The sequence below is a fragment of the Gastrolobium bilobum genome, unplaced genomic scaffold, assembly GCF_033153095.1.
Source record: "Gastrolobium bilobum isolate Gb01-03AN ecotype WA unplaced genomic scaffold, APGP_CSIRO_Gbil_v1 utg7396, whole genome shotgun sequence".
Lineage (NCBI taxonomy): Eukaryota > Viridiplantae > Streptophyta > Magnoliopsida > Fabales > Fabaceae > Gastrolobium > Gastrolobium bilobum.
In genome coordinates, this window is record NW_026899269.1 from 704852 (window position 1) to 776940 (window position 72089).

The window sequence follows — 72089 nt, forward strand, 5'->3', positions numbered from 1 at the left end:
TGTTTAATTCCCTCAATCCTTGTTGTTATGGCATTCCCTCAATCCACAGAAGCTCATACAATCTTTTGACATTTTATTTGGCATTTCAAGATAACTTAATACTTAGCAAATTGTGCTTTATGAACAATCAATTTCAAGGACATTAACCATTTTAAGAACAATCAACATCTCATTACATCCCAACAGTGGTCTTTCCATTACAGAGAAGCATACATATTACAGATTAAAAATGTGCATTTCACTCCACCCTACTACAAAGATATAAACATATTACAAAGACAATGAATGGATCAACTAAGCCCACATTTACATAATGGAGCAGCTTTCCTTCTTCCACTACTGAACCCAAACGAACTACCTAAGCTCCCCCTTCCAGAAGACATAATCATGGCATAAACACAAAGTTCAACCCTAAATCGAACAGTATACACCCACCTTCCCTAAACCGTCAATCATTTTTCCTAAACCGTCAATCAATTTTCCCCAAATTCATGCGTTCAACCTTCGATTCGATGCCATGCTTTCTGGTTTGAGTTGAACCCTAAACCCTAAACGACGACGTTTCTTGTATGAAAGAGAACTTTGTATCCAACGTGGCTGAGCTTACCCAAACGACGTCGTCCAACCACTCCACGTGGGCAACCGCATGTCACTTAACGTGACACATCAGCACCGTCACTCACTCCGTCAATTTTCATTTGACAGAAGGACTAACGTGGGACCTGTTTGACATTGTTGGGGACTTTTTTTTGAGTTTATTTTTCTTAAGGACTAATGTGGCCACCGCATTTTTTGTCAGAGACCAATTTGAGTCTTTACTCTAAACATTAAACTTGATTATAGTATATGTAGCTACTGTCCATCTATCTTAATATTGTTTGATAGCTAAAAAAATATATTATTTATTTACCTTAAAAGACTATTGGGCGAAAATAACAAGAACCTGATGCCGTGTTATAAATAACACTCTAGATTAAACTAAAGTATTCATTTTAAAAATAAATTACAAGAAGACAAAACCTTTACACCATTCGTTTTGAGGAAACAAAATAATACTTAGCAAAAAAGTAATGTTACAAGAAAAAAAAGTGTGTATCATTTTAAAAAATGTAAAGTTATATTATTTTAAGTGAGAAGAAAAAATAAATTATGAAAAAGAGAGAGTAGATAAAAATAAAATAAAAATAAAAATATCACTTTTTTATGAAAATAAAATAATACAAATTACATTATTTAAAAGAACAAATATGTTTTCCATATTATAATGCACATACTCCAACCTTTCACAGAATTCTCTGGCACAATGTCTTTTTGCTTATCTTTATTCAGAGGAAAAAAAAGGAGTATGACACAATCCTAATAAATAAATTCTCTGATGTCGTAAGGATTTATGTTTTGTATAACCAACATTATTATGATACTTAAAACAGAAAGTCACTATAATTGGTCAAGCAGTAAGGAATTTAGATAGTTTATATTAAATGATGTGTTTAATTTTTATTACTGTATAAAAAAGAATACTTAAAACAGAGGTACACTTTTGTTATAAAAAAATTAAGAAACAGTCGCATACATTCGTACTTAAGTTTTATACAGTAGACAACCCCCTCAGTTGGCCGCTGAGTTTTTAATAATTTACTTGGTTCAAGAGTTTAAATTATGTCTCAAGAAAATTTTAAATTTTTTTTTGAAGGTGACTGAAGGAGGTTGAATGAGGATATCTGTTAAACAAAAAAAAAAAAATTTATACAGTAGACTGGTATTTGAATATTTCAATATATATATATATATAGAGGTAGGATTCTTTGACACCGGTGTCAAATTTGAAATTTGACACCTCATCTGAGAGCCATTAGATCAAAAAAATATCAATGGTGTCACATGCTTACAAATCAGAGTCGTTGATATATTTTGATCTAACGACTCTCAAATAAGGTGTTAAATTTTAAATTTGACACGGTGTCAAAGGATGTTACCTCATGTGTATATATATATATATATATGGGTTTTATAAGAGTTATGTTGTAGGAAAAATGATTGTGTAATGTTATAGAGATTCGTTTTGCGTGCCTTAATTTTTTATTTATTTTTTTGTTTTAAAAAGTGTGAGCCCCACAAAATGTTGTGAGTGTAGAAAAATTTATTGTGTTATGTTAAATGATAAAACGAAAACGCTGTGTATATATATATATATATAGTCATAAGCAAGCGAATAAACGGGTAAGATAGACGCTTTCTTCATCTTGGCCTTCAACCCTACCTTGTAGCCTCCTCTCTATTTTTTTTTTTTTTTTTTTTGTAAATAAAGCCTCCTCTCTATTTTGTTTTAACCTCATCTCATACTTTAAGATATTCTTCCAATGACTCGTATCAATCACAAGCATGAAATTTTGACATGTTAATGTACACAATTTAATCAATATCAACGGCAGCAATAATAATAATAAAAGGAAGCAATGCTAATAAAACTTTTATTTGTTTATATTTTTATTAGATTATTATTTTTTAATTATTTTCAATTAATATGAATATATATATATATATATATATATATATATATATATAACTAATTAATTAATATTTTTTCTTGAATAAATCAAATTTAAAAAATTATAACTAAATAATTATTAAGAGACACGGTTTGTGACTTTGTGTGTAAAAGTTTGGTAACAAAATTTGACTTTAGGGTTTTATGTTCATTTTGAAGTTTGAATATTGAGCATACCACAACAGCAAAAGGGATCAGGAATCAGGAATTACGGTTGAGGATTTAGGATGGGTCAAACTGAAAGCGCAGAAGCTGCGGTGGAGACACAAACGACGACAACCAACAACTCCTCTAATCCCAGTTCTCTGGAATCCATGCTTGCAGGTTCAATTTCTAACGCCCTTCACTTGTTTGTAGAAATGTCTAGTTGAAAACTGAGCTTGTGTAACTGTCTTTATTTAACACAGAAGCTGCAGAATATGGAAACCAACAACAAACTGAGGTTTGCTTTGCTTTGCTATGATCCTTTCTAATCAATCAATTTGGCAAGTTTAATGAATGAATGAACAAAAAACTGAAAATTTACTTAATTTTCAGTCTCTTGAGGAAAAGGCTCAGCAAGCTCTGGAATGCCCTTGCATTGCCGACTTGCGAAGTGGTCCTTGTGGGTCTCAGTTCTCAGAGGCATTCCTGTGTTTTCTCAAGAGTACTGCTGAAGAAAAGGTTTAGTATATGTTACTTCAATCTTTACTCTTTATTCTTGGACTTAGTTCTCCCATTACATTAGGATGTTAAGTCTAAGAAAATTGATTTGTTTCCTGAAACAGAAGCTACCTATAATACTTGTTTGATGTGAGATTAATGGACTATAACATTGTAGTTCAGTATTTCTTCAACTACTTTTTTTATATAAGGGTGGCACTTAGGTTTGATCCAAAGACCTCATATGTAAATAACCCAAATCCATCACCACTGGACCACTCCTAAAGGCTTAGTGTTTCTTCAACTATTAGTTACACTTGCTTGCAGCCTCGAAGCCTGGCAACCGAAACTATTGTATATTCCAAGTTTTATTTTTCCTTAAAAAAATTGTTATAGATTCTTTCTACCATTTCTTTCAGCTCTCTGGGAGAGAACTCGCAATCTAAACTGACAACTACTAAAATGATTTTCTTGTTTCCTTGTGTTTTTTCTTCTCCTCATCTTTTGTAAGTCAAATGGCTCGGTAGCATATCTAACAGCTTAGCAATTGCGGTTATGTTTTTTTTTTTTTTTTTCCATTGCATGCCATCATTTGGCTCTTCTACTGATTGACCCGGGAACCTTCCTGTTTCAACATTGGAATGATTAATAGAGTTCTGTGGTAACATGCAAGTCTGTATCACTTAAATCATCATTTATATTATGTATTAGCAACTAGCAAGTAGCAACCAATATGGGCAAAATTCAAATTTTTATTTTCAACTTTTGGATTGCTATGTACTCGTCAAGGGTTGAAATATGCAATTTGCACCAATTTTGTAGGGCTCGGACTGTGTAAATCCATTTGTTGCTCTGCAGAGCTGCATCAAGGTCAATCCAAATGCATTGTCTAAGGACATTCTTGGCGAAGATGAAAGCAAGGAGTTGGAGCCAATCCAAGAATACAAAATAATTCCTCCCAAATGGTCTAAGGAATCTCAAAGTCCAACCTCCAGGCTTTAAGGTAAGAGTTGGACTCTTTTTTGGGCTACTACTCAGATAACAGTATGCCAAATTCATTTTGAATTTGCCTGATTGAAAAAGTGATAGGATACATAATCTCCTGAAAGTGCTTCATGTTATGCACTTTCTTTTTGTAATAAAGAATGAAATTTATTTTCTACACAGTTAGGGGTTGCACACTAAAATGCTGAAACCGTTCTTGCTAATAAATTGATATCCTTTGTTCATAATTCGTTCTCTTCTAGATAGATATTGAAATTGATTGAATATCTACATGGACGTGAAAAAAGAGAACTGCCTCTCAGGTTGTATCATATTATTGTTTAGTCTATCTAATCAAAACCAGTTAAAATGCTGCATAAACTTTAATTCGGAAGAACAAATAAAAATTTATTACAAAAAAAAGAAGATGCAAATTAATAACAAGGGCTGATAGTGTAATGATATATCATAGTTGTATATGAAATATTATGTATGCTTGTAAATTGCGATCCCAAAATAGGGAGACTCGCAAACTTAGAAGTAAATTACAATCTCAACATCATCCAATAATGTCTTCTTACGATTTAAGATTTTTCTCATGAATGGCTTTGGCATTTCATGTAACTTTATCATGCGAAGAGTCTTCAAATGCTCCAAGTCTCCAACCCAGTGGGAAATGCCAGATTTACGCATTGCCCCTTCCTTCACCTCCCATTGTTCCAGGTCCCTTAAATTCCAAAATCTTTTAATATATATTTTTTAATTAAATTATTTTTAAGATTTAAAATACACACTTTATAATAAATTAGTGTAATTGTATATCATAGAAATGAGAAATACAAAATTCTTTCTATTAATATATAAAGGGATATGATCAATTTACGTAAGAATAATAAGTCTTACGGATCTGGATCTTCTCATGTGAAAATTCACATGACCATGTCATGTGGGTAATCATAACCATACAAAGGTAGATCAATGGTAATAAAGGAGGAGAGAGAAAAGATATTAAAATAAGTAGTTACGAAATTATAACCGTTGATTTACTTTTGTATGTTGTGATCTTCTCATATGACAATATCATGTTTTTTTCCACATGAGAGTATCCATTTTCAAGTCTTACACTCAATCTTAATAATTGATTTTCGCCCATTAAATGACTGTAATTGATTGAGTTATTCTCATTAATTAATTATTAATTTCTAATAAATTATAATTGTTGGATGTACAAAAATTAACGATTAAGATTGAGTGTAAGATTTATTATTTTTATATTAGTATAAAAAGATTCTGTCCGGTATATAAATATATACCTTTAATGCTAGTGTTAATGAAATTCAATTTTTTATTTTATTTTTGTTGCTGATTTTTTTTTCATTGTATTAATAATTACAACGATATTAATTTAGTGATATCGTTAGTTCGTTACAAAATTAAACAAAGTGTCATTTGATGTGATGGGACAATGAGAATGATGGTTTCTCTTTGAAGTCAACCTTTCACCATGTATAGCCCAATGATGATGATACTTTAATTTGTAGCAAAAATTTCATAATAACATTTCTTCTTAACTTCATATAAAATTGATTAATTTTAAGACGGACATATAAACATTAAGATACATGACTACATTACCTTTTATTTAAATATTATCATTCTACTTAGAGACGACAATTTAGGTTGAACTCGACGGGTCAACCAGCTAAAACAGGGCGGGTTGGATTATACTTTTGAACCCACCAATTCACCTAAAGCCGCCTCGCCTAGCTGTGGGTCAAAACGGGTTGGCGATGGGCCGGGACGGTTGGCTCGCGGGTCAGTTAATTTTTTTTATACTATTAGGTAGTATTTTATTTGTTACTAAGCTTTTGTGATATGAAATTTTTTTTATCTTAATATTCTCCTAGAAAAAATAAAGAAGAAATTTTTTATTTATTACAAAGGTTATCCATATATTGAGGTAAAAATAAGTTTCTAAAAAATATTTGACTGAATATTAATATACATTTAAGTTTGAGATCGAAAAAAAAAAAACTAAAGGAATTTTGAAATGAAAATAAGAAATATTATAAAATTAATAAAATATAATTTGTTTTTAATTTTTAATATAATTTTTTTAGACGAGTTGGCCTGCCAACCCACCACAAAACGGGATGGGTTGAGATTTTCAACCCATATCAAAATGTGAAGCGGGGCGGGTTGGCGGGACAGGTCGGGGTGGACCGACCCGTTTTGCCACCTCTTATTTCTATTTTTTACTGATGCTCTATCTTGTTTCATTTAACCGATATGCTAAAAGATAAGAATATTTCTTATTCTAAATATGCAGTTGTCTTGAAAACTTAATAAAGAGAATTTTTGTTGCCTATGAATCGGTGAAAAATTTTAAATAACAATAATAATAAAGATATTTTTTTAAAAAAAAAAAATCTAACAAATGTCCTTAAAACATTTTTTTAAGATAAAAGTTTTTGTTGGTTAGATACCAGCATCCCACTAGGGACAAGGCAGATTCTCTAATCTTTTTGAGAATTTTTAGGAGGGATTACAAATCATCTACCAACGAAGTTTTTACATCGGCCAACGAGATTTTAAAAAGTGAAACATTCTATAAAAAAAAAGTGTTAAACAAAAAAGTAAAATATTTATTATATTAGAATCAAGAAAGTCTTTTAATAAATAAGTATTTATTTAATATCAAGCATTAAATGAAGATATCAAATGCTCTTTAGTTAATATCCTTAAGGCATATTTCAGAAAAATTCAAAAAATAATTACTAATCCTTTTATTTTCTAAAGCAACATATAAATGTTATCAAAAAAAAAAAAAAAAAGCAACATATAAATTAAAACAAAAAATATTTAAAGCGATAATAATGTGTGTTTTTTTGGAGTAATATTTGTATAAACTTAGTTCATACATATTAGGTACACTAGACTTAATTATATATAATATATTATGGTAGCAGCTAATCATTCTTTAATTATAGCATAATCTATTAATTAATAATATAATCACACTACTAAATCTAATTTGGGTGTACTAAAAGAGGTGAAATGCTTCCTAAACTTTTTTTGGGTACATTCATAAACTTCAATCCAGAAGAGTAACATGAAAATTTATTAGAAGAAAAAAGATGCTGATTAATAACAAGGGCTGATTGCTGATTAATCTATGCTCTCAATTTTTTTTAGAAAAAGTTCTTTCTAAAGTGAGATTGTCTTTAATGTGAGCAAATAAGGGTGTATTCACCTTTGAATCCTTGTGAGTTAAGATCATAATACACTTTACTTGCTCAATTTAGAGTCAAATTCACTTTTTTTTTTTTTTTCTTTCTGTGTTGAATGAATTGTTTCCAATGAATTAATCATGCAAATTAACACAGTTCCAAAGTAGCAATACAATTATTCAAGAAAGGAAAGAAAGTGCTCCATGAATTGTTTACAATGAAGTAGCCATGTAAATTAACATCGTTCCAAAATGACAATGCAATTATTGGAGAACACACAGAAATCAATCAAAGTGCTGCAAAAGAACAATGAAATTATTGGAGAACACACAGAAATTAAAGTACTGCAGTTTGAGAAGTACATAGAGCGCCTTCATGAAGCCGTAGCCAAAAAAGCCTTCACTTTTCTGAGAGTCTGGAAAGCTTGGGAAGGACTTAGAGCAACACGGAAAACTGAAAATATTAATTCACCAAACACCATCAACATCTTTTCGTCTGGTTTTTTCTGATGCACATCCAAATAACAAAAATGAGAACAAGCCTGCATGTGACAAGTTGCAATAAAAGGAAGTAAACTATCATTATGAAAGATGAAGTAGGGGTGGGGAAGCATACTGTTTGATATTAAAGGCCAAGATCCTGAGTGAGTGTTCGTCAATGAGCAATCTCAACGTCATCCAATAACGTCTCCCTAAGATTTAAGATTTCCTCCATGAATGGCTGTGGCATTTCATGCAACTTTATCCAGCGAAGAGTGTTCAAATGCCTCAACCCAGTGGGAACTGCCAGATTTTCGCACTTGCGGGCTTCAAACTCCACGAGGCTAGGCATTGCTCCTTCCTCCACCACCCATTTTTCCAGGTCCCATAAATTCCATAATCTCAGCACTTCAAGTTTTTGAAAGCTTCCTGTGGTACAAACCATGATGTTTCCTGTATAAGAGCCAGCATAAAAACACAGTGACCTAAGCTCGCGCAGGTTCTGCAACTCTGGCATAGGATCATATGACAGTTTTGAAGCAGACAAGGTGAGATCAGTAATGTTGTTTGGGAGACGGCTGCTGCGTAGTCTATCCTCTAAATTCCCAAACAACTGGAGGGATGAGAGCTTCTCCAGCATTGACATGTCTTTCAATTTTAGTTGTTCAGGATCACCCATTTCATCTACTGATCTTAGCCTCAATGAATGAAGCTGGTTAAGTTGCACAATCATGCTGGCAAGTGTCTTTTGCTCTTTTTTGGTCAACTGGAAAGCTAATTTTAATTTTTCAAGGTTCTTCAGCCTGTGAAGATCAGGAAGAAGAGGGCAACTCCCATACATGAACACACCCCATAGTGTGCGGAGATTCTCCTGAAAGTTTCCACGCAGCTTGCCCTCGAGTCTACTTCGATATTTATGGTTCAGATATAAGTTCCTCAGCTTCTTCAATTTCCAGATCGAACTAGGGAGGACACGGATACATGTATGCTTTAAATCCAGTGTTTCCAGGTTCAGAAGTTTACCTATGAATGGTGGCAATTCCTCCAAGTAAGTCCACCTTAAGCTAAGGTACTTAAGATGAATTAACTTACTCGAAGTCTTAGGCAACTGAGGTCTGAACACACGTTCTAGATCAAGAACTCTTATCTCCATGAACTGCTCACTTGCCAGGCCTGTTGAAAGGATCTTCCTTATGTGTTCTCCCGGCTTACTTCCCTCTCGCTTGTCAAAGAAAAAAACAGATTGGGGAATTTCTTTCTTGCTGAATACGTTTGCCGAATTTGCATCAAGACCACGGTCATCAAAACAGTAGGCAAATCGACGCTCTAATCGTGTAACTGAGCACTGGCTGTGGTTTATTCTGTCGCTTCCTCGCAATATGATTTCTCTGAGCATACATGGCAGGCGACATGTCTTGATCTTGGAATTAGACTTTAGTGCCACTACTTGAATCATGTTGCAGTCTCTCAACTCTTCTAAATACCCTTCTGCAGTGTCTTCGGGTGTCTGCTGTTCGTTTTGTTCCACCAATTCTTCCGCAACCCATAGATTAACTAATCTCCGTGCTGGGATTTCAAAGTCTACAGGGAAGAGTGTGAAGTAATAAAGACAGTTACTCAGAGTTTCACTCAGTTCTTGCTTGTTCTTTTCCCAAGCTTGCAGCCATTGTGCTTTGTGAAGGCCATGATTGATTCGATCAAGCACCCACATTAAGTTATTTTCAGTCATGCCTTTAGCTGACATGACACACCCAAGAGATAAGATTGCAACTGGTAAGCCCCCGCATCTTGCCACTACCTTTCTTGCAAGTTTTTTCACTTGTCGTTCTGATTCGGTCCATTCGGTGCCGGTCAACCTCACAAACAACGCCAAACTCTCTTCCTTTGTTAGTAGTCGAATTTGATGAGGGGTGCTAATGCTGTCAGGATGCAAGGCCACATTCTTAAAGCGTGTCGTCAGCAATATTCTGCTCCCATTTGCCCATCCAGATCCAGATAATCTTTGGTTTACTTTATCAAAATCTTCTGTTTTTGAGACATTATCTAGAACAACAAGGCATTGCTTCTCTTTCAAGTGATCACATACCTGAGTGACATACAATGTCTGGTCTTTAGTCCCATCCTCTTTCATCAGTAAAACTTGTGCTTTGTAGGCAGCTCCTTCGGTTAATGTCACCCAGACACGAATAGGGAAGTGCTGGACAACAACTTTGTTGTAAAAAATTGCCTTTGCAAGAGTTGTCTTCCCCACACCTATCATCCCTACTATGGAAAGTGTCGAAGGATTGCCAGTACTCGTGGTCAGCTTCGAGACTAAATCCCGTACTTCATTTTTCACACCAACTACTTTGGTTGACTTCTGTCTTTCGATGCTGCAAATTTTTGTTATATTCTGTAGAAAATCAATAGCATTTCTGATCTCTCGACGATTGAGCTCAGGTTCTTCCATATATTTTTCCAGAAAAATGTCCACCTCCTTTGCCATGGACTTTAGTAGCTCTAAACAAGCGGTTCTCCCCGCTGTTTCTTCTGTTCTCTGAAGCTCTTTATGCCTTTCTTCCAATGCTTGACACATTGAGATGATTTCAGCTACTTGCTTTGGGCTCCAATCACGCTTGATCTGCTGGCTGCGGATGCTTCTTACAGCTGATGTGATTTCATTGTCATCTGTATTGTATGTGAAGGTTGACTTTTGTGCAGCTCTATCGATAAAAGCGAATTTATACTTGTCCTTCCTTGCAAGCAGGCCATCAAAGTCAGTGACAATGCGCTTCATGTCCACTCTGAATTGATGCGTTACTATGGGAATGTAATTATTTGATCTGCTAAATCTTGAAACCCACCATGAGAATTTGCTAATGCTGGCCTCTGCTTCTGAAATTAATTTTTCCGCTTCTCTTTTCCAGAGCTTTTCTGTTTCAGTTTCTAACTGAAGCTGACTCAAATCCATCACGAAAGCATGCAGTGGAAGTAGCAGATATATAGACCATCTCTCTTCCATGCTAGAAATTTGGTCTTTGATCTTCATTATTAGTTCATCTATACTTGTAGAAGGCTTCTTTTGCTTTTGATTTTGATTTTGATTTTGATTTTGATTTTGATTTTGTGCTTCTACAGATATATTGGTCTCTTCAATTGTATATTGGTCCAGGAGACTTCTATTCTGAGATCTTGACCTCTCCATGGATTTATAGATGTCCTTTGGATCTTCATCTGTCTTTGTTATGTGAGCTTCCATCTTTCTTCTGACCACATGTATTTGATCACGAACATTTTTAATGGGTATTAATCTGAAGATAGCCGTGGGAAAAACACGAAGCACTCCTCGGCTTTGTTTGTAGTAGTTGGTGACACAGTCTTTTGCATCGCCAACCACTTTTCTTGTTGATTTTACCCAATTACTCTCAGCTTCACTTAGCTGCAGATGAATCCCAGATAGGTCTTCTGAATTCCAGAAACGACAGGCTCGTGATTCTACCTTGTGCCCTTCCTCCACAAGTTGATCATAATCTTTTATCAGAGCTTCTAGTGACTCCAATTCTCTCACTATCCACTTAACTTCATCTTTGTAGTGGATGAGAACACGATCAAGGATCAGAGAAACAACCACTACAATGATTATTATTACGAGACAGAGAAGAAGCCCAATGGCAATAGTGTTGTTCTCTTTTCCTTGCGAAAGGGAAAATGAGGTGTTTGAGTGAGTCGCCATCTTCAGCAAGCGTTTCTCACAGAAGAAGACCAGTTGCTTCTGTTGATGTTTGGAATGAATTTCTGGTGAAGGTTTTTGGCAGAACTATACAAGGGGTCAACTCAGCTGACAACACAAGTTAAAGTAAGCAATGTTTACACCAGAGTTTCTCATGCATTGCTATGAGTTTAAGCATCCTTAAAATTGTATCTTTCTCTTAATTTGGCTTTCATAATTTGTAAGAAAAAAATGAGAAGATTCAAATTCATTATTTTTCGATACCATGGGTTATTATTGACTTGAGTACTTTGCGGGTCAAGCTATTCGTTCTACTGGTGACCAAGGCAGTTCCTGTTGAATGTGAAGAGATTCCAAACTAATATTTAGTTTGTTTCCGTGCACTAGGTGTTGACTTTAGCTAATTGTTTATTCTCTTACCGGAGAAATGATAAGAGGGGACTTATGTAGCACCGATACTGACACGGGACACGTTACACGACACGACACGACATTCCGACACGTTAATTCTAAAAAATGTTAGATTTCGACACGTTAGGACACGTTTTGATATTAAATAATATTTTTAATTTATATAGTATATATTATATTTTTCTCTTAATTTGGCTTTCATAATTTGTAAGAAAAAAATGAGAAGATTCAAATTCATTATTTTTCGATACCATGGGTTATTATTGACTTGAGTACTTTGCGGGTCAAGCTATTCGTTCTACTGGTGACCAAGGCAGTTCCTGTTGAATGTGAAGAGATTCCAAACTAATATTTAGTTTGTTTCCGTGCACTAGGTGTTGACTTTAGCTAATTGTTTATTCTCTTACCGGAGAAATGATAAGAGGGGACTTATGTAGCACCGATACTGACACGGGACACGTTACACGACACGACACGACATTCCGACACGTTAATTCTAAAAAATGTTAGATTTCGACACGTTAGGACACGTTTTGATATTAAATAATATTTTTAATTTATATAGTATATATTATATTTAATATTCAATAATTTAACAAAAAAATGAAACTAAACTTATAATATTCATCAATTTTGTAAAGAAACATAAGATATCCCAAATATTTATATTAAATTCAATAAAATGGTAATCGTAATCCAACAAATCTAATAGTTGGAACTAAAAATCCAAAGCAATGCAACCTTTGAACCCTTTTTTGAATATCTATAACGAGTGTTGGAGTGTCGGGGAATGTCAGAGAGTGTCGAGAAGTGTCGGACACGACACGTCAGGATTTTTGAAGTGTCGGTGCTTTATAGAAGGGGTTGACTTTGCTGCAAGTTAGCTTCACCTTCAGTCTTGTTTGTAAAGTTCCCCTTAACACCTATAGTCTTGTCACTAGAGCGGCAAAACGGGCTCGGCTAGGCGGGTCGACTCGCCCCACCAGCTAAACGGGGCGAGGCAGGACGGGGCGGACTGAGTTTTTCTATCCATCTCAAAAGCGGGGCGGGGTAGGCTCATTTTTTGATGGGTTGATGGCGGACATAGGCGGGCCGAAGCGAGTCAGTGTAAAATAGGCTTGCCAACCCGGCTAAACGAGGCAGGCGGACCGAGTTTTTTAGCCCACTTTCAAAAGCGGAAAGAGACAGACTCATTTTTTGACGGATTGATGGCGGGGTGAGGCGGGGCGGGACGGGCCGTTCACTTTACCATCTCTACTTGTCACAACTATTTTTCTTTCGGGGGATAGAATTTTTCAAGTAACTTAAGGTCAACTCCAGTATTATGCAAGTAACAGAGTTGGAAACGAGGTATGGTTGGAGTGGTAGCAGTCAGTGGCGGATCCAGAAAAATAACGAAGGGTGAGCACTCAATAAGGTCTGGTCTTGAACGTGATTTACGAGCAGTTGTCGACTGGCTCGATCTGGTTTAGATCTAGATCTAGATTAGGTTTGGATAATGAAGGTGGAGGAGAAAAAAAACTCACATGAAAATAAATTAGAAGGAGGGAAATTAAAGGTGTAGGATATTGTAACAACCAACTAGGGTTACTACCAATCAATTTCACCGTTACATCGATTAGTTGATCCAACGGTTATATTTATTTTCATCTTTATAGGGTTATGATCCCCATATTTAATGTAACAGCATTAAATATAGAAAATCATAACCATACAAAAGTGAAAATAAATATAAAGTATTAAATATGGGAATCATAACCATACAAAGATGAAAATAAATATAACCGTTGGATCAGCATAATCGTTCTAACGGTAAAATTGAAAATTGATTGGTAGTAACATTTGTAGTAACCTAATTGATTGTTATAATATCCTACCCTAAAATTAAATTGAAAAAACTTAAATTTTAAGAAAAAAATATTTTTATTTTTACATCATATTTAAGGGTGGACACTTGCCCCCCTTCTCCCCTAAGTGGATCCGCCTCTGGTAGCAGTATATGATGCATTTTTACATTGAAGAGTATCCTCTTGTCTTGCTACTGCGTGATCATGAACTCTTGATAGGGTTATCTGCTGGAGACGCTCAATTTTAAAGTTATCAGGGGCTGGCCTTCTCAAATAAATTTAAAATTAGCAGGTATATACAATTCCTTTAATCATCAGTTGTTCAAGCAATTTTACTGGCGAATAAAACATTTCAAGGTGACTTTCTCGGCGGTTTTTCAAGTTATCCAAGTTTTTATTTTTCTTAAATTTTTGTTACTAGTATTCTTGGTAAAACTTTTGTCATCCGGTTTCTATTGGCGCCTATGGTTAAGACATCAATATGATTTACAAAACGAGGCTGCTATTAATGAGTGTCTTAAAGCACTGGTTAAAAAATATTTAAGGCCATTTTCTAACTAGATACTAAACCATATTCATTATTTTAAAAAAGTATTAAATTCATTTTCAGTTATCAATATATTAGTTTTTTTTATTTAATATTATCTATTTTGATTCCATATCGTAATAAGAACCATGGGAACTGAGTAATCATTTTTCTATATATGTCATATAATAAGATTAAATGTGGTCAATTGTCAATTCATTAAATGAATTGGTGTTCAAAGATGTTGGAAGTTGAAAGTTTATTTATTTTTTTATTATTAATTTTTTTGTACAGGAAGTTGAAAGTTAAAATCGCATTTAGCCAAGCCCGTGGAATGTATTGGTGAGAATAGACATGAGTTATTTATATAAGGTTATAAGTTCAAATGACCCAAATAATTTGTATGAGGTTATATGTTTAAATCTTGGTATTATTATTATATTAAAAAAATTGCATTTAACCGATGATGAGCAGCACACAAGTTATTTAAAGTGACAGTAGAGTACAGGTCTTCCGAAGGAAATTGTAATTTTTTGCTGCAAAACATTGTGTATTATAATCAGGATGGATCAAGATGTTCATGGGATCCCATTTTGAGAATTATATCCAATAAAAACTGCAACTATTGATAAAGAAATAGGAAAAAAGTCAACGAAATTATGTGTAGATGGGAATGGGAGTATTCTAAGGATAGGGATGTTGTGGGTTAAGGTCCCATTTGGATGGGTTCTTTCTGCAAGATTTTTTTTTTTTTTTGTTCAAAATAAAAGTGTATTTCATTTTGTGTTCAGGGGAAATTTTTGAAAAATAAGTCAGAAAAAATAAAAAAAGTTGATTTTTTTAAAAAGCCGGAAATCTGGGCTTCATTAAAAAAATCAAAGTAATATTATTATTATTTTACTTAAAAATACTTTTTAAATATTAATTCAAATGCAAAATAGTAAAAAATAAAATAAAATAATTGTTTCTTTTAAACGGTCTAAACCCGAGACTGCATTGGGGTAGTTACATCAAAAATTGTGTTGATAATAGTTAACGAGAAAAGTATTTCTCCTGTTATTATCATAGGATTGTAACCTAAAATCACAAAATGCATAACATATTTTTCTCAAATTCTAAGGTAACAGTATCTGACAAAAGAAATACTAAACCAGTAATTAATATCTTATTTCGGTGTTTGCATGTTGATTATCTTATTCAAAATAAGAGTAAGATAACAACAAAAGCATTTGATGGCCACGTGTTTATGCATCTTGATTCTTGAACACTAACTTTTTTTCAATTTTAAAGTGAACACAACAGAGCTCGTCGCCAATGCGGAGAAAGTGTTAATGCCAAGTTATATAATGCTAGTCTTGGATCTAGCATCGGGGTTTACTTTTGTAATTAACTTCATGATATTATTGAGTTAATAACTCATATATGAGAGGCTAAGGATCGGCTTATTTTGATTGTCAGGCTACTCTAATTTTTTTTTAGTTCAAGTGCTAGGCTCTGAACATCGATTTAAGAGGTTACTCCTTGATATTCTAAAATAAGACTTTTTAGGACTTTTTTAGAGTGATATATATATATAAGATTTGATAGTATAAACATATATTATATATTACAACATTTTATTATACATTAAAGAATTCTGTTGTATAAGTTTATATTATATGATAGTCATAGCAAACAATTAAAAATATCATAACATATAATATAAACTTATACCATCAACTCTTATATATTAATCTTAAATGTACATTGGTATTTGGTGGCGTGTTACCTCTCGCATTTATTCATTGTCCATTGTAGAGTATAGGGTCATTGTGTCCATTATATATTCCCTTTCTTTTAGCCATCTCTAAGACACCCACGGATATACTCTACCCCATAAAAGATACAGACCAGTTTATATATATATATATATATATATATATATATATATATATATATATATATATATATATATATATGTCAAGGTCATTTTACACCAATATAAATTACATTCTCAATCTTATCTGTTGATTCTATTTATATCTAACTACTCAAATTTTTTAGTAATGTAAGCCATTAGATACTAATGAATCAATAGTCAAGATTGAGTGTAAGACTTTTAACTTTTACAATGATGTAAGAATATCCAATATATATATATATATATATATATATATATATATATATATATATATATATATATATATATATATATATATATATATATAGAAAAGTATTTCTACAGCCACTTTAGATAAGGTTATCTACAGCCACCATTTTTAACTATGTTCTTCCGGGAGAACATAGTTATAACATTAAAGTTGCTTTTTTTTCTCTCTCCACGTCAGCAAACAGGTTTTGAAAAGTAACTGAGGAAAAAGCAACTTTACTGTTATAACTATGTTCTTCAGGAAGAACATAGTTAAAAATGCTAGCTGTAGATAACCTTATCTAAAGTGGCTGCAGAAATGTTTACCCTATATATATATATACAGGAGAAGTTATAATTACTGTTTCTTTTTTTTACTACCTCTTATTACCAAATCTTAAGTGTCGTTGATTTTCGTTAATTTAAGTGTTATAATTTATTGAAAATTAATAATTAATTAATAAATATGACCCAATAAATTACAACAGTTAAATTCACAAAAATCAACGGTTAAGATTTAGTAGTAAGAAAAGAAAGTAATAACTATAATCTCCCCTTATATATATGTGTGTGTGTGGTAGTATCCTTTGACACTAGTATCTAACAAAAAGTTTGACACCTCATTTGAGAACTATTAGATCAAAGCAGATCAATGGTGTCACATGCTTAGAACAAGGCAAGATTAATATTTTTACTTTTGTTGCATATATATTTTTTTTTTTGCCAAAGTGCATGGGTTCCATTAACTTCTCTTTTTTCCTTTTATAATAGGATCCATTCACCTTATGTGAGTCTGATACAAAAAAAATTTCACAGCAATATATATTGGAAAAAATATTTATCTAAACACTTGAATAAGCTTATCTCAAACTACCATTTTAACTATATACTACGAGTGATACATAGTTATAATGTTAAAGTTTTTTTTCTCTTTCCACACCAGTAGACAAGTTCTGAAAAGTGACTAAGAAGAGAGAGAAAAGAAGCAACTTTAACGTTATAACTATGTGTCATCCGTAATACATAGTAAAAGGGGTAGCATGAGATAAACTTATCTTAAGTTGCTGGAGAAATATCAACCACATGTATATATAGGATCCTTTGACATTGACACAGGTGTCAAATTAAAAAATTTGATACTAAATCTTAACCATTGATTTTGGCAAATCTAGTTGTTATAATTTATTGGAAACTAATAATTAGGATGAAAGTTATACTTACAACTTTTTTCCACTTACAATATTTTATAACCCAATCTTAACCGTTGCCAATCTAATGGTTATAATTTTTTGGATTATAATTATTAAATTTTAATAAATTATAATCGATAAATTGACAGAAATTAACTGTTAAAATTGAATTGTAGGATGTTGTAAGTGAAAAAATGTTATAAGTATAATCTTTCTCAATAATTAATTAATAAAAGTGACCTAATAAATTATAACTGTTAAATTCACGGAAATCATCTGTTAAGATTTGGTGTCAAACTTTTTGTTGTACAATTTTTTTTTGTACCCACTTTCTCCTCTTCTTCTTTTTTTTTTTTTTTAATTATCATTTACTTAACTTTTTTAAAATTTCCACAGGCCAACTTTTATAAATAATACGGTCAAGGAGCGTTATCGAGTACACAACTTCAACGTTTTAGCTATTAAATAGTGTCATACTATCCCAGCGAATCCCTGGTTGATTTCTACCATGATACCCGTTTTAAAAATAAGATTTTGTTGATTTCAAAAAAAAAAATAAGATTTTGCATCTCTAGATTTAACATAGTATATGGGAAGTCAATGAAAAATATGTATAGGGAAAGAAGAAAATCTTAGAATGGTTATAACTTTGTACGTATTCGCACTGAACTTTTGGATCTGTTGAGTTTGAATTAGGCAAAATGATTTCTGCAGCTGCTGTACCTACAGCAAGCAAGGATTCGCGTCCGAATCCTAGGATACGGCAACGGATCCTGAAAAAAACTCACGATCCGTTGCCGTATCCTAGAATCCGGACGCGGATCCTTGCTGCTGTAGGTACAGCAGCCGCAGAAATGTTAAGCACTTTGAATTATTTAATTATCGAGCTTATGCTTTAGCTTATTAGGGTAAGCTACCTAGATTGTTGTTAACAAATTTATTAAAAAAACTAGAGCTTGGCTTCAAGAAATTAATACAGTATTTCAATATTTCTAAAGCAAGGCACCATACGAGAAGAGAACAAGAAAACAGAACATTGTAAAACATGGTACAACCACATAACCTCTACACGTCTACAGATAGCAAAACATGCTTAAAACTTAAAACACCACATATTTATTCAAATACAAGAATATAGGACACATTTGAAACCACATTTACTGCCACCAAGTTAGGACACATTCACTTGCGTATCAGCTTTGTCCTTCCATGCCCCTCTGAGATTTGAAATTGATCTGTTATACCAAGATGTGCCATAAGAAGCCAGACATGTGTGATGAGTTCTCCACCATGCCTGAGCTGTTGAGCATGGTGGATTCCCTGACAGTGGCTAGCAGCATAAGCTAGCATTTCAACCCACACTCGAGTGATTAATTCCCACATCTTTTGTGTCTGCCACTCTTCCTCTTTCCTTAGATTTTGTATATTTCTAGCCAAGATGCATGCATCAAATAGTACAGACTTGCTTCTATCACCTTTTACCTGTGAAGGACGAACTTTCTCACTCTCAGTGCAAACTTTGAGTAGCTTTTTGCATGCTTCATTCATGCTTTTTATGGATGATCTCTCCTTAAAAAATTCAGTTGCCTCAGCACATGTGTCTTGGAACCTGATCTCACCAATCCCATTAGGCAACATGGATGGCCTCATAACAAGAAGATACAACATATATTCTGATAACAATTTGCTTGCTTCTCTGAAATTTGGACTCCTCCCATTATATGTATCTTTTCCTGGGACATAATTATAACATAGAACTGTTGCAATATGCCATAGAAGAATGCTTTGATCAAATTCCACCTCAACACTCCAGCCTAATTCCGTTGAATAATTTAAGCTTTCAAGCACTTTTTCTCCCCTATGATGACAAAAGCTCTTGATTTCTTTTGCCACCTTCTGTTCATCCTTTACCTCTTCGTTGGCGTTGACCTCTTTTATTTTATTTATAAAGTGCTCAAAGATGATTTCTTTCAGATCACCAGCGACAATCTTGATATCACTATGGTTACTCTTCTGATAGGACTGATATACACCTATAATCATTCGAGTAAGACAACACTTAGCTGCTTTCTTTTCAAAAGATTTTCTATACTTGACGCTTAAAATCTTGTGAAGGATACTGCATCTTTGTGTTTTAGCTTTCAAGCAAAAGCTTATGAGGTTGAACTGACCAATGCTTTCTGACCACCTCTTGTTTTTGACAAAATGGATTGATAAAATGGCCTGCATCATTAGACTAGTCACCTTGTTCTTGTGCATACTCAGCCATAGCATTGTCCAGTCTGAGAACAATAGTGAAATTATCGAGTATAACTCTAGGATGATAGCTCCAAGCAGCAACACATGTGTGATAAACACGTCCACCTTTGGATATTGACTCTTTTCTATGACATAGAAGGCACATAGCACACTAATAGTGCAAGATAAAGTGACAAAACGGAGAGAAGTACCCATGAAAGAATAAGTCACAGCTGCCTTTGTGTAGAACAGATCATACATAAACCCGAGCTCAACTTCCATCACTTCAAACACTTTCTTGCCATCTCCATTCTGCAAAGACAATCTGCTTTCTAAAACATCATGGAAGCTCAGGATGAGATCTGCAAACAGCAGCTTGGAAGTCTTCAAGAATTTGTGTGCAGTGTTCACAACTTCAGGTCCATATGTGTCAGTTACTGGTAATGTGAAAATGTTGTCGTGTGCAGCAGCATAAGTATGATCACCTACTGAGGGAGTTTCAATGAGACCTTCTACAGTAACCTTGAACCCTTCATGAGATGCTGACATGTATGCTTCCATGTATCTAGCATAACTGGGCCCTGGATCAGGGTCAGGAAACAAGGACTCTTTGAATTGTTGGCTACTTGCAGACCTCAAAACCCAAATCCTCTCCCCAAATTTGATAATACCAGCAATGAATATTGGTATTGCCAAAATGTTGAGATCAGTATTTGTCCAGGATCTAAGGAAGATGTGGACAGCCCCAGCTACTTGGACTACAAAACTAAGAAGATGCCTGTTCCAAAGTTCATTGTCTTCCATTGAGTAAGCAGTAATGGTATCTGGACCACCAAGGTGAAGGAGAAGAAGTGGTGGCCACAATCCCAAAATGACATACTTTGGCAATACAAAATCACCTTTAGATTCTTCTTTATTTAAAAGAACACCTAGTGACATTGTTGCAAGCCAGTCTGCTAACAAGTAGGAAAACCATATTATGATTCTGAGCCAGATTCTGTCGCAGAACTTTCTCTTGTTGCCAAACAGGATGAGGATGCCTTGGAAACTGAGGCTTAACAGAACCAAAACACGAAGCTCCCACTTGACCCAAAGGTTACTCAGCCTAGCTGGAAAAATTTGCATCATCCTTCTCTTTGTGAAGGTCAAACTGCTAAAAACTGTCAAAAAAAAAAAAAACACATGACATAAACCACTGAATAAAGCTTCTAGTTTGTTCTACATATTGCTGAAAACTTTCTACATACTTGTAGGGAAAAAAATTTAGAAAAGGTAACAGATAATATAGTAGTCTTACTTGTAACAAACATATTGTGGTATAAACTATCTCTGATTCCACAGCTACAAAGAGAAAGCTATTTCCGGGATTTGACAGAAGCTGCTTAAACAGTCATATAAGTATGCAAATAAAGAAGGAAATTTGGTCCCGTGAGCTTAATTTACTTAGTTGGGACTTTTGCTTACAAGATTCCTTCTCCATTCCCCTTCCTAACAGGATCTAGAAATAATAATAATAATAATTTGGAGCAACAATGTTACAATTACTGTAAAGAACCTTGGGATACACCACCCCAAAAGCTATCTCAAAGGGTGGGAGTGCCCAAGACCTTATAAACTCCACATTAGTTGCACATACAACCAACGTGTGACAATATATCTCAACATGCCCCCTCACACGAGAGCCTATTGGGCTTGAAGAGTGGACATGCAATAGGCCCAGCCTACCTATGCTAAGAAACGATACAAAAGAAAGTGGAGGGCGGCGGCGAGGCTCTGATACCATGTAAAGAACCTTGGGATAGGGATACACCACCCCAAAAGCTAGCTCAAAGGGTGGGAGTACCCAAGACCTTATAAACTCCGCATTAGTTGCACATACAACCAACGTGAGACTATATATCTCAACAATTACAAACCTGTGACTGGAACTTTTGCAGTTGAAGTTCTTATCAGAGAGAAGATGAAAAACAATTTCTCTTATTATCAAAAGAGAGAACTTACAGAAATGATCGATGAAAATGAATAAGAGTACATCACATCCTATATATACACATTCACTATATAACAGAAAGTGTAAAGTTAGTTGGAAATGATCAACTAACTAAACTAACTAACTGTCATATCAACTAACTAACTTAACAGACTCCTTCTGATCAAGCTCAGCTGCTGTTGATGATTCTGATACCCCCCCACAAGCTGGACGATGGATGTCCATAAGGCCAAGCTTGGAGAGAAAAGTATTGAACATGTTCACATGTAAGGCCTTAGTAAAGAAGTCAGCTAGTTGATTATCAGATGAAACTGGTAAGAGATGAATCAATCCAGATTGTATACGTTCCCTTGTTACATGGCAGTCTATTTCTATATGTTTTGTTCTTTCATGGAAAGAAGGATTGTGAGCTAAGTAGATAGCTGAAGCATTGTCACAATATACAGAGGCTGCCTTGGATTGAGGGATGTGAAGATCTTTGAGTAGATAATTCAACCATTGAATTTCACATGAGAGAGCAGCTAATGCTCGATACTCAGCTTCGGTTGAAGATCTTGAAACAGTTGTTTGCTTCTTCGATTTCCATGAAACCAGAGAAGAACCTAGGAATACACAATAACCTGTCACTGACTTTCTGGTGTCTGGGCAGCATGCCCAATCTGAATCAGCAAAACCACTCAGCTGGGTTGATGATTCTGATGAAAAGAAAAGACCAGCTGCTGGTGATTTCTTCAGATATCGAACAATGTGCAAGGCTGCTGTGTAATGCAAGTCAGTTGGTTTAGAAACATACTGACTCAATTGTTGGACTGAAAAAGAAAGATCAGGTCGTGTGGTAGTCAAGTAAAGTAGTCTGCCAATGAGTCTACGATAAGAAGAAGGATCAGGTAATGAAGTGCCTTGATCAAAGCTCAGTTTGGTGTTAGGATCCATTGGTGATGTTGCTGGTTTGGATGCAAGTTGACCAGTATCAGAAAGAATCTCAAGAGCATACTTTCTCTGGTTTAAAATAATTCCAGCTTTGGATCGTGATATTTCAAGACCTAAGAAATATCTCAAAGAACCCAGGTCCTTGATTCGAAATTTCTGATCAAGATGAGCTTTGACTCTCTGTATTTCAGCATTGTTGTTTCCAGTTAACACAATGTCATCAACATACACTAACAAGGCAGTGAATGAAGATGCATTTTTAAGAATGAACAAAGAGTGATCAGCTGCTGATTGTGTATAACCAAGTGAAATGAGAGATGATGACAGCTTTGCATTCCATTGCCTGCTTGCTTGTTTCAGGCCATACAAGCTTTTCTGTAATCTACAAACTTGATTGGAATTAGAGCTATTCATCCCTGGTGGTAATTGCATGTAAACCTCTTCATTCAAGTCACCATGTAGAAAGGCATTATTAACATCCAATTGCTCAAGAAACCAATCATGGGAAGCTGCAAGAGATAATAAAACTCGAATTGTTGTTAGTTTAGTAACTGGACTAAAGGTATCAAAATAATCAACCCCTTCAAGTTGGGTAAAACCTTTGGCTACAAGTCTAGCCTTGTATCTTTCTATGGTTCCATCCGAATGGTATTTTATTTTGTATACCCATTTGCATCCAATGGGTTGCTTTCCATTTGGTAAATCAACAATTTACCAAGTATGGTTCAATTCAAGAGCATCTAGTTCAGATTTCATGGCCTGTTGCCACCGAGGGGACTTAGCAGCTTGTGTATAGGTCTTTGGTTCTATATTGGTAATGACATTGCAGCAAAATTGGGCATATGGAGAAGAACAAGATTTATAAGATAAAACAGAATGGAGAGGGTATTTGGGATTACCTTTGTCAGTGTGAGATGTTACAGCTGAAGCAGCAGATGAGCCATTGGTATGGAAGTCTTGTAAGTAAGGTGGTGGGTTACGAATTCTGACTGACCTGCGAAGGTTATGACTTGTTTGTGTATTCGTGATATTTTCTGGTAGTTGTTGAGATTGAAGTGTTTGAAAAGGTAATAAATCTTCAAATAGAAGAGGATTCTGATGATTGATGGATGAATGATTTGGTATGAGAGATTCAGGTGGGCTAGCTTGTTGAGTATATGGAAACACAAGTTCATAAAAGTTGACATTTCGAGATATAAAGATTTCTTTGTGATTGAGATCAAAAAGGATGTATCCCTTCGTCCCTTCTTTATATCCTAAGAAAATAGCTTTTCTTGCTCTAAAGTCAAATTTTCTGCGATGTGCAGTAATGGTAGATGCATATGATAAGCATCCAAAAGGTTTCAAATGTAGTAAAGTAGGTGGTTGGCCATGTAGTATTTCAAATGGATATTTGTGGTTTAGAGTTAATGTGGGTAATCTATTAATGATGTGCACTGCATGCGTGATTGCATATGACCATAAATTGGATGGAAGATTTGATTGAAATAGAAGAGCTCTAGCCGTGTTAAGGATGTGTTGATGTTTGCGTTCCACAACTCCATTTTGTTGAGGAGTTTCAACACATGTGGTTTGATGGACAATTCCTTTAAGGGAAAAGAAATCTGACATGTGAAACTCAATGCCATTATCAGATCTAATGGTTTTGAGTGAAGTGTGGAACTGATTTTCAATGAAATTTACAAAGTTTTGGATGTGTTTTCTTGTTTCATGTTTATGTTTCATTAAAATGATCCATGTAAATCGAGATAAGTCATCTACCAAGGTGAGGAAGTATCGATGACCATGAATAGAATTCATTGAATATGGCCCCCAAATATCAGTATGAAGTAATTCAAAAATGGCTTTAGATTTATGTTCACTGATTGGAAATGGTAATTTTCGTTGTCTAGCATAATGACAAGTATCACAAGGTATTGGATGAGATGAAGGTATAAAGGGAAAGTTTATTGCTATACTTTTCAAACAAGTAGATGAAATATGACCTAAACGTAAATGCCACAATAAGGAAGAATTGGAATTGTGACTAGAGACATTATTTGCAGTAGTGCTGTTTGACTTGTCTTGAAATGAAGTTGGTTTATGGTCTTGGTGATCAAGAATGAAAAGACCCCCTTGCTGCTTAGCTGTACCAATCTTCACATTCGAAGGTATCTGTGTAATGATACAAGAAGAATTTTGGAAAGTCAGAATACAAGGTATGGTTTTGAGTAACTTGGTAACAGAAATGAGGTTAACTTGGAATTCTGGCACATATAAAACATCCACTAAAATCAGATTGGGTGTTATATGTATATTTCCAGAAAATCTTGCAATAACAGAGGAGCCATTTGGCAAAGAAATAAAGAGTGGAACAATCTTACGAATGGTTTGAAAACTGGAACGAAGGTAGGAGATGTGATCGGTAGCTCCAGTATCTAGGAGCCAACGATTAGAGGTTGTACCTGTGGTGTTTGCATTGCAAGATATAGAACCAATATTGGCATCGTTTCCAATTGTAGCAGCATGAACGAAATTTGTAGATGCAGTATTTGGATTCAGACTTTTTGTAGCTTGTTGAAGAAGACCAAGCATCTGTTGGCATTGATCTTGAAGAGAATTCAGATTAAGAATCTGATTGGCAGGATCATCTATGTCATGATGATCAGTTTCAACATCAAGAGAGGCATTATTTGCCTGAGAATTCTTGAAACTATATCCTGGAGGGTATCCATGCAGTTTGTAACATGTATCCACTGTATGGTTATTCCTACCACAGTGAGTACAAGTTTTCATCTGATGTGATTGTCCTCTGCCTCCATATGTGCGACCACGTCCTCTTTGGAATGAACCTCTACCACGATTGGATTGACTCGAGGTATGATAAAGAACTCGAGAATCTATTTCTGTGGCTATTGTGGTGCTGAATTCACGTTCTTGCTGAAGAATTAAAGAGAAAGCTTTATGAACAGAAGGAAATGGTTCAAGCAACATCACCTGAGATCGTACATTGGTAAATTGGTCGTTCAACCCTTTCAAGAAACGAATAACAAGATCACGATCTCTATCTGCTCTTATTTGAGTTCTGGCTCCACATGTGCAAGCAGGGAGAGGCTTTAGGTTCTCAAGTTCATCCCAAAGCGTCTTTAAGCGAGTGAAATAATCTGTGACAGAACTGTCACCTTGATGAAGATGATAAAAATCTTCTTGAAGAGTAGAAATTCGAAAAAGATCAACTTGAAAGAACCTATTTCTAAGTTCTATCCAAGCATCAGAAGCACGATCTACCCAAAGGATGGATTGAGCAATGACTTCTGATATGGAACGATGTAGCCATGTCAGGACAATGGTGTTACATCGATCCCAAGCAAAGAAGAGAGGATCCTCAGCTGTCGGAGGAGCAATGGTGCCATCTATGAAACCCACTTTATTCTTGGAACGAAGAGCCATTGTCATTGATCGAGACCAAGAGTGATAATTGCTTCCTGTCAATAAAGAAGGAACAAGAATCTGTGATGGACTTTCACTGGGATGTAGGAAAAATGGATTTCCTGGATTAGTAAGGAAGTCTGCATGGTTTGCCATGGAAGAAACAGAGAAAGAACTGAAAAAGAATGAAGAACAGCGGAAGATTTAGAAAAAAGAATCTTGAAAATCTGATACCATCTTATCAGAGAGAAGATGAAAAACAGTTTCTCTTATTATCAAAAGAGAGAACTTACAGAAATGATCGATGAAAATGAATAAGAGTACATCACATCCTATATATACACATTCACTATATAACAGAAAGTGTAAAGTTAGTTGGAAATGATCAACTAACTAAACTAACTAACTGTCATATCAACTAACTAACTTAACAAACTCCTTCTGATCAAGCTCAGCTGCTGTTGATGATTCTGATAGAAGTGACAGTTCAATGTTCAAAATAATTATATGCAAGTAATATGTATATAACATTAAGTTTTTAAATTTCAATTGCTGAACAGCAATTATTTAATGCATAATGTAAAATTATGACAATTTGAAATTATAATTTCAATATAATAGTTTTGTAAAATAGAAGATGGAAATTGAATGTCCTGAAAAAAAGTGATTCAAAGTAGTGGCAATGGTGACGTAGAAACAAATATATATTATTTCCGTTCACCAATGGTAAAAGAATCTATCCTCTGCCAAAATTACTATCATCACTTGTTGTTTATAATAAAATGTTGCGAAAAATATGGTCTCTTTTAAGGAAAAAAAGAAGAAAGAAAAGATTTGTCTGAGACTCTGAGGAGTCTGCAAACTAAACAGATTAGTCAACCGTCTATTAGACATTTCCGATCTTTGCTTTTGGTTTCTGTTTAGAGTTTATAGTCTTGAACGAGTTTTTTTTTTTTTTTTTTTTTATACCAGTAAACTGTTTATTTTTTCAAAATGAAAGTAATTTTTTTATTTTATGTATGTATTTTGAAGTAATTTATGAAAAAATAAAAATCAGAAAAAAAACTAAAATTGTGTTTTTTTAAGCCAAAATTTCTGACTTCTGAAAAAAGTAAATAAAAAAATTTCTTTTACTTTTTTATTTATTTTAAATACTGGTCTAAATGCAAAATAACTAAGTACTTCTAAAAAAAACTAATACATAAAAAATTATTTGTTCACAGACGCATCGAAACATGCCCTTAACTGCTTTAGGAAAACAAAAGATGAAAAAATGATTAAATGTGAGCGATCCAAAAAAATGTTACCTGTTCGGTTTGTTTATGTTGCGGATCAGCCCAACACCATTAAACACGGTAGGCCCAAACGTATTAGGAAGAACCCAATCATATTGAGGACTAACAGACCAGTCGAAGCCCATACGATTCAGTCCTTATTATAATGTCTTATTTTGATCTGATATCATCGTATAGTACTGCTATCCCGTTATGACCAACTCGAATCGGTTTAGTCAAATTATTGATAAATTGATAGATATTATTAAAAAAAAACACCTACTATCATTGTATATTATCGTTTCGCGACTAGTCCGATTCGGAACGGGTTGGTCTTGAGACTAAGACTTTAAATTTCTCCCAAAATCAGTATTGCGAAAGATCGAACATATGCTACTCACCCCATACTTAGTTTCCTGGCACCAACTGATTATACATAAAACTAAAATTCAAGCTTATAGACAATGGGTTTTATTAATGTTATGTGACATGATATAAGTGGGTTTTCCAACACACACAATAATAGAGAGAGAAAAAGTGAAATGATGAAAGAGAAAGAAAAACATGTGAACCTCACCTCTTTAATGTGTGTGTAGGAAAGTAGAGTTATGTTATGTAAAATAATAAACATAAAACCCGTAGACAATACATTGAATGAGTTGTCAATTTTTTTTAATGATTCATTTTAATTTTAAATTATGAATCCATAATTATCAAAAATTATTTAAAAAAAAAAAGAAACAGGAGAAATTGAAGGAAAAAAAAAAAAAGTTTGCTATGCCTCTTGCTGAATAAAATTTATCTTTCAGAGCGATGGTTTAGTTGATTGATGAGCCCTTTATTCTTTATGTTTTTACACTTTTCTCGATTGCCCGTGTTCGGAGAACCAGGAACATTGTTGCTCAAGAATTAGCAGGCCTAGCTCTCTCGCCTCCAGAAAAGTTTGGATTGAAGAGGCACCTATTCAGATTTGTAACCTTGCTTATTTGGATTTTAGTTGTTAATGAATAAATTATCTTCCACGTCAAAAATAAAAAAAGACAATTTAGAATACCAAGACAAGTTTAAAATTTGAAATTAATCCCTTTAATCAATTGCTAATTTTTAATCAATTATATTTATTTTTAAAATGTACTAGTTAATTCAACTAAAAAGGTACTGTTGAGGTTATTATATGCAATATCTGTGAAACTTTCCTTTCACCTCCTTTTATTTTATTTTATTTTTATTTTTTTTGAAGTGACCCTTCCCTTCTCCCGAAGTGCAGCTTGTGCTGTGTTGGCATGTGTTCAATATTGAAATTTCTAACTTTAAAGTCTGTCTAAGTATCATTTTTTCAAAAAAGAACGTTTACTAGAGGCGAAATTTTTTTTATTAGAAAAAAATAATTATTAAGAATATAATAGAAAAATAAGTTTGGTAGGAAAGTTAAAAAAAAATTGTTTGGTAAGCCAAAATATTAACGAAAAAATTGGGTTAAATTTTTTGAATATATGTTTGGTTAAAGGTAAAATATTGATGAAAAAAATAGGATAAAATTATCAAATTAACCCTTGACTAAATATAAAGAAGACTCTCTCTATTCGTCTTTCTTTTGCCACATTTTTTTGAGAAGGGATATTTGTGTCCATTACTATTTTTTTCTGCTTTTTGGTTTGATGGGGTAATGAGAATACCACCCTCTGAATGATATTCTGAAATGGCAAAAATTTTCAATATTACACAAACTGAAATTGCTATACAAATATGAATGATGTGCAAATTTTTTAAAACCTCCTGCCAAAACATAATCAATTAGAAAACCTATCTCAACTTTTCCAATTATCCTTAAACACTCCTAATAAAAGCATGCTTTAAAAAGGTTGTTTAAAGCATGCAACAACGCGACAATGTCTAACTTTGAAAAGAAATGCATTTAAACGAAAATTGTAGCCCATCCTTACATGCACACCTAAGGATAGTTACAAAGGTTATACTTACAACTTTTTTTTTACAACCTCTTACAATCATATCATAACTTAAAAAGGTATTATTATTGTGAATTAATAATTAATTAATAAGTTTAATTTGCAAAAAATCATAACCGTTGATTGGCAGAAATCAACGGTGTTAAGATATGGTTGTAAGATGTTGTAAAGAAAAAAGGTTGTAAGTATAACATTCTTCATAGAGATTATAATATTTTTCTCCACGGGGATCTTTATTATTTGCGAAATCTTCAAACCGTAACACATTGACATTATTGCAACATAGAAATAGAAAAAAGGAAACACGCCCAAATTTACTACTAATTAACGATGATTTCTGGAACAAACGCTAGGGATATATATGGCCGAATTGCATAAAATAAAAACCTAGCCTCTGCCACCAAAACGAGCCTTGAGCTTCTTGACCTGAGCAACATCAAGGTATGTAGTCTTTGCCAGCATCTCAGAAGGTAAATTATTTCCAAATAATAGAAGATCAAGTAGTTGTGCACCAGGGTTTGCACTACCGAAAGCAAGAAAAGCAGTGGCTTTTCCTTTACCAGAATTCACCTGAAAATGCAACTGTCCTTGTGGGAAAACCATAAGATCTCCAACTTTGAGTGTGTTCACATAAATTCCAGTAGGTGTCAAGAATCCAGCAGTGATTTGACCTTCAACCACTATAAGTAGTTCAGTTGCACCAGGATGAGTGTGCATTGGAATTGATCCTCCTTGTGCTATGTCTAACCTTGCTGCAGAGACACCAAGACCATTAAGAGCTGGGAAATCAGTAACAAATGCAGAGGTTAATGCAGCATTGAATGAGTTATTGGTGTTCCCAGCTACAAAGCCACGAAACGCAAAGTCTTCTGCTGTTACTGAGGTCTTGCAGTGATAGCCCTTTGGGGTATTTGGACTTGTTAGGTCTGCTACACAGAAATCATTGACAGCAGCATGAGAAGTGGATGAGAGAATAGCTAAGAGGAAGAGTATGTGAATCATCTTCATCTTATAGATGAATATGGATGTTTGGTATATATGAAGGGAATGTTGAGTTGGCTAGCTATTTATAGAGCTATTCTTACTGGTTGAAAAGGAAAGGTAAATTAATATTGCCATGCAGTGGCTGTAAATTGAAGTCCTTTGAAGCAATATTACCTTGAGTCCAACTTCAATGTATGAGGAACACCTGAGACGTTGACATTCTGGTAATTAATGAGAATTGGTATCTAATTATTGAGGAGGGATATTCTAACTACCAAAATTTTCTACTACCAACTTACTACCTATCTAATCACTATTAGATTAACATTTTCTCTCTCTTCAAAAACTTTTTAACATTCTCTCTCTTTGATCCAATGGTGATGTGATGGGTAGTAAGTTAGTAGTGAGAGTTTTTGGTAGTTAGAATATCCTCACTCCTAATTATTTATTAGCATAGCTGTAAAAAATTGGAGTGGATATTTTTCTGCTATTTTAAGTTTAGTTTTTTTTTATAAGTATATATATTATCGATCAAATACTTATTAATTCACGAATTCAATTCAAAAATTTAAGTTATTAGGTAGATGCCACCTTAATAGTTTTATGTATTATATCCCTAACATATATCTGGGCAAGATCTCGTTGCATTTGAAACGTGAATAGTACACAGACCAAAAGTAATAAGGTTCAAACTTATAACTATTTGATCATGGATATTTTAATATCATGTACAACATCTAACTTAATTCAAAATTTTATACTGTTAAGTAAATGATATATTAATAATTGTATATATTATATCTCTAACATATATATTTTAATCATTGAGATCTCTACTATTGGAATTTAAGATGGAATGGACAATAGCAGGATAAAAATCGAATTCTCCCAATCAATTATTTAGTTAAACTTACAAGATTAAATTTAATCCACATATTGCTTTGTCAAATATTGTTGGTAAAATTCAAAATATTGATAATTCACTTGTTTTTGTGACACGATTTACTAATATTATGTAGAGTACTCTCTTATATTGAACAATCTCGACCTTTATATATATATATCTGACAATAATCAACTAATTATAAGTATATAGTAAGTTACTAAATGTGAATATAGTTTTTTGTTCACACAAAAAACAACAGTGGTGGATAAGGTATCAGCAGAACCCAGAGTGAGATAAATTGTTTTTCCCTCTCTCAAAAGAATACCATTATATATGCATCCCTCTGCCATCGAAGTAAAATCATGTTTTCATTTTGGTCGAGGCATGCAACCGCTTATCTGAACAACAATTAGCACTAGCAGAAGTCCTCCACCGCTACAAGATCCTAATTATATGAATCCTCCACCACTACAAGACGCTACCACCACATTCTCTTGGTCACTGTAACTTCATCTACACAGCCTGGCACTGCTACAATACACTATACTTTGACTTATTCAGCGGATTCAGTGTGCTGTTGATAGATACAGATTGATATCTTATTTTGTTTCTCTCTTCATCAACATATATAGCCTGACACGTACGGCTTCAGAATTCACATGCACTCAGCGCAAATAAACTGCTAATGTATAATATATTCTCATCAAAATCAGCCACGTTTCCCTTAAACATGCATATGGCTAGGTGGCAATTTGCTCCAATAAACTAACTTGAATGAATCGTGATCATTCCAAGAGCTAGGTCTAATCACACATAGTTGAAGCTAAATGATGTTAACGAAGAGAAGGATTGATGACAAATAAACTTGATGAGATTTTGAGTTGCTTGGCGAGATGATTGGTAGGGTTGTTTGGATCTGATTAGTTTGAGGAGATTAGAGAGGGACGTCTCCAAGACAATTCAACGCTCAAGTCTGTTCAGTATTTAATATAGTTCAAGTATTCAAAGATAGATCATCTTAACTTGGTTGAGTATCTCTCTACTTATGGTGGGTCCTACATTTTATTTTTATTTTTTCTTTATTTTTCCAGTGAGTTTCATTTTTGTGTGAGAGTAAAATGACATAAGTTGTGACATATTTTTCTCTTATTTTTTTATCATTTACCAAAGATGCAATAGTATGAATTTTTTTTGTTTTATATCGTATAAATAGCTATTATATAAGAGCCCGTTTATTTGTGAATTATTAGGAAAAAAATATTTTTAATAATTGTTTTTCAAAATATGTAAATAAATTCATTTTTGAAATATACAATACCAAAAAGGTTTTTTATATTTTTTCAAAAATTAAAAATAATAACGAACTGTTTAGTGAGGAGCTTATATCTTTTGGATATAATTGAATGAAGTGGTATGAACTAAAGCTCTACGAAGTAGCCACACTGAATATTTTAGGCTAAGGCTGAGAGAAGGAATGGTGAAAGGGCACAATGACCCTTCAACAGCTCATGAAATGTTGGAGCTTGAGGCAAGATGCCTCTTCAATGACCGGAAATGAGATATTTATAAATGGAAAAATAAATCCTAATTATGAATGTTGTGATGCTAGCCACCTATGAAACATCGACACTTCAAAAATCCTGATGTGTCGTGTCTGACACTCTCGGACACTCCGACATTCTCCGACACTCCAACACGTGTTATAGAAATTCAAAAAAAGATTTAAAGGTTGTGTTGCGTTGAGTTTTTAGTTCCAACTATTAGATTCGTTGGATTACGATTACTATTTTATTGAGTTTAATTTAAATATTTAGAATATCTTATGTTTCTTTGCGAAATTTATGAATATTATAAGTTTAGATTATTTTTTTATTAAATTATTGAATATTAAATATAATATATAGTATATAAATTAAAAATATTATTTAATATCAAAACGTGTCCTAACGTGTCGAAATCTAATATTTTTTAGAATTAACGTGTCAAATTGTCGTGTCGTATCGTGTCACGTGTCCCGTGTCGGTATCGGTACTGCATAACTAGCCACCTCATCGTGTTTAGTGAATGTTGTCATGTCGAAGTATTGTAACTGTACGGCTCAAAAAAATCCAGTCTCTCTTATATCATTATTTTCTCATTTTATGTAATTATTTATTACTATTATAAATAGTAATTAATACTAAGAATGTAGATATATAATACTATTATCATTATTATTTTAAATTGATATTGAATTCATTAATTCAAATAATAACTAAAATCTTAAATAATTCTAATTTATTCATTGATCTCTTAGAATACATATAAATTCAACAACTTAAATTGCAGCTCGTCTACCAAAAAAAAAAATAAAGCTTCCACCAGAATATAATTCAACAACTAGTGTCACAAAACCAGCAGTGATTTCACCTTCTACCATTATTAGCAGTTCAGAATTGCTATTTGCACCCTTTAGGTCTGCTACACAGAAGTCATTGACAGAAGCATAGTTAATAGATAAAAGAAGGGAGAAGATGAAAAGAATGGGAACCATCTTTATCTTGAAACTCTAATGAATTGATTTATAATGGTAATCAATTTTGCAATATTGTCGGGTACATGTCAATTCTGAAAGATCACAAGTAAGAATTATTTATAATGATGATTATTAATTCACTCAATTAACTCTACATCAATTTGAAAAATAATAATAATATTATAAATATTATTTGGATATGCTACACAAAAGTCATTGACTAAAGCATGAGAAATATAAAAGAAAAAGGCCAAGAGAAAAAGAATGTGAACCATCTTTATCTTGAAACTTTAACGAATGGATTTGGTGTGAAAGTAATGTTGAATTGTGTTAATTAGTCTCTTACTGACCTTTTCTAAGAAGGATTTAAAATACTAAAAAAAGTAAAATTAATAAATACTAATTTAATTGATACAAATTATGATTAATTGATATTAATTAAAAAAATTATTAATTTTAATTGAAATGTTAAAAATAATAATAATAAATACTAATAATGCGCGCTATTTTATACTAATAAGACTTATTTAATATCAATCAGTCAATCTACATTATATTGAAATACTCCTAATTCAAAATTGCTAAATTTATCATCTGTAATCATAATATAGTTTTTTTTTTTTTCTTAATTCACCCAAAAATTTCAAATATGTGATAAAGTTTTAGAATTTTAAGTGACCAAAATTTTCATTTCTTCAAACATAAAATTTTCCTGGTATGTCAAATTTTGAATTTGTTGAAAATAAAACAATAGAATGGAATTTTGATTAATTATTAAAAAAATCAGAATCATGGCACAATAATTGTAACGTTGCATGAATAACTCTATAAATTAAGCAATTATAAACCGCGCGTGTATCTCATCATTCACCCAACTTTAAATTACATTCAATATTTGAATACTTCCTAAAATACGAAAATAAATTAATTTTGTTATTATTGACAGTAAGTTTGGTATTTTAAATTTTGCAGGCATTCCAAAATATTGTCAGAAAATTGACAACTATTCATAATGTTAATTATTATTTCACTTGATGAATTTAAATATCAATTTACGAAATAATAATGATTTGAATTATGTTGGGCCATATTAATTGCTTCAGATTCATTCCTTTGGTAAATAATTAAGTTGTATATGTAATTAGGCTGAAACATAATACGGCCCCAACGTCCTTAATTAGTTAATCAAGACAATAAGGTAATCAACATTCGATGTCCTTAAGTTTTTTTCTCTCTCCATTAATTTAATTTTGAATACAGTATTTTCTCTAATCATTATTCAATTAGAATCAAGTAACGGGGGAATTAATTACAGGTAATTTGTGAAAGTCGAAAGAAAAAGTGAATTAATTACATAAATCATGGATTCTATCTATTTCAGCATTTTGTTGATGTTCTTCTTTAGTACCCATGAATTCAAGAATTGTTATCCATAATGTAAAGCCTCATTAAATTAGTCTTGTCTTTCCTCCAATAATATTGGTTTAATGTACCATCAGTTTCAATTAAGAGTTACTTTTACTCCTGGCCGGAGGAGGTTAAGTGAAGATACCTTAGATTATCTAAAAAAAAGCCCCATTAAAAAGCAAATTTATTCCTACACATAATTTTTTTTCTCAAATGAGATTTTTTATATTCATAAGGATTTGAATCTAAGACATTCCTTAAGCAGAATTAAACATGTACTGCTTAAACCAATCTCATTTGATTTCCTACACACAATTCTAGTTCAAAAAACAATTTTCTGATACAAAATCAGCTGTAATATATTAAACTAATGAGATAAAAGATCTAATTTGAACGACTTTGTGCTTTCTTTCACTATCAAACAGTTCACAACATTAGTTGTGCCCGATATATCTCGAATTCTTTCTCAAATTAAAAGATGAATATATCATAGCGAAAGATAAGAATCATGAAATTGTCGTATGCTATTTATTTAGCATTTGCCTTAACATTTGGGACTGGAAAATGAAAATGGAATAAACAAGAGCACGTACACAAACAAATTTATTATTGATAATTCTTACCGGATCAAAGTCCAATGGACCCAAGCCCAAACCAAAACCCAAAGGACTCCAGTTAAATACTGGACTCAAATCAACAGCCATCCAAAATAGTTGCTCAAGTTCACTTATCTTCTCAGAATATTCTGATTTTTTCTTTATCCAGCTCTATTAACTTTAATGGAAATATTTCATTTTCTCGATTCCAACAAAAATATTATTGGAAAAAAAAAAAAAAAAAAACCAAGGATTCAATAGATAAGCAATTATTCCTAGCCTCTGCCACCAAAACGTTTCTTGAGCTTCATCACTTGCGCAACATCAAGTAATGTAGTTTTTGCCACGATGTCAGAAGGTAAGTTGTTGCCAAATAATAGAAGATCAAGTGTTTGGGCACCAGGGTTTTCGCTACTGAAAGCGACAAAAGCAGTGGCATTTCCCTTACCAGAATTGACAACAAAATGCACTTGTCCTTGTGGGAAAGCTATAACATCTCCTGGTTTCAGTGTCTTGGAATAATAAACTGCATTTGGTGTCATAAAACCAGCGGTTATTTCACCTTGTACGATCATGAATAGTTCAGTGCCACCGGGATGTGTGTGCATTGGGACAAATCCACCTTCAGCTAGGTCTACACGTGCTGCAGAGATTCCAAGACCATTAATACCTGGAAAATCATTAACAAATGCAGTGGTTAATGCGGCTCTAGAAGTAGTGTTTGTGGGGTCTTTAGCTACGAGGCCAGAGAACACAAAGTCATCCACTGTTACTTCTTTTGGTGACTTGCATGGATAGCCTGAATTGCTGTTTGGACTCTTTAGGTCCGCTACACAAAAGTCATTAACAGAAGCATGGGAAATAGATAAGAGAAGGGAGAAGATGAAAAGAATGGGAACCATTTTGTTCATGATTTGGTGTGATTTGAATTATCTCAAGCCTGATATGGCCTTTTATAAGAAGGATTCAAATAGTAAAATTAATAAGAGATAGAATATTGTTATTATCAAATAGTTTTATTACCAATGTCATTGTCACTTTGTTTCACCATTAGATCGATTATGTTGATCCAACGCTTTTGATTTAACTTTCTAAAAACCTTCTTTCTTCTTCATATATTTAATACTTTATATTTATTTCTATCTTTGTATATATGGTTATAATTTCCTATATTTGATACTTTAATATTAAATATGGGGAATCATAATCATACAAAGGTGGAAATAAATATAAGTATTGTTCGATCAACATAATCGATCTAACGTTGAAACAAAGTGTTAATGACATTAGTAGTAATACTAATTGGTAGTAACAATATCTTATCTCAATTAATAAATATTAACTTAATTGATACGAATTAGGATTAATTGATACCAGTCAAATTATTTCATTAATGCTAACTCAAATGCAAGAAGGTCAATAAATACTTATTATACTAATCTGAATTAAATTTGTATCAATTAGCCGTTTGTTTTTTTTGCAATTGCGCAGATTAAAAACGTTCTTTGATAAACAAGTAAATAAGTTACAGCATATATAATTCCCATTCTTTAAGGTACACCTAACAGGTAAATAAGTTAGACATCGTGGTCTGTGAAGTTACAGCATGCCTACCGCGAGGTTAACAGCCCATTTGATAGTGTTGCCAAGAGAGCAATAGAACAGGATGAGTGCATTGCCCGTTTCTTCGCACAACCTACTATGGACAGGTACCTCCTCCAACCTCTATATATGGACAACTTTAATCAGTGGCGGGGCAGCAAAAAATGTTAACCCATGCCAAAAACCCGCCCCCAAAATTTTAGCCCATACTACAGCTCTACCACATTTTAACCTCTACTCATACCAAATTCAAAAAACTAGCTAGTGGCAAGTTAAGGTGGTAAAATTTTTAAGGAGTTGCTTTAGTTTGGTCAATCACCTGAAAGACATGGCCATGCAATAACTAAGAATTCAAGTCCTTTAAAATAGTTTGGCTGACTTTTTATAAGAAGGATTTAAAATTTTTTAATATGTGAAAGTCCGAGAATTTGAAATGACCAATATTTTCAGCTGATCTTGGAACATAAACTTCTTCAAATATCTCAAAATTTGAATTTGTTAAAAATAAAACAATAGAAGAGAATTTTGATTAATTCTAATTTTTTTTTTTTCAAAATCATAGCTAAAGAATCATAATATTGTATTCAAATTAGGATTAATTGATATTAATTAAATAATTTTATTAATTTTAATTGAAATGCTAAAAAAATAAAGCTAATAAATACTAATAATGCTATTTGATACTAATATAAGACTTTTTTAATAACAATATACCATATTTTGAAATACCTACTAATTCAAAATTGTCAAATTTATTATCTATAATCATAATTTAATTAGTGTTTTTTTCTTTCCTAATTCGTCCGAAAAATTCAAATATGTGATAAAGTTTGAGAATTTCAAGTGACCAAAATTTGAATCATGCTGGGCCACATAACTTTGTGCCACATTAGATACTCAGGCCGGAACCAGAATGAGCAGTGTTACTCAAACACGCTAGCCACACAAGCAGGCTAACCAAGTGCTACCTCAAGCACGGCAACAAACCCCTCTTCCATCGCCCAAATTTCAGTGCCTCTCCCTCTCCTATTATATATCATCCCCCGTGAATTGTAATTTGCATAATAAATAATAGTTAATATTTAATAATTAAGAAATTAAAATAACAAAATTATTATTATTATAATACAAATTAACATAAAATTAAGCAAATCAAATACTAATTAACACGTAGATAATTCTCTCTTTTTTCTTTAAATCTTTCAAAATTCCTACAAATTAAAAAGTAACAAATTATATTCACTTTTGATTTAATGTAATCAAGATTCAATGTCTTTAGGTTTTTTTCTCTCTCCATTAATTTAATTTTGAATACAGTATTTTCTTCAATTAGAAATTTAGAATCAATTAACTCTTAATTTCAGCATAAATTCGCAATATTAGTGACGAATTAAGAAGTTTCAATCTCCTTCAGCTTTTGTTGATGTTCTTCTTTTTTTTTTTTTTTTTTTTTGGAAAACATATTAGGCTCCCGCTGATATTTCTGAAAGTTTCGACTCTTTGCGTTGACGGTGAAACTAATCTGAAGAACAGGGCGGGTCAGGGATAAAGATTTAAGCTCCTCCCAAATATGGTATATGGAAATCGAATCAAAACTTTTTTTTGTCACTGCTCATCTCTCGTGCACTAATTGAACTACCACCACCGTCGGTGTTGATGTTCTTCTTTGGTACCCATGAATTAAAGAACTGCATGTTCGGTCCAAATTCAATCCACAATGTAAAGCCCCATTACATTGTAGACCACCAATTCAAAAGAGAAAATTTATTCCTGCAGACAGTTCTAGTTCAAAGAACAATTTTCTGATACAAATTCATCTCTCATATATTAAACTAATGCGACAAAAATTCTTATTTGAACGACTTCTTTCACTATCAAATAGTGCATAACATTTATGCACACGTTGTGGCCTAGCTTTCAATAAAATTTTAATCGGTAATAATTAGTTATATATGCCCGATATATCTCGAATTCTTTCTGAAATTAAAAGATGAATACATCATTGCTAAAGATAAGAATCATAAAATCGTCCAGTACTATATATTAATCATTTGCAAAACCCACAAGCCATATATGCCTTAACATTTGGGACTGGGAAATAGAAATGGAAAAAAGAAGAGCACGTACACATACTAATAAATTTATTATTGATAATGATTATTGAAAAAAAAAAAAAAAAAAACTAAGATTCAATACATAATCAAATAATCCTAGCCTCTGCCACCAAAACGTTGCTTCAGCTTCATCACTTGAGCAACATCAAGTAATGTCGTTTTTGCCACGATGTCAGAAGATAAGGGGTTGCCAAATAATACAAGATCAACTAGTTGGGCACCAGGGTTTTCGCTACTGAAAGCGACAAAAGCAATGGCTTTTCCCTTACCAGAATTGACTCCAAAATGCATTTGTCCTTGTGGGAAAACTATAACATCTCCTGGTTTCAATGTCTTGGAATAAAGTGCATTAGATGTCATAAAACCAGCGGTTATTTCACCTTCTACCATTATTAGTAGTTCACTGCCACCAGCATGTGTGTGCATAGGGATTGATCCACCTTCAGCTAGGTCTATCCGTCCTCCAGATATACCAAGCCCATTAATACCTGGCAAATCATTAACAAATGCAGTGGTTAATACTGATCCGAAAGTAGTGTTTGTGGCATCTTTAGCTACAAGGCCAGAGAACACAAAGTCGTCCACTGTTACTTCTTTTGGTGACTTGCATGGATAGCCTGAATTGCTATTTGGACTCTTTAGGTCTGCTACACAAAAGTCATTGACAGAAGCATGGGAAATAGATAAGAGAAGGGAAAAGATGAAAAGAATGGGAACCATTTTGTTCATGATTTGGTGTGATTTGGGTAATGTTGAATTATCTCAAGACTGATATTGCCTTTTATAAGAAGGATTTTGTTATGGGCTCATATTAGAAGTCCATATTCTAGAAAAATCATGAAAATGTTAGAGGAATAGGAAATTAAACGTAATATTCCTTTATTGATATTCATTCTAGTGCGAGAACAATGAACTCATTTAATTTAATTGATATGGCCTTATCTAAAAAGGATTCAAATACTAAAAAGTAAAATTAATAAATACTAATTTAATTTGGGATAGGATATTGTGACACCCAAGTTATGTGACACCCAGTCAATCTCACTGTTAGATCGCTTATGTTGATCCAACGGTTATATTTATTTCCATCTTTGTATGGTCATGATTTCCCAAATTTAATATTTTATATTTATTTCTACCTTTGTATGGTTATGATTTCCCATATTTAATGCTTTCACTTTAAATTTGAGAAATCATGACCATACAAAGATGTAAATAAATATAACCGTTGGATCAACATAAGCGATCTAACGGTGAGATTGACTGGGTGTCACATGGGTGTAACATAAGTTGGGTGTCACAATATCCTATCCCATTTAATTTATATATATATAAATTAGGAATGTTTGATATCAGTCAAACTATTTCATTAATGCTAATTGAAATTCAAGAAAGTCAATAAATAATTAAATACCAATAGTAATCGGAATTCAATTAGAATCAATTATCTGTTTATTTGAGAATCAGTTTTGAAATAAACTAAAAACGAATTAATCACATGGCATGTGTGTGGAGTTACAAAATAGTTAATTTATTTACAGAGACAATGAATGTGAGAGGAGTGGGGGAATATGGAGGCAGGTGCTTTCATTTTGTAATTTTTATTTTATTTTATTTTATTTTGCTATTGCGAAGATTAAAACGTGCGTTAACAAACAAGAGGTACACCTAACATGGAAATAAGTTGCCAGTTAAGGTAGTAAATTTTTTAAGGAGTTGCTATAGTCTGGTCAATCACCTGAAAGACGTGGCCATGCAATAACTACGAATTCAAGTCCATTAAAATACTTTGACGTGCCTTTTTATAAGAGGGATTTAAAAAATTTAAAAAGTAAAATTAATAAAGACTAATCTAATTGATACAATACAAATTAGGTTTAATTGATAGAAATAAATATTTTAATTAACTTTAATTGAAACGCTAAAAAAGTAAAGTAAATATACTAATAACGCTATTTGGTACTAATAATTAGGATTAATAATTAATAACAATCTAATGATATTTTGAAAGGGTTTAATATTTCTACTTTTGCTATAGAAAATATTTCTCTGCACACTCACAAAGAAGTAAGTGGATCTTATTGTAGAGAGAAGAGAAATAAAAGATTAGTGGGGCTCCATCATTTATTTTTATGTGAGTGTTATGTAAAAAAAAAAATTGAAAGCATAAATATTTTTCCCATTTTCAAATACCTCCTAGCTAATTCAAAATTGCCAAATTTATTATCTATAATCATTTTAAGAGAAAATTATTTCTCCAGTCACTTTAGATAAGGTTATCTTCACTGAGCTCAAAATGTCGTTGTTTTGAGGTTATAATTAAAAAATTCTAAAGATAAAGACTATATAATCCTGCATTATATTAAAATTACATAAATACCTTGATTTCTGCTCCCAAAATGATGTTGTTTTGGGCTCACCGAGAATAACTTATGTCATGACTAGAGAAATCTTTTACCCTCATTTTAATTACTGTTTTTTATTTCCAATTTCACCCGGAAAATTTAGATGTGTTAAAGTCCGAGAATTCGCTCCAATAAATTTGAATAACTCGCTTTCATATTTAGTTACTTATTTCTATGGGTTCGCTTTTTCTGCAGTTACTGCAGATAATACGACGTCGTTTTGGGATGAAAATTATGGTATTTTTGTAATTTTAATTTATTTCAGGGTTATAATAGTCTTTATATTTATAATTTTTTAAGATTTCAATACTAAAACGACTTCATTTTGAGAATAAATGCAGATAACTTATCTGCATTAACTGTAGAAACATTTTTTCCTATTTCTATATTACTTCTTATATTAGATTCTACCATTTAAAAAAAAAATTCTTTGTTTCAGTCTATATTTCATTGAATAAAAACAATGTTAAATGACTTTAATGTTTCTACATTGAATAAGTTATGAGTTATCTACTTTCACTCGCAAAACGATGTCATTTTGGATTGAAAGATTAAAAAATTATAATGAAAAAGACTATTATATTCCTGAAATAAATTATAATTATAAAAATACTATGATTTCTGTCTCACAACGACGTCGTTTTGGGCTCAACGTAAATAACTTATCTACATTGACTGCAGAAAATACGAACACACGTTAAATATTATTTTTATCATATTTTTTAACTGGTTAAGTTTTTCATAATTAAATAACAAAATTAATACCAAATAATAATTTAAAATTAATAATTATTTTGATTTTTACTTCACTTATAGTTATCATAACAAATAAAGAATAGACTTGTATTTATAATTATCATAAAAATTAAAGTATAGACCTTATTGTTATTTTATTCTTTCTTTTTTTTGGGTAATCTTTGTTATTTTATTCTTTATCATCACTTCATGAAATAATCATCTATCAATTATTAACTTTTCATAGCAATCATTTAATTTTTTATCATTTATCAAACACGCAATAGTATAACAAAAATTTATTTTATATTGCCCAGGTAGCTATTAATCTATATTATATTATAATTCAGAGTCATTCTGTGAAAAATTTTGTCATGTGTAAATTTCAATCTTAAGAAAGTTTTTAATAAAATTTAAATCATATACGTCATGGATCAAATGAGACTTGATCAATGATGCAACATAATTAATTTAAATGTTAAATTAATAAAATTAATTTGAATTTAAATTTTGAATTTGAAATTAGAATCTAAATATAGTCATAAATTAGATTTAATGACAATGGAGAAAATTAAGGAAACTAATTAATTAGATTGATTGACTCAAATTAATTTCCCTATTTTAATTAATGTTTTTTCTTTCCAATTTCACCCGAAAATTTTAAATATGTGTTAAAGTCCGAGAATTTGAAATGACCAAAATTTTCAGCTCTTGGAACATAAACTTCCTCAAATATCTCAAAATTTGAATTTGTTGAAAATAAAACAATAGAAGAGAATTTTGATTAATTGTAATTTTTTTTTTCAAAATCATAGCTAAAGAATCATAATATTGTCCGAATAACTCTATGATTTAAGTAATTATAGACCGTATAACGTATCACTCGCCCAACTTTAAATTATATAAGTATTTGAATTCTATGGGCAAAAAGGAAAAGAAAAGAAAATCAATTTTGTTATTATTGTCAATAAGTTAAATAATTTTGAATTTGCAAGTATTCCATAAGATTCCAAAAAATGTATAGTATTAATTATTATTTTACTCGATGAATTTAATGTCAATTAACAAAATAATAATGATTTGAATCATGTTGAGCCACTTAAGGTACTGTTCCAGAATCATTATTTTGGTAAATAACTAAATTGTATATGTCATTATACGTAATCAAATTTGAACTATATATATTCTTACTTTTTTTTTTTACTTTTATCATGCTACATATAAAATTACTTTAAATTATTAATATTTAGGGAATTAATTTTAAACTTTTTATTGTTATAACTGTGCCGATACTGTTAATAATTAAGTATTAATATTTAGTCATACATGTCCCAGTTAAATAGGTGAGATATACTCCACGAAAAAAAAGTGAGATATAAAAACAAAAATAACTTCTGTATTTATATTTAAAATAAGGAAAAAGTATTTCTTCAGTCACCCGAGATAACTTTATTTCCAGTGAATTCAAAACAACGTCGTTTTAGAATTATAAGATTAAAAAATTATAATGATAAAGGCTAATATAATCCTGTAATATCTTATAATAACAAAAATATTTTGATTTTCAACCCAAAATGACGTCATTTTTTGCTCACCGGATATAACTTATCTCCATGGAGAAATCCTTTAATAGACATATGAACAAATATTAACCAATAATTGTTAAGAAAAATATATCAGAAATTTTTATATATATTTTTTGGTAACCAAAATTTTAAATTCTATATATAAATAAATATATTTTAATCAAAGAGGATATATTTACAATATTTTTTCCTTATATCCTCTTATAATTATTTTTTTTATCGTTGGATTAAAATCAAATCAATAATTATAAAATGATATCAATCGTTTTAAATAAACATATTTTTGTTATCGTTGGGCTATAAATAAGGGATTTAAATAATTTACGCTAAATTATAGGTTTAAACCTCAATATCTATCATTTAATTTCATTTATAGTTTTACTTAGCCTTGTTATACAGAGCTTACTGAATGCTTGGTAATTTCTTAATAGGAGAAAGTTTCAATCATCAATTAATATCAAGCCCAGAATCATGCTATACGTGACCGTCTTACACTCCATGACCACGACTTGGGCGCAACTAGCTCTCCAAGTATTCTTTCTACCAATGTATTGATTCACAAAACCCCGGCTTAACTCATAATTAAGGACGTAATTTAATATGGGCTTCTCTCCTTCTACTGCACTAGCTAGGAGGGCCACATACAAATACAATCAACAGAGATAGACCTTTACTCCTTAGCTTAAACTTTTGGGTTGAATTGACACTTCACTCTTCAATCCATCACTTGCAAACTTGAACTGTTAGATGAGATGGTTGCTTATGAAGTATAATCCCCTATAAGACAATCAAACCTTGTTCATGTTTTTCTTACGTCTTTGTTAGTGCCCATGGATTATATAGAACTGTTCCGCCCGTCTCCACAATGCCAAGCCCATTTACCTCCAATTTTATATACATTTGTTCGTACTCACAAACTATAGTTCAAAGAAAAAAAAATCAGAAACAAAACCAGTTCTCATATATTGAACTAGTGCGATAAAAGTTCTTATTGAACTATATATGCCTGTGTTTTCTTTCACATTGTACAACATTTAAACACTTGTTTTGTACATGACATAGCTTTGAATAAAATTTTAATCAGAAATTAAATGTGCGCTATAAGTCTCCAATGTTTTTATTTTTTGTATTTTTCTCACCTGTTTATCTGATCACTTGACTTAATCCGGTTCGAATATGATTGGACACATAGTTTCTATATCCATGACTTGATCTCGAAATCGTTGGGTAAAAGGAACAAGTTCTTTATCCCTTAAACAATGATTATTGTTATATGTCTCCAATTCTTTGTATGACTTAAAACACACACACATATATATATATATTAATGAGACAAGTATTGTAAAGAATCAATTCAACTCAAAAGCTTAAGTTATTGGATGGATGAGACTACATTAATGATTTTATATATCTCAACATATCCCCTTACACGAGAGTTTACTGGACTTAAAAGAGTGAACAATGCTGTCTATCTACCTGTGCGAAAAAAGAAATTTCACTAAAAAAAAAGTGGAGGCGGTAAGGATCAAACCCGGTACACTGAGATTGGAGGCGGTAAGGATCAAACCCGGTACACTGAGATTTTGATACCATGTAAAAAAGCAATTCAACCCAAAAACTTAAGCTATTGAGTGAGACTATATTAATGATTTTATATATCTCAACAATTATATATATAATTTGAACAAATTAAATTGCAGCCCACCTATATACACCCAAGAGAGAGAGAAGAATCACGAAATCGTTTAGTACTATTTATTCATTACTTGCAAAACCTTCAAATCATATATCTTAACATTTGGAACCGGAACAGAGAAATGGAAAAAGGAACAGCACGCACACATAGTACACAAATTTATTACTGATAACGATTTTTGGAAAAAAAAAAAAATGAAAAGAAAAAAAAGACAAGGAGTGGATTCATAAGCAATCCTAGCCCCTGCCACCAAAACGAGCCTTAAGCTTCTTCACTTGGGCAACATCAAGGAAAGTAGTTTGTGCAAGTATGTCAGAAGATAAGCTGTTTCCAAATAATAGACGATCAAGTACTTGCGCTCCAGGGTTTGCACTACTGAAAGCAAGAAAAGCAGTGGCTTTTCCAGCACCAGAGTTCACCTGAAAATGCAACTGTCCCTGTGGGAAAACCATAAGATCTCCAGGTTTCAGTGTCTTCGAATAAAGTGCTGTAGGTGTCATGAATCCAGCAGTGATTTCACCTTCCACCATTATTAGTAGTTCTGTTGCACGTGGGTGAGTGTGCATTGGGATATATCCTCCTTTTGCTATATATGTCGAACCTTGCTGCAGAGATATCAAGACCATTAACACCTGGAAAATCAGTAACAAATGCAGAGGTTATTGCAGCATTGAAATAGTTTGTGGTGTTTCCAGCTACAAAGCCAGAGAACACAAAGTCATCCACTGTATGTTACTAAAGAAGGTGACTTGCACGTATAGCCTGAATGGCTATCTGAACCCTTTAGGTCTGCTACACAAAAATCATTAACAGAAGCATGGGAAGTAGATATGAGAAGGGCGAACAGGAAAAGAATATAAACCATCTTCGTCTTAGAACTTCGATAAATATTGGATTTGGTGTGTAGTTAACGTTGGATTGGCTTGTTATTTATAGAGCTATTCATACACGTTGGAATAGCTGTGAATTTAAGTTCTATATGACAAGATTACTGTTATATCATTTTTTTTTACATTATTTTTATAGTAAAATAAAATGAACACACTTGTCAATATATATTTCTATGATTATACATGACAAGCATGCACGTGGAACATATGGACGACGAAGACAGGCGAAACTATATCAGGGATTTTATCTGATAACGAGAGTTAACATAACCAATCAGATAATAATAGCTCAGTTTAATAAGTGAGAGTGAGAGCATATATTCGATCTCTCAAATATTTACACTATCATTTTCTCCTGGATTGCTCGATTGAAATATTTAAAAAATAAGAGTTACCATAAATAACCGACACGAGTAGATATGTGTACCAACATTATTCGGTGACAAGTGGAGGATATATGAGTTTTGTCTTTTTATCTCAAACGGATGCAATCATGTTTCCCCTTCTATTTTTTTTTTAAGAAAATAAACAAATTAAAAAAATAATTAATGAACAATTAACATATGAGATCTTCCCACGGTAGCAAGGTCAGTCACGAACAATAGTTTAAGGCCACAGGTTTCCCTTTCTATTTCACTATTGTATCGTTGGGTTTTTTTTTTTTTTTTTGCGTTTATTAAACTCTTAACATATATTTATTAATTAAATTGAGTTTTAAGATTTGAAATAGACACTTTATAATAAATTAGTGTAATTGTATATCACAGAAATGAGAAATACGTACAAAATTCTTACTATTAATAAATATATATCTTTATTAATGCTGCAGTGAATAAAATTTAATTTTTTATTTTATTTTTATGGTTGATATTTTTTTCATTATATTAATAAATAACTACATCATATTAATTTGGGATATATTATAATGTCTACTATTTTTTTTGCCTACCACTTTAAAATACCATTAGATCAGAATTTTAACTATTGAAGGGTGGTAAACAAAGGTAGATAAGAAAAATGATATGTAGAATAACCTATCCCTATTAATTTAGTGATATCGTTACAAAATTAAACAAAGTGAAATTTCTTTCAAGAGTCTAACTTTCACCATGTATAGCCCAACGTACGATGGCATGCCTCTAGGCTCTAACCCAAGAAAGATAGTTGGATTATCCAAATAAATACTGTCAGGCCTTGAAACATCAATTATCAGCCCTCATCCATTCTCAACCACTACACGACGCTGCAAAACACATCACTGCTTGATCTCTTTCCATTATTGCACCTTCATGATCCCAGGCACGCACCACCTCACAACGCTAAACGCGCATCTTTCCTCTTTGTTCTATCTCACAAGGAAATTGAACAAGTGTACAATTGAAGATCTCATAACACTACGCTCCTTCCATGCAAGAGATTCACATAAATTCATAACAAGCAATAACTAACTGTTTTCCCTCGATCGGGTCGTGCTTCACGTGCTGTGCTGCGATTCTCAACACAATGACCCACGTATACCAACGTGGTAGCTCAGTTGGACCAAAGTTATGATTTTTTTTTTTGGAGTTACTCAACCCTAATTATCTTGGCTTCCTTCGGTATCCCCACAAGCTTCGCCTCTTTGAGCCGACTATGGAACTAATCCAGAGTGCGGGGGTCAGTGATGGCTAAAGGTTCAGCCGCCTCCCCAAAAATACATTTAGTGGGAATCAAACACATGTCCAACCCTACTAACTCAGCGTCAAAGAACCAACTGAGCTGCACACATTGGCTGACCAAAGTTATGATTGAAAATAAATGAATGGGGTATATTGAATTTTTTTTTTTATGTTTTTGCAAACACAATATTTTTCAATTATGGTAAGTGTTGTTCAAGTTTTTTGATACATTGAAGGAAAAGTGTTGTTCAAGTTAACTTATACTTATTTAGAATAGTTTATTTTCTGAATGTGTAGATTAATTTATTTTATATTTAAAATAATTTATAATTGAATTTTTTTGAAAGAAAAGATATTTTAAAAAAATAATTAAAACCAAATATGTCATAAGTTTAATTGAAGGCATAGGACTAGCAGATGATTCTAAATAATTAACATAATTTAGACTTATAATTGTACGCACTTCCCTTGCGCGCCACCGTGCAATTATACGTTTGAGTCTTTGAGATTACATCAAGAACAACATGCGTTTGAGCTCTAAAACCATATATATAATGTGTATAAACCATTTAAACCACACTGCTCCAGTAATTACCATAAGGTCTGTTGCTACTCACGGCAAGTGCACCGATCGTACAAGTAATATATGATTAAGTAAGAGATCGTTCCCACGAGGATTACGGTTCAATCACTAATTCACTATCGCAAACTTAGTTGGACAATCGAAAGTGTATTTGGAAACAGGATTTGAATTGCAAAATTAAAATATTAAATATTAAGCTAATTACTTGCAAGAATTAAAGACAAGAAATTAAAGATGTGATTTAACTAATAAAATAAAAACGTAGCTAGGGGTTCAATTTCATTTAATCTCCTTATTACGTTTGAATTCCTTCTTAATGTTAATTGTCCTTAGTATCAATCTAATCAATTCTTTCGCATGTTATTAGAGCTCAATCCCTTGTTACTCTAAAACCTTTACAATATTGGAAGAACCCTAGTTCCCCGGTTATTCCCCAAGCATGCAAACATTAAATTCAAGAATCTTAAAGATTACGCAAACCCTATGTCTATCCCTAGAATCATAACGTTTACGATGAAGTTATCAGATATGGATCACACACCAACATTCCTATTGTCATGCATTCACCGATGATCATTATATAAGATTCAAGCCTATATAAAGCATTAAAAACAGATAACTTCATTCATGATATAAAGGAAAATTAACACAGCGAATTGTTCAAAACATAATAAATCGACTAAAATCCATCTAACCCTAACTACTTAAAGAACTAGCCGGACATGGCAAAATCAAGAACAAAAGAAAATAGAAAAGCTCCCCCAAACTCCATAAGTGATTGGTGGATCTTCAATATCTCCAATGAACACTTGACGTTGATCCGTCTCCGCCGCTCACGAACATGAATCTGATGTTTCTCCGCGTTCCTTCAGCCTCCAAGCACCCAAGGGTTGTTTAGCAATGTAAAATTTATGTATTTCTGGTCCCCAATGGCCCTTTTATTGGCCAAGAGTTCGTATCCTGGTAGAAAACTCGAATGGGCCTAAGTTGGATCTGTCTGGGCGCTTAAGCCTGTTGTAGCGCGCTTAAGCGCCCTAGGACAGTGAATTCTGACTCGCGTTGAGCGCTGAGGCGCTCTGAAGGGTGCTTAAGCGCGCTCCTCGCGACAACTTTTTCTTCTTGTGGCGCGCTTAAGCCCTGAGTTGGGGGCTTAAGCGCCCAGAGGCAGTAGCTATTTGCGTTTTTAGGGAGCTTAAGCTTCTGAATGGGGGCTTAAGCTCCCACTTCTAACAACTTGATAAGATCCTCAATCTTATTGTTTTTGATCTTCTTCTATCATCTCTTGATCTTATCTTTTCTAGTTGTGATCTCTATTTATCCAATCTTCATCTTTGACTCCTTTTGTCAACAAATCCCTAAAAAATAGCAAAGATGATTCCATTAAACAAAAATTCAGATAATGTTCATGATTATTATATTAAACCCTAGTTTTTGACTTATTTAACTTGATATTTTATATTAATTTAGTCTATAAAATAAGATAAACTAAAGGTTTATCAAACAATTCCCAGATTTGAACATTGCTGTCCTCAGCAATTAATTAGAATAAAACTATGGGAAAGTTTGAAGACGGCTAGTCATGCTTAATGAATATCAGGCAGAAAACTGATCAATAATGAGATATCAAAGTATTCAGACTTATTAAAAATCAATGACACATCAATTTCAAGCAAACAACCATAATTCACCAGTCATAAAATCATAACATGCGTTCTCAAAAGAAAGAGTAGTACAATTTAATTCCCACAACACCCTCTCACTGGATTTTTATTTATTCACTCATACTCAGTGTTTAAGGGTATGTGTTTCACTCTTACTTTACTGAATTAACACTACCATAAGCTTGTTTATATTCTCACTCTCCACAGTCTTACTACTATACAAAGTCAATCAAGAGGTCTTTGTTAAGGTTGTAACGTGGCTTTAGGTAAAAGGGAAGGAATCATCTGGGTAAGTGGCTTAAGATAACTGATCAAAATTCAACTTCAAAGAGGAACTAGTTTAACTGTTCAACATATAGTAAACAGATTTCTCTTATTTTCCTCCTCTTTTCTTCTTCCACTTATTCATATAATATAAGTCTTTTATTTCTTTTCCTTCTTCCTTTTGTTTTTGTTTTCCTGTTTTTGTACAGATAAACAGTTCAACCTTTTTCTTTTCATTTCCTTTTTCCACCACTTTGTGGCAATTTCCCTCTTTTCACCTTTTTCTCCCATACACTTAGAGTTTGATTTTCTCTTTTTGTTTCAATCCTATCCAGTTCCTCATTTAATTTTGAAAATTAATCAGTTCAGGTGAGGATGTGTATGGAATGGCTATTCATAATGTACTGTCAATGAACAAACAGGCCTCGGCTCAAAAGGGCTTAATCTAAGAATAAACCTTCAGGGTGGCTATTTGGCTATCTAGCTTTTAAAAAGAACTGCCTCTATCATTTCAACAATTGTATACTACAGACCATTTCAAAGAGAAACAAAACAAGTTCTAGAGTGATTCAACAGTAAAGTTCACACCACAAAAAAAATTCTGTTTAGGCTCAAAAGCTTACGGCTAAGGATGTGAGACTTATTTCCACTCTCTCTTTGATTACTCTAGTTATTCTTCTCTTATTCCAGTGAACTATGAAGCATGCTTGACTGACGCTCATTTATGTACGAAAATAAAATTTATTTACATCATTATACTCTTGATATCAACTATCAACCAATTTCATGTAATTATTCATTATGCATCCATACCAAGCACAATGGAAAACCTCTTAAGATCCACTAATTATTTATTGACTAAGATGGAAGGGGTCTTAAAAATAATTTAAAAAACTTAAATATTAAACTAACTAATATATATGAAGACCTTAAAATAAACTAATACTAAATCAAAATAATTCTAAAATAAAATAATACTAAATAATATAAAAATAATGAACTATAATATGAAAATAATATTAAGAAACTCCCCTGAAACACTGCATTTGTAATTTGGATATTTCTGTGTACTCCGTGTAATCATGAGTTTCTCCTTCTGACCATGTGAAGTTTATGGTCTGATAAATTGCGTTGGTATTCATTCCCAGATTTAAATCTTGCTGTCCTCAGCAATAAATTTAAATCTAAAAAGAATCCTAAGCAAGATATCAGAAAAAAATGATATTGTACTCTGCACACTTGTCACAGATAAAGAAACTACGTCAGCATGTCATATATCCAAAAAATATCAGTCATGTCAGGTCAGTCTCAATATACCTCCATATCAACATGCACTAGACTAATAGTAAAAACAGCAAAATAATAAAAAAATAAAAGTCTGAAAACAGATAAACTGATATGAGGATCAGTCCTCCTCCATATCAGTGGTGGGTGTGTCGTCATCTCCTGCATCCTCCTGGTCGGCCTCAGCAGCAGTGGCATCATCAATGCGGACTGTATCATCCTCAACAGCAGTGGCATCATCAATACAGACTGTATCATCCTCAGCAGCAGCCGTCTCAGTGTCAGCAGCAGTGGCATCATCAGCAGTGGTCGGGCCTGGGGCCTCCTCATCGGATCCAGCATATGCTGGATATGCGAATGGTGATGCCTGTCTGTCCTGCTGGCGACATAGCTCGACCATCTGTGCACTCATATAATCCTGAAAAGCCATCTGTCTGCTCTGAGAGTATCTAGCTCTCCTTTGCATAGATCACTGCTGACGCTGCAGTGACTGCACTGCCTCCCATATAGCAGGGATATCTGGTTGTCGTGCCCGTCGGGATGGTGCTGCTGGTGGTACTGGAGGTGCTGGAGATGATGGGGGAGTAGATGGGACACCCATGGTTGTTCGGATGAGAGCAGCATTAATAGGGGGCACACTTCCACTAGCCTGGGCTCAGTGGGTATCTCTACTCCGACCCGATGACACAGGGTCTGGATGAGAGAGCTGTGTGCAATGGCAGCTTTTGCAGATGTCTGGTGTGCAAAGTCGTAGATACCATCTGCTAAGATTGTCGGAAGATCAACTGTGCCCCCAGTCATGATGGTGTGTATAAGTGCTGCTCTCTTTACCTGCACCTCAGATGTGTGGGTGGTGGGCAAGATGTTATTAATGATGAACTGGAACCATACTTTGGCCACTGGCTTGAGCTGGTTAAGATGCAACAATTTTGGACGAATGTTGTTTTTCATCATCTCCCAGTTTTCTCCTGGAAGGGAAATGGTATCCAAAATAAGTGCAGCTTCTTCTATAGGGTCCCAAGTATCAGACGCTGGGTCACTTCTAGCAGGTCCATACTCAACTTTATTGAGTAACTGTCTGTACTCACATCTTGATTCCTGAATGAGGCCCTGGTTTCTTGCATAAAGGATGAAGTGTCTTCCCTGAATGCATTGGTACTTTGAACATAATCTGATGTGGTTTTGGATAGTTGTGCAAAGGCCTTCTCCCACTCTGATTGTTGTGGAGGTTGTTGTGGTGCTAGCATAGGAGGATTTAGCTGATGATTCGAGCTATAACTGAATCCTGGATGTTGATTTTTATTTCTCCACCCTTGATTCTGGTTATTGCCGTATTGGTTCCTCCCTGGGTTATATGGAACTTTCTGATCATGCCAAATTCCATTAACATCTGCAGTTTCGGGTGCCTTGCAGTCTTCAGTAGCATGAGCACCCGCACAAATACCACAAGTTATTTGAATATTATTAACAGAAGAGACTTGAGAACTGGTAAATTTCTTTGTGAGAGCATCTAGTTGTTCTTGTTGTTTCTTGTTAATTTGTAAAATCTGTTCATTCTGAGCTAAGATGGCATCATAGCCATCAAGCTTCATAATCCCCGCTCTTCTCTGTGGTACTGGAGCATTATCATACTCCTGAGAGGCTAGAGACTCTAGTAATTCCAAGGCTTCCTCTGGAGTTTTTGTTTTTAAGGACCCTCCTGATGCAGCATTCACCAATGTTCTTGTGTTCGGCGTCATCCCTTGAAAGAAGGTTCTCGCTTGCTCCCAAGCTTCAATGCCATGTTGGGGACACTTCCTAAGTAGTCCTTTGAATCTTTCCCATGCTTCATATAGAGATTCACTTCCTTTTTGTTCAAAAGAAGTGATATCCGCCTTGAGCTTTGCCATTTTCGAAGATGAGAAAAATTTGTCCAAAAACTTGTTTGCCAAGTCGTCCCAGTGGGTGATGCTTCCTTGAGGTAACGATTGCAACCATCCTCTTGCTTCGTCTTTAAGTGAACAGGGGAACAATCTGAGCAAAATAGCATCCCGAGACACCCCATTCATCTTCAAGGTATCACAATATAGCAAGAAGTTTTCCAGATGGATGTAAGGGTCTTCCGTGCTTCCTCTGGCAAATTGGTCTTTCTGAATTAATTGTAAAAGTGCCGGCTTGAGTTCAAAGTTGTTAGCATCCATGTTTGGTCTAACAATACTCGCCGTCTGTGGAACTCGAGCAGGAGTCATGTAATCTCCCAACGTTCTCGGAGGTGGTGGAGGTACATTGTTGTCTCCCATTGCTTCTTCTCTTGGTTCTGTTGAGCTTGAAGCTTCTTTCTCTTGTTGTCTTCTTTCTTTAGCAAGTTTTCTATTTATTTTTGCTGTTTTCTCTATCTCCGGGTCAAATTGCAAGGAATCGGTGCCAACGGTACCTCGCATAAACTAGAAAAATAGATTATATAAAATAAGAAAATAAAACTGAATTTAAATAATAGAAAATTAAATAACAGAAAATAAGGTCCAATCTAAAGAATTAATAGCTACTATTAATGTTGAAATAGTAATCCCCGGCAACGGCGCAAAAAACTTGTTCTACTCACGGCAAGTGCACCGATCGTACAAGTAATATATGATTAAGTAAGAGATCGTTCCCACGAGGATTACGGTTCAAGCACCAATTCACTATCGCAACTTAAGTTGGACAATCAAAGTTGTATTCGGAAACAGGATTTGGATTGTAAAATTGAAGTTATTAAATATCAAAGCTAACTACTCGCAAGAATTAAAAACGTGAAATTAAATATGTTATTTAAGAATGTAAAAGAACGTAGCTAGGGGTTCGATTTCATTTAATCTCCTTATTATGATTCGAAGTCCTTCTTTACGTTAACCGTCCTTAATATCAATCTAACCAATTCTTTCGCGTGTTATTAGGGCTCAATCCCTTGTTACCCTAAAACCTTTACAAACTTGAAAGAACCCTAGTTCCCCGGTTATTCCCCAAGAATGCAAGCATTAAGTTCAAGAATCTTAAGGTTACGCAAATTCTATGTCTATCCCTAGAATCATAGCGTTTACGATGAAGTTATCAGATATGGATCACACACCAACATCCCTATTGTCATGCATTTACCGATGATCATTATATAAGATTCAAGCGTATATAAAGCATTAAAAACAGATAACTTCATTCATGATAAAAAGGAAAATTAACGTACGAATTGTTCAAAGTATAATAAATCGACTAAAATCCATCTAACCCTAACTACTTAAAGAACTAGCCGGACATGGCAAAATCAAGAACAAAAGAAAATAGAAAATCTCCCCCAAACTCCATAAGTGATTGGTGGATCTTCAATATCTCCAGTGAACACTTGACGTTGATCCGTCTCCGCCGCTCACGAACATGAATCTGATGTCCTCCGCGTTCCTTCAGCCTCCGAGCACCCAAGAGTTGTTTAGCAATGTAAAAGTTATGTATTACTGTTCCCCAATGGCCCTTTTATTGGCCAAGAGTTCGTATCCTAGTAGAAAACTCGAATGGGCCTAAGTTGGATCTGTCGGGGCGCTTAAGCCTGTTGTAGCGCGCTTAAGCTCCCTAGGACAGTGATTTTTGACTCGCGTTGCGCGCTGAAGCTCTCTGAAAGGCGCTTAAGCGCGCTCCTCGCGACAACTTTTTCTTCTTGTGGCGCGCTTAAGCCCTGAGTTGGGGGCTTAAGCGCCCAGAGGCAGTAGCTATTTGCGTTTTTAGGGAGCTTAAGCTTCTAAATGGGGGCTTAAGCTCCTACTTCTAACAACTTGATAAGATCTTCAATCTTATTGTTTTTGATCTTCTTCTATCATCTCTTGATCTCATCTTTTCTAGTTGTGATCTCTATTTATCCAATCTTCATCTTTGACTCCTTTATTCAACAAATCCCTAAAAAATAGCAAAGATGATTCCATTAAACAAAAATTCAAATAATGTTCATGATTATTATATTAAACCCTAGTTTTTGACTTATTTAACTTGATATTTTATATTAATTTAGTCTATAAAATAAGATAAACTAAAGGTTTATCATTTGTGGATTAATATTTTTTGTGGGTCTATGAGGAAAAGAGAGAGGGAAACAAATATGTGTTCGGAGGAGATAAAATTGTTTATGATAAGATAACATTCAATTTTTTTTATTTCTAAAATTTTATACATTACAAAACAAATTATTAATATATTTTTTGTATCTCATGATATTTGGAAAATTTGTATAAATTTTTTATTAAAAGGTATTTTTGTCAAAAATATTTATTTTTATTCTATCTAGTATTATACAGTATATTACCAAACACTGGATAGTATTATCTTATACAACACATTATCTTATACAATATTATGTCAAACGCTGGATAATATTAAAATTTAATCAGACTTTATACAATCAGGCCTTATACTATCAGAACGTATCATATCCTATACACTAAACATGCCCTAAGACCGACACGAGATCAATTAATATAGTCGACTTAAAAAGTTAAAGCTTGTGAAAATATTGGTGGTCAACTCACCTCAAATAAATAATTATGGTTGGTATAAAAAAAATCCTTGATTAGTTATGAAATCCGCAAGATAATGGACTAAAATAATTATAAATAGATGATTAAGGATTTCATAAAAGAAGACCCATAAAGCATTTTTTATACTGTGGATAAAACTCGAGCAAAGAACTTATTTCCTGAAATCATTGTAACATAAAGAAAATGAAGAGCGTAGCACCACGCGCGCAACTTTTTTCTATCTGCTAGGGTTCCAGTGGGCTTAGTGGCAGAGAGGAAAGGTTAATGTCTGAAACGGAGATGAAGCAGGATTGCATGGAGGAGGACAGTGCAAAAGGAACGAAGGAGAGGGGAACAACAAAGGAGGACGCAGCTGGTTGGAGTGGAAAGAAACCGAAAGGAGATGCAATGGAGGACTCGAATATGGATGAGGAGATGCCAGAGAATGTTTTGGGGATTTATCACCCTTCATCATCCACAGATTCGACCATTGGAGAAAAGTCTCCAGCTCTGGCAAATGGACTTCGAAAGAAATCTGTGTCTTATAAGGATAAGCTTCTTAGGATGAATGGCGAAGGGGGAATCTCGGAAAGTGAGGAGGAAGATTGGAAAACCCAACTTCAAAGAGAAGAAGAGGAAGAAGATAAATCAGAGATGCTTGGTGTTGATGAAACGGAAGATCCTCTTTGCCCCACCTACTGTTTCTCAAAGGCCCAACATAAAAAAGACTGCATGCAATGGAAGAAAGCTCTGATTATCAAGCTTAAGGGGAAATGAATTGCTACTAGGTTCTTAATGGAAAGACTTCAGAGATTGTGGAATTTCATGGGAAGCTACGAACTCATTGACTTTGACAATGAGTACCTACTGTTGAGATTTCAGGAAGAAAAATACTGCAGACATGTGCTAAAAGAAGGGTAATGGATTGTCACAAACCACTATGTAGTTGTGCAAAGGTGGAGACCCCTTTTCGATCCTTATGGTGAGGATTTTAAAAAACTAGCGGTCTGGATCAGAATCCCCAAACTTCCCATAGAACTCTACTCTGCTCACCATTTGTAGAGGTTAGTGAATATTTTTGGGAGGACTTTGACGGTGGACAGGAACTCCCTAAAGAGAAATGACTCTGGTGAGATAAATATCACAGAGAGGGTAAGATTTGCGCAAATCTGTGTTGAGATTGACCTCAGAAAGAGTATCTTGTCAAAATTTAAAATAGAGGACAGAACTTTTCATGTGAGGTACGAGGGGCTCCACCTTATCTACTTCAAGTGTGTTTTATATGGCCACTGAAAAGACCAGTGTATGGTTGGTGTGCCTTCAACTTGTACAGAGAAAGGGGAAACGCATAATCAAGGGATGCCGAAGGAAACAAAGACAGGGTCATCAGATCAGTTGCAAAAAGAAGAGGAAGCCTTTGGGAACTGGATGGTAGTCCAGAGGAAACCCAAAAAGAGGAGCTTGAAATCGACCCAGAGAACAAATACTAATGGAGGAGGATGAGGGGTACCCTAGAAGGGGAAGATAATTTCCCCCAAACCGGTGAATATTGAGCAAAAGTCCCCTTCAATAGTTGTTACTTCTATGGAAGTAGAGCAACCAAGTAAGGACAAGTTGAATCCTGATGGTGAGAGAAGTTTAGCTGAGAAGGAGGTTAAAATGGGAGAAACAACATAAGCAGTTAAGGCCAAAGAGGGAAGCAAGAGGGACACAAGCTCACCTAGTTTGAACTCGGATGAAGCAGTTCAATGTAAAACACCAAGAAAGGAAGATAAGGCCAAAACAGGTGCCTTGGGCCAAAGAAGTACTTCAACAGCAAAACCAGACTCTCAACGCCCAGGTAGAGAGAATCAGTCCCCCAACTCTGTCATAGGAGGACCATACAATATGGAGAAAAAGAAGAAGAAAAAGATCAGAGGAAAGGAGACCATGTCCCCAATTGCTGACAATTCAGGTATAAATAACCCTAGTACTACAAGTAAGAAGAGAGAAGAATCTCTAGAGCTTATAAGGAATTTCAATCTAGGGCAGGATGGTTTGGCTTTTGATAAAAGCCTTGGATACTTTAGGGGGAGTTCGTTCATACTCCAACCTAAAGTAATGGTTGTTGGGTTGTTGGCTCCATTTTTGTTTATATTTTAATGTTTATATGTTCTTGGAACTGTAGAGGAGTGGGGAAAAAAAGATTCCCAACTCTGATCAAAGATCTAAAATTTAGATTCCATATTAGTGTGTTGGCTCTGGTTGAGATGAAAATGAGTGGTGTAATGGGCAATAACATCATTAAGCAACTGGACTTTTCTGGTTTTTTCATGGTGGAAGCTAGGGGCTTTAAAGGTGGTATTTGGATCTCGTGGGATGATCGAAAGGTGAAGGTGGAGATTATTTCCTCCTATCAACAATTTGTTCATACCAAGGTCACTTACTTAGAAGAAAGGAAAACTGATTTTGTTACTATAACACCTCGCATTCCTAAGTTTAGATATTAAATTATTAAATGAGAATTAAAGAGAAGGATTAGTGAGAATCCTGAATATAAGGCCAAAATACAAAGAAAGGGCAAAACGGTAAATTAGCCACGCACACAACCCTAGGAAGATAAATTTAGTAGAAGGTGTCAGATGATATAAAGAACACTGGAAATGGATTCAGAACAAAAAATTGAGTGGATATGCATGTTTCAGAAAAATCAGTGAATAGTATTTTTACCGGGTAAAAATACCGCGGTACGATTGCACCGTAAAACGTGCCGATTGAGTTTTGAGCTCTAGTTTTTAAATATGAGTTATAAATTATCTATAGAACTAGGAAATACGATTTTTGAGAAAATTTGATGGAAGTAAGTTAGTTTGGGGAAGCGTGCCAACGACGCGCGCAACAACTTAAAACAGCATTTTCTCCGAACGACAGAAAAACTCCGGATTCATCTGATCAAGTATAATTAAAGGACAATGTTTAATGTTAAAAATTAGAGTTTCTAAATAGGTCTTAAATTTATGGACGTTTAGTGGAATCAGAGGGAAATTCAAACGGGGTTGAAACGCGTGAGGTGGCGGTGGGCCCCACCCACTTAAGTCCACTTAAGCCACCTAAGATTCACTATTCATCATCCACTTCCCTTCCCTTTTTCCAGCACAAACCCGCGGCCATGGAGGAGAATAGGAGCAAGCTTCAAGCTTTGATTTCTCACACAATACCTCACCAAAATCCACAAAGTTTGTCACTAAATTTCATGTAAACCATCATCCCAATCCAACCATACTAGTATTAGGCCTTGAAAACCAATAGATTGGGAGAAAAGTGCTACCCTTTGCTACGAAAATTTGAGGAAAATTGATGTTCATGGAGTCATTTGGCCTTCCATTGCTTGGATACGTCTTGGAGGAGTCTTAGGCCTTGATTGTGAGTATGTTTCTACATCATTTCTATGGTTAATTTGGTAGATCATATTTATGAACCCTAGACTTTGTTTTGTTGATTTGTGATGTTAGGGAGCTCAAATGAAAAATGTGTATTAGATGAAAATGTCTTAGAATGATGTGTTAGAGCTAGAAATGCCATGAAAATTATTGATGAAAATTGTGAAATTTTAACTTAGAAACTTTTAGGGTGTCATGACTCTGAGTTTTGAAAATGTGTTAGGATTGGATTAGTGAGTTGTTGTATGATTGTATGTTGATATAATGGGATTGTATGAGGTGTAGAGTGGTTAAAATTGAGTGAAAATCCCTTGGAATTGCATAGGTGACAATTCGGCCATTTAGGGAATTTTTGAGATTTGATGTTGTTGGTATTCCTTGGATGATGAATCATGTGTTAAATGGTATTTAGATAGGTTGTGTGGTGGTTGAAAGGTTGGAAAACCAATAGAAAAATACTTGGTAGTGTTTAGTGTGTATTTGGACATAGAACTAAATATTAAGCAAAACGACGTTTAAAAGACGTAAAACGAAAAACGGCACTTGATATGGCCTTTCGGCAACCTTAGGATGCCTAATAAAATGAGAAAGAAAATTTAGAAAAATAAAATGCAAATTTGCACTTGTATGGCCGAACCTACAAGGGTGTAAGGGAGGTTTTGGCATTTTTCGTATTCTGATGGAATTACCGTGTACTGAAGAGTCGTACATGGATGTTGTCGGTTGCCGTACGTCGAATTGAACCCCAAACTGTGAGTCGGTGGATTGCCCTTGGTCTTGGACCAAGTGAGATTGAGGTAAGTGATTGAATCATGCTTGTATAATTGGTAACCGGCATGTGTTCGTGTGAGTTTTGAGTAATTGGAAATGTCCTCTGTGTAGGCATTCTGTTGAGTAACGAGCTCAGAGAGTATACTGCTGTGGAGCTAAGTGAAGAGGCTTATTAAGGTAACCTCTTGGTACTGGGGCTTGATCCCCTTGTGTGATCCACCATGCCCGCTGAGGGTGATGGTAGGAAGTGTATGTAAGTAATGTAGAATAATATGTTCATGCATTTATTATGTATGTTAGTGGTACACTGGATGTACCGAGTCTCTGGCCAGTAGACAGTTTTGCCTTCGGGCGTTTTGAACTTCCACTGGATAGGTCTCCAGAGGGAGTTCCAGTTGACCCAGGGTCGTAGTGTGTGATCCGGATAGAAGCACACTAGGAAGTCTCGGGTGTATGCGGATGGGAGGGGTACCTTGGTTAGATGTTCTTGGAACACGCCTTGGATGAGACCTGTAGGCTTACATGTCGAGCCATTAGGCAGGGCGTTGGGTGGTATTGGTAGTTGTCATTCCAGCTTCGTCGTATTTTGTATTCATATATTCCCCAGTTTCTCTAAAACCCTTGCTATATCCCGTTTTTAAAGATGTTATTGTATATTATTTATATACATCGAAGTGAGCCATTGGGCGGAGTTTTCTCCAGAACCTCTGGGTTACTGAGATATATTCGTATATCTCACCCCGTCTTGGGGGCTTTATTTCAGGAGGTAGCAGTGGCACAGGAGCGGTGGGCAAGAGGCTCATAGGATGAGTGTTGGAGGACATTTTATATTTTGCATTTTGATGGCCATTGGGCCTAGGGTAGACTTAGGGCATGAACATTCCATATGTACGTAGAAAGAGATTCATAGTCATATTTGTTCATGTCATTTTAAGTTTTATGTTTCAAATTGTAATTTAAAGTTATGAATTTGCAAGTTGTAATATGTAATTGAGATGTTGTAATTGTACATGGATACTTGATGTAATATGATGGAAGGGCTTTAGGCCTATTTTAGGATTATGATTATATGTATGCTTAGAAAATGCATGTAAATGGACATTGGTGATTAAAACAAGTCAAGGATGAATAAAGTGAGCAATATGATATGAATTGTGTAATAACTATAAACTGAGTTAGGTTGTAAGTGCCCCAAGGCATTGTTGGTCCTTGTGTGTGCCACCCATTTATTATTAGGTACATTTGAGGTCCTAGATCACATTAGCAAATTTGGGGATTTTTGTAAAAACAAAGGAAACTCTGGCGAATTTTTTGTAAATTGGCAAAATTTAGGTGAACTTCGGGAGAGCATATCTCTCTCTACAGAGGTCCGATAGGGACCTTCCATATGCCATTTGTAAGGCTGATATGTCCTCTATCTTGAGGTAAAAATTGGTAAAATTATGGGTTGAGTGTCATCCTGTAGGAGGCAAAGAGTGTAGACTGCCCATTTGCTCACTGCACATGTGGCAGTTCTGGACCGGTTTTGGTAAATTTATTTCTGCTTCGTTTCTTGTCAAATTAGTTGTATGATATATAAAATTGAAGATTGAGGTGTATAGTTAATGGTATAAAAATTTGAGAGCAATTTGTTGAGTTTATTTTCTGCAGTAATTTGTGGAGTGAGGGATGTTTAGAGCTGTTTTGGGTTGGTCTGGCAGCTTTGCTTGTCCAACCTCAAACGGTGATATCCGGAGCAAACGAGATCAAAATAACTCGTTTGATAGCTTACTAGAAAGGTAATTAAGTGTAGGATAACATATCAAAAGATGAGAGGTTCGCAACATGCAGATTCTCCGCAGAAATTCAGAGACCGAACCACGTTCGGATTAGTAGAAAACGTAAAAGTGAGAAATTGGCTAAGTGGGTTTATGGGAACTCCTTAATGACTTGTATTAAGTAAAATAAGATATAAAAATAGTTTAAACAAGTATTCCGCAAGAGTTTACAGTTATGATCACAGCTTTTATTTATTATGCTTTTTACGATTTTAAATGCTCGCGTAATAAACGAAAAAAGTTTACTCGCATTTTTATAAATAAATTGTTGTGATTGTAACTGCGCTTAATATCATAATTAATGTTAAAAATACCGGTGTACAACGGGCTATTACAGTTACCTTTACTTATGCCAATCCAAGACGACTAGAAAGAAGAACTCTTTGGACTAAGTTGGAAATGATTGCTAGTAATATTGATGGGCCTTGGATCATGTTGGGTGATTTTAACACTGTTCTGAACCAATCTGAAAAAATTAGGGGAAAGGAGGTTTGTAGGGATAGCATTCTCGACATGCAACTCTTTATGAACTCTTGTGACATCAATGACATTGGCTACAAAGGCCCTGATTTCACCTGGAGAAGAGGGAAACTTCAAGAGAGGCTGGATAGAGCTTGCTCCAATGAGAGTTAGGACATAGCCTAGCCTGACAGGTTTGTGTCACCTACCCTACTTTGACTCTGATCATAGACCCATCTTGGTGATTAATGAGAAGACTATGCACAACCATGATAACAAAAAACCCTTCAGATTTCTTGCTGCATGGTTAACTGAAGATAGCTTTGGGGATATTATGGATAAGGCTTTGCAGAAGAATACTAAATGGAACAAGGCTCGGGACAGTTTTGAACTTGAGGCTAGAAAATGGCACCATAATATTCTTAAGCAAGAGATCAAGAGGAAAAATGTGTTGTATGCTAAACTAAAAGGGTTGGATAACTACAAAATTGGTGGGTATGAACATAACCTGGATTTGTTACAACAAAGTCTTTAGAATGAGCTCCATACTATCCTGCTAAAAGTAGAATTGTTGTGGTTTCAAAGAGCTAGGGGAAATGGCTCAAGTTTGGTGACAAAAATACTAAAATCTTCCACTCCTCAACTGTTGCTCGGAGAAGACATAATAAAATAGTAACTCTTAAAAATGAGCAAGGAAAATGGGTGGCTGAACCTGATTTGCTGGTGAACATGGCTACTGATTACTTCAAGAATCTCTATAAGGCTGAGGAGGATGGCTTGAGTTTTCCTATTAATGGAGCTTTCCCTCCATTGGCCAAACATGACATGGATTATCTGGCCAAGATCCTTAACAATGAGGAAATAAGAAGAATTATTTTTAGGATGAGAAAGTTTAAAGCTCCTGGCCCTGATGGCATGCCATTTTCTTTCAAAGCCAATGGGAAAAAGTGGGAGAATCAGTCTGCAAGCTTATGACTGACATATTTGATAAGCCAGAGAGGGTAAAAAAGATCAACAAGACACTGGTGTGCCTCATTCCAAAGAAAGATAGCCCTGACACCATGAAGGACTTTAGGCCAATCAGCCTTTGTAACGTGGTGTATAAAACTATTACAAATATAATTACGGACATACTCAGAGAACTAATGTCTAATATTATCACCCCTAACCAATGCAGCTTCATAAAAGGAAGGCAAGGGACTGACAATATTTTTATAGCTTAGGAGGTGATACACTCAATGCGCAACAAAAAAGGATGGCTGATGATGAAGGTTGACTTGGAAAAAGCCTATGATAGGCTTAGCTGGAACTTTGTAGCAGATACTCTGGTTGATCTTAACTTCCCTAGCAAGATCCGGGAGCTGATTCTCAAATGCATCTCTACCACAATTATGAATATTATTTGGAATGGGTCCATAACCAAGGAATTTTGGCCAGGAAGAGGTATTCATCAAGGGGACCCAATATCCCCTTTTCTCTTTGTTCTTTGTATGGAAAGATTGGCTCACGTTATTCAAGTTGTTGTGAATGTTAAGGCTTGGAAATCGGTTATTCTATCAAAGGAGGCTACCCTAATCTCCCACCTCTTTTTTGCAAATGATATCATACTTTGTGCAGAAGCCACTTTGGACCAAGCCTAAACTATCAATCAAGTGTTGAAGGTTTTCAGTAAAGCATCAGGCCAGAAGATTAGTGGGGGAGAAAACTAGGATCTTTTTCCCTAAAAATGTGAATTTTACAAGGGCTTCAGAAATCAGCAGCTGCCTGGGTATTGGGATGACTCATGATCTTGGACAATATTTGGGGATTCCTCTGCACCATAAGAGAGCTTCAAAAGGTTCCTTCAGGCATGTGCTTGAGAGGGTCCAAAGAAGATTGTCCTCGTGGAAGCAAACATCTCTCTCTTTGGCAGGAAGAACTACCCTTGCAAAATTAGTGCTGGAAGCCATGCCTGCCTATACTATGCAGGAAGCATTGTTGCCTAACAATGTCTGTAATGATATTGAAAAAATAACAAGGAACTTCATCTGGGGATCTAATCCAAATCGGAGGAAAACTCACCTTATTAGCTGGAAGAGAATTTGTCTCCCCAAGAAAGAGGGTGGTCTGGGTTTGAGAGATCAAAAAAATGTTAATAAAGCTTTTTCTATAAAGCTTGGTCACAGTTTAATCACTAGGAAAGAGGATTTCTGGGTCAGGATTCTCAGGAGTAAATACAAAGTGGGCAAGGACCTCAGCCCTCAAATCAACAAAATTAGCAATATTTCGAATACTTGGAGAGGCATTGCTAGAGTGTGAGAGTCTGTCCAAAAAGGGTCTAGGATCCTAATGGGTAATGGGAATAACACTAATTTTTTGAAGGATACATGGCTGCCTAAGATAGGGAGATTGATTGATGAAACCAAGGAAGCACCGACACGTCATTTTTAAAAAAAAAATTGTGTGTCGGACATCGACACGCTTCGACACATTTGGACACGCGTTCGACACGCGGTCAACTTTTCGGACACGTTGACTATTTTGCACGCAACTTTGACCGTGTCCGACACGGTCAAAGGGTAAAAATGTAAAATATTTGAATTTTTTATAAAATTAAAATATTTATAAAATACCTCAACACTGTCCACGAGAATCACTTCAGATTCAACGAGAAAACAAAGTTTCAACAAAAAACTAAAAGAAAAAGAAGAAGACGCATGCCCAGAAGAAAAGCAAGGCGAAAGAAATGTTTCCGTTTAACTCTTGTGCTAAAGATACAAGCTTTCATGGATATTGGTGGTGAAGTTCTCCAGCCAACGTTTTCTGCAACTCTTGGCCTAGGTACTCTAAAAGCTGCTTTTGAGTGTGAGATAGCAACTCTTGGCCTAGGGACTCTAAAAGCTGATTTTGAGTGTGAGATAGCAACTATTGGCCTACGGACTCTAAAAGCTTTTGAGTGTGAGATAGAATAAAAGTAAATTTAATTCTTGCTATTCGTGTGCTCTTGAATGGACCAATAGAATGCTATTATTTGACACCTTGTATTGGATTTTGTTCTTTTTTTCTTTAAAAAAAATAACTTGGTCATGTCATCTTTTAAGTGGCTGTTTAATATTGTTGTCAAGTGCTATTGTATGAATTTTTAAAATAATAAATTTATTTATGCCTTGTTTTTTAAATGAATTTCAAAAAAAAATTGAGTAAAAATAAAATATTTTAATTGATTATATGATTTATTATGAGTTATTAGATGTATTAAATATATACTATATTATATATATTAAAAATAATATTTAATATAAAAACGTGTCCTAACGTGTCAAAATCTAACATTTTTTGAAATTAACGTGTCGTATTGTGTCGTATCCCGTGTCCCGTATCCGTGTCCGTGTCTGTGTCCGTGCAATGTAGGATGAAACCATAAAGTCCATCCCTGAGGAAGATACCAATTGGAGGGTCTCTGATTGTATGAACCAGGAAGGTGCTTGGAATTGGAACTTGTTTGGTAAGTACTTAAATCAGAAAGCTACTTTGGTTGTGGCTAATGTCAAACCCCCTTCTATCTTAGAAGAAAATGATAGGGTGATCTGGAGCCACTCTAACTCAGGTACGTTTTCTGTTAGCTCTGCATATGGTGCTATATCCCAGCAGCTGGCTACTAATAATCCCAAAAGTTGGTCCATAGCTTGGGATTGGGAAGGACCCCAACGCATCAAGACTTTTCTCTGGCTCATGCTTGGAGGAAAACTACTCACCAACTCAGAAAGGTTTAGGAGGCATATGGTTGTTAGTGCTGCATGTCTTAGATGCAATGCCCCTATGGAAGACTGTTTCCATGTGTTTCAAGGCTGCCCATGGGCTATTCAGGCGTGGAAGGTTTGGTTTAATGGTTATGTGAATAATTTCTTCTCCAATGGCAACATGAGAGGCTGGATAGAACACAACCTGAACAGAAACAACCGAAACAAAAAGTGGAGACTAGCATATGGTGTCCTTTGCTGGCTAATTTGGAGATAGAGGAATAACCTGGTTTTCAATATGGCTAGCATAAAACCCTAAGATGTGTGCCACCAGGCCATTAACATTGTTAGAAGTATTGACACAACGAAGGAACTCTCCTAGCTGCGGGTCTGATTCCTAAACCTGCTAGAGAAGTGCAGATAAAATGGAACTATCCCTTATTGGCTGGTTGAAATTAAATACTGATGGTTCTTGCAAGAAAGATGGCTCTAACATGAGATGTGGAGGGGTCATCAGAGATTGGGAAGGCAATTGGATCATTGGTTTTTCTAAAAACCTTGGGCAAGGTACAACTAGCAGAACTTCGGGGCTATTTTATAGGTCTTGAGTGGGCCTGGAATCATGACATTAGGCAAGTGATCTTGGAAGGTGACTCCATTATAGCGAATCAACTAATTACTGAAGAGAGGGAGCCTTCCACTGATGACCCTTTCTGTCACCTAATTAGGGAGATTAAAATTTTTATTAGAAGACCTTAGAGAGTGGAAGTGTCTCATGTCCACACAGAGGGCAACAAAGTGGCAGATTGGATGGCTTCTCATGGCAAGTCCACTGGCTGGGAGACTGGATGGGTTGATACTTCCCCTGTTGATTGTAAAGAGGTGCTTCTAAAAGACTTGCAGGGCTTATCTGAGCCCATGATCGTTTGTCTTTAATTGTTTTGCTGTTTTTCCTTTCATCTGCAATCCCAAAAAAAAAAAATTCTTTCTTGTTTCTTCCAAAAAAAATAATTAATACTCGAGCAAAGAAGCATATTCGATCATGGGAATCTATTCAAACAAGAATCAACAAGTACAATTAGGATAACAAGATCTAAAAAGCATTGAAAGAATAAGCAATTTAATTAGGAAAGGCACTCGGATGCGCAACAAGACAGGGAGTGGTTAGTACGGATTGAAACACAAAATTACTTGAAATTGAATTTAAATATAGTTGAAGCAAGAAGCATTGACAACATCTCTTTTTACAAGTGATATATTAAATAGGAGCTGCCTCTAGCTGAGCAGGTAGGGTGAAAGTAGATATTTAACTCTTTTCAGTATTATCTTTAAAAGAGGTTTAAAATTAAAATTCTGAACTTGTCCCAAATAAAATTATCTCTCGTAAAAGATATGTGTTATTTATATATAAAAAAATAGGGCATCAATTCTTGGATTACCTCTCGAGATTATTGACATCACAATTAATGTGCATTTGTATATTATGGTTCAGTACAGCAAATATATATATATATATATATATATATATATATATATATATATATATTGGCTTCATTAAAGTTGATTCAATATTAAAGAATAATGAAGAAATGTTCATTAAAATAAGAATAATAACGAACTGATAAATTGATAAATCTCAATATATATAAACCCTACAAGCCTCATCATGATGACTAAAATCGCCTCTAGAAGCATTGTTCTTCCTCTTATAGACTTTTTTAATCCTACATAGACCTAGTCAGAGATTAATTATAGGTTTATAACTTACCTAACGTTTTTAGATGTTCAATCGTGCAGAAAGAGACTAGCACCATGATATTCTATGATATGATATATAAAATTGATTTTTGCTGGAGAGCATGTAACGGAAATTTGTAAACAAATGTTGGCATTAAAAAAAAAAACGCTATATGCACATTCATTGAAGTCAGGATCTAGTTATATAATTAATGGAAAAAGTATATATCATTTTAAAGGACGCAAAATTGTGTCATCTTAAGTGAGAGAAAGAGATAGATCATAAGAGAGAGAAAAAGAAAAAAATTAAAAAATATAGATCTCACCTCTTTATGAGAGTGAAAAGACATAAGGTATGTCATTTAAAATGGCACTCCTTTTTTCCATAATTAATTGTATAAAATCAAGTCAAATCTGCCTATATCTTAGTCTTTATAAATATAAGAATTAATGTTTCTTTTGAATATACAAGAGAAAAAGTAAGTTCCACCCACTTGATATATATATATATATATATATATATATATATATATATATATATATATATATATATATATATAGGCATTTTATATATGAAGTCTTTAGGTTGACAGACGAATTCGAGTGCAGAATTTTTATTTTCTTTTTCTTTAATAAAAATAAAATTGTAAACAAGAACCTTTTTTTTAATTATTCTGTGAATCCATATAGTTTTATTAAACTTTCATATAAGTTCTTAAAATGTAAAAGCTTTTAATGACAGACATGTACTTTTATTTTTTTTTAAATAGATTCATATTATTTAACAATGTCTATAATTAGGTCGATACTGATTTTAAAATTATATATTTAAGTGCTTGAAACCTGTAATAGCAACATAAAATGATTGGCAGACTCTTACCCAAAAAAATTGACTGCAGAAAATTGTAAATACTCATTAACAAAGTCTGAATGATTTAGGGCAGTAAATATTTATTTGAAGAGTTTCGAAGTATATAAATATAATTAAAATATTTTAAATTATTGTTTATCAAAAAAAGATATTTTAAATTATGAGAACTTATTTTAAATCTCATCGTTCAAGGTCCAAACAGCTCAATAATTCAATAATAAAACCATATATTGTAGATGGCTTCAAGTTGCGGATTTGGTAAGCATATCAATAGTATAAATAATAAAGTAGTAATGAAGATAAATAATTTCTAGTACTAATTTATTATTTTCTATTTATTTTTTTTTGGTAAATTATTATTTTCTATTTTATTTGGACAGATCGTAATGATATGAATTTAATATAAGAACAATGAAGTTAAAGTAATTAAATTACAAAAAATAATAATTAGCAAAAAAATTTTAAAAAAAAACCCAATAACAGTCTAAATAAAAAAATGATTAAAATAAAAATAATAATGAATGATATAAAAATACATTAAGAAAATAAAATAATAAAATCAAAGAATAAATGTCTACATCTGAAAAAAAAATTATTAATTAATTTGGAACATAATTAAAGAAAAAAATAAATGAACCTGATATTTAATGAAATAAAAGCACAAGAAAAATATCATTTAGTAAACTAAGTTTAGGAATTTGTACTTTTTTCCTAACTATGTATAGCAGTTCAATAAATGAAGTAATTAAAATAAGAAAAAAAATAGGCGAGCATTGATCCTCTTTCTTCAAAAAATAAAAGATGGTGATGCAGCTTGTGAGTCTCATTTAATGACTCGTATATGAGTTAAATCTCTAAACAATGGTTTGTTCGGTTTGTCCACACTTATAGGAAACAAAATGCATGTGCAGATTGATTGGCTAATCTCTCTCTAGATAAGGTGAACCCGAATAATTATGTGATATTTCATAACCCTCCCCTTGGCATACGGCTGCTCTATATTTCTGATTTGATTTCGGTTTGTAATCTTAGACTTGTCTTGGTGCTTTGAGTTGCTGTTTGGGGTTGTTCCACTTTACTTTATAAAAAAATAAAAAGAATAGAATCAACAATCAATTTCTTTAAACAAATAAAATTAAATAATCGAGCAAAAAACAATTAGGACCTGTATTAAAATCAGGACCTTGGTATATGTGTAGACTATGTTTTTTGTTGTTGTTGTTTTTTAGAAGTTTTCTGTATCTAACTTTGACAGATTCTCTCAAACTTTAAGAATTAAGATCCAACCTAAACCTAAGACTTTTGGTGCCTGGTTGAGATATCTTACTCTATTGCTCTAAAATCAAATCAAGGGCCCAACTTTTACTTTACGTGGTTCTTGATATTCTTCATACCACCTAAAGGAATTTACCTACGTGAAATACTAAATCAGATTGGTTCAAATGATATATGTTTATAGTGTTTAAATAAAATTTTGGATTCAAGTCCTATAAATATAAAATATTTCTTTTGGAAGAGTTAACTTCATCGTGATATAAATATTTGTAATTTAAATAAAATTATTTTTCGTGAAGAATACTTGCAATTTATTTTAAAAATATATCCCATGACGTCTTGTACCCTTGTAAAAGGTCGGAAACTACACGCAGAAATGTCGGGTTGCGTGCAAATAATTTGACAAAATATCTGGGTTCGGCTAATAAAATTAAAGCAAAACAAGATTTTTAAGGCAGTTTGACTATACGATTGGGTTTAACTCGACACGGGTTAGTCCATAAGTTTAAAATTTAATAATTAATTACTAAAATTATTGAATTTTTTCATTCATGTAAATATTATTTTTAAATCTTTTAATCAGAAATAATTTAGCTAGGTTTGTAACAAATTAAATATGTTATTTGAAATTACTAATTAGTGTTTTTAGACTTAATTAAATTGTATAAAAACATAAAATAGAAAAAAAAAATGCAGGCTAATGTAGCAACTCGAATAACCAGTCGAATCGACGATTGATTAACCCAAAATTTATACTTTGCTTGTTATACACGTCGAGCAAACATTTGATCTGGCCCACATACACGGATAACCTGATGGGGCGAGCCATCTTGAAATGATATCCTTATTTTTTTTGGTTTTTGCTTCTTCCAAATGTACAAAGTAATGTCTAAATATAACCGTTTACCGGGAGAAAAAAAGAAGTCTAAATATAACCAATTTGGCTCCTCTAAAGTATGGAGATCACTTTATAGGCAAACATGTGGAGGTGTAATTGTTATTAGAATATCAATAGTTGACATTACGATAAAATATATATACAATTATTTTAAACTTATGAAATTCTTAAAATTTACTTGATTATTTTCTTAACTAACATTTATGACTTTAGATCCTAAACGTTAGAGAATTCAACTCCAC

At 33.7% G+C, this 72089-nt stretch overlaps 5 protein-coding genes, 1 non-coding gene and 1 pseudogene across 6 annotated transcripts; 2 read left to right on the top strand and 5 right to left on the bottom strand.

Annotated features, from left to right (window-relative positions):
* Positions 1–2675: 2675 nt before the first annotated feature.
* LOC133289072 (mitochondrial intermembrane space import and assembly protein 40 homolog) lies at positions 2676–4398 on the top strand. Its single transcript, XM_061486940.1, has 4 exons — positions 2676–2872; positions 2956–2990; positions 3086–3211; positions 4013–4398. Exons 1-4 carry the CDS (start codon positions 2776–2778, stop codon positions 4190–4192), a joined length of 438 nt encoding a protein of 145 aa, XP_061342924.1. The 5' UTR covers positions 2676–2775; the 3' UTR covers positions 4193–4398.
* A 3660-nt stretch (positions 4399–8058) lies between these two features.
* On the bottom strand, positions 8059–11595 carry LOC133289057 (disease resistance protein RPM1-like). The gene has a single exon (XM_061486919.1). The coding sequence runs from the start codon at positions 11593–11595 to the stop codon at positions 8059–8061; it is 3537 nt and encodes a 1178-aa protein (XP_061342903.1).
* Positions 11596–29888: 18293 nt separating this feature from the next.
* On the bottom strand, positions 29889–30509 carry LOC133289068 (auxin-binding protein ABP20-like). Its single transcript, XM_061486936.1, has one exon. It carries the CDS (start codon positions 30507–30509, stop codon positions 29889–29891), a length of 621 nt encoding a protein of 206 aa, XP_061342920.1.
* Positions 30510–36023: 5514 nt separating this feature from the next.
* Positions 36024–36800, bottom strand: LOC133289071 (auxin-binding protein ABP19a-like). The gene has a single exon (XM_061486939.1). The coding sequence runs from the start codon at positions 36798–36800 to the stop codon at positions 36165–36167; it is 636 nt and encodes a 211-aa protein (XP_061342923.1). The 3' UTR covers positions 36024–36164.
* A 2901-nt stretch (positions 36801–39701) lies between these two features.
* Positions 39702–40334, bottom strand: LOC133289074 (auxin-binding protein ABP19b-like). Its single transcript, XM_061486942.1, has one exon. The coding sequence runs from the start codon at positions 40332–40334 to the stop codon at positions 39702–39704; it is 633 nt and encodes a 210-aa protein (XP_061342926.1).
* Positions 40335–46263: 5929 nt separating this feature from the next.
* On the bottom strand, positions 46264–46892 carry LOC133289067 (auxin-binding protein ABP19a-like; annotated as a pseudogene).
* A 7251-nt stretch (positions 46893–54143) lies between these two features.
* On the top strand, positions 54144–54250 carry LOC133289077 (small nucleolar RNA R71). Its single transcript, XR_009748444.1, has one exon. It is a non-coding gene; the product is annotated as a small nucleolar RNA R71 (small nucleolar RNA).
* The last annotated feature ends 17839 nt before the right edge of the window (positions 54251–72089 follow it).

Coding starts and splice junctions, on each gene's coding strand:
- LOC133289074 (XM_061486942.1), bottom strand. CDS start 40,334: ATGAACAAAATGGTTCCCATTCTTTTCATCTTTTCCCTTCTCTTATCT.
- LOC133289068 (XM_061486936.1), bottom strand. CDS start 30,509: ATGAAGATGATTCACATACTCTTCCTCTTAGCTATTCTCTCATCCACT.
- LOC133289071 (XM_061486939.1), bottom strand. CDS start 36,800: ATGAACAAAATGGTTCCCATTCTTTTCATCTTCTCCCTTCTCTTATCT.
- LOC133289057 (XM_061486919.1), bottom strand. CDS start 11,595: ATGGCGACTCACTCAAACACCTCATTTTCCCTTTCGCAAGGAAAAGAG.
- LOC133289072 (XM_061486940.1), top strand. CDS start 2,776: ATGGGTCAAACTGAAAGCGCAGAAGCTGCGGTGGAGACACAAACGACG. Junction 2,991..3,085: donor GAAACCAACAACAAACTGAG/GTTTGCTTTGCT, acceptor CTTAATTTTCAG/TCTCTTGAGGAAAAGGCTCA. Junction 3,212..4,012: donor AGAGTACTGCTGAAGAAAAG/GTTTAGTATATG, acceptor CCAATTTTGTAG/GGCTCGGACTGTGTAAATCC.